This window comes from Phoca vitulina, unplaced genomic scaffold, assembly GCF_004348235.1.
Source record: "Phoca vitulina isolate PV1807 unplaced genomic scaffold, GSC_HSeal_1.0 scaffold16, whole genome shotgun sequence".
NCBI lineage: Eukaryota > Metazoa > Chordata > Mammalia > Carnivora > Phocidae > Phoca > Phoca vitulina.
The window spans coordinates 26,919,441-26,990,438 of record NW_022589719.1 but is presented as its reverse complement, the minus strand read 5'-3'; the positions used below and the strand labels follow the sequence as shown (position 1 = coordinate 26,990,438).

The 70,998-nt window shown below is 48.2% G+C and overlaps 2 protein-coding genes and 1 non-coding gene across 3 annotated transcripts; 1 reads left to right on the top strand and 2 right to left on the bottom strand.

Annotated features, from left to right (window-relative positions):
* Positions 1 to 20,590: 20,590 nt before the first annotated feature.
* LOC116638949 lies at positions 20,591 to 20,730 on the bottom strand. The gene has a single exon (XR_004300722.1). It is a non-coding gene; the product is annotated as a U4 spliceosomal RNA (small nuclear RNA).
* An 8,527-nt stretch (positions 20,731 to 29,257) lies between these two features.
* On the top strand, positions 29,258 to 33,282 carry MPEG1 (macrophage expressed 1). The gene has a single exon (XM_032415078.1). The coding sequence runs from the start codon at positions 29,700 to 29,702 to the stop codon at positions 31,851 to 31,853; it is 2,154 nt and encodes a 717-aa protein (XP_032270969.1). The 5' UTR covers positions 29,258 to 29,699; the 3' UTR covers positions 31,854 to 33,282.
* A 1,284-nt stretch (positions 33,283 to 34,566) lies between these two features.
* DTX4 (deltex E3 ubiquitin ligase 4) lies at positions 34,567 to 70,397 on the bottom strand. The gene is made up of 9 exons (XM_032414225.1): positions 70,137 to 70,397; positions 61,368 to 62,091; positions 55,004 to 55,065; positions 54,497 to 54,658; positions 52,310 to 52,371; positions 51,261 to 51,413; positions 48,079 to 48,240; positions 43,234 to 43,323; positions 34,567 to 38,047 (listed from the first exon to the last, which is right to left on the bottom strand). The coding sequence occupies exons 1-9, from the start codon at positions 70,345 to 70,347 to the stop codon at positions 37,814 to 37,816; spliced, it is 1,860 nt and encodes a 619-aa protein (XP_032270116.1). The 5' UTR covers positions 70,348 to 70,397; the 3' UTR covers positions 34,567 to 37,813.
* Between the last annotated feature and the right edge of the window lie 601 nt (positions 70,398 to 70,998).

Genomic DNA, 70,998 nt, shown 5'->3' with positions numbered 1-70,998 from the left:
AGGATTTTGATGGACTCCTGTCTCACATTTAGGTCTTTCAACCACTTTGAGTCTATTTTTGTTTGTGGTGTAAGGAAATGGTCCAGTTTCATTCTTCTGCATGTGGCTGTCCAATTTTCCCAACACCATTTGTTGAAGAGACTGTCTTTTTTCCATTGAACATTCTTTCCTGCTTTGTCGAAGATTAGTTGACCATAGAGTTGAGGGTCCATTTTGGGGCTCTCTATTCTGTTCCATTGATCTATGTGTCTGTTTTTGTGCCAGTACCATACTGTCTTGATGATGACAGCTTTGTAATAGAGCTTGAAGTCCGGAATTGTGATGCCGCCAGCTTTGCTTTTCTTTTTCAACTTTTCTCTGGCTATTCGGGGTCTTTTCTGGTTCCATACAAATTTTAGGATTATTTGTTCCATTTCTTTGAAAAAAGGGGATGGTATTTTGATGGGGATTGCATTGAATGTGTAGATTGCTCTAGGTAACATTGACATCTTCACAATATTTGTTCTTCCAATCCATGAGCATGGAACATTTTTCCATTTCTTTGTGTCTTCCTCAATTTCTTTCATGAGTATTTTATAGTTTTCTGAGTACAGATTCTTTGCCTCTTTGGTTAGATTTATTCCTAGGTATTTTATGGTTTTGGGTGCAATTGTAAATGGGATCGACTCCTTAATTTCTCTTTCTTCTGTCTTGTTGTTGGTGTATAGGAATGCCACTGATTTCTGTGCATTGATTTTATATCCTGCCACTTTACTGAATTCCTGTATGAGTTCTAGCAGTTTTGGGGTGGAGTCTTTTGGGTTTTCCACATAAAGTATCATATCATCTGCAAACAGTGAGAGTTTAACTTCTTCTTTGCCAATTTGGATACCTTTTATTTCTTTTTGTTGTCTGATTGCTGTGGCTAGGACTTCTAATACAATGCTGAATAGCAGTGGTGATAGTGGACATCCCTGCCGTGTTCCTGACCTTAGGAGGAAAGCTCTCAGTTTTTCCCCATTGAGAATGATATTTGCTGTGGGTTTTTCATAGTTGGCTTTTATGATATTGAGGTATGTACCCTCTATCCCTATACTCTGAAGAGATTTGATCAAGAAACGTTGCTGTACTTTCTCAAATGCTTTTTCTGCATCTATAGAGAGGATCAGATGGTTCTTGTTCTTTCTTTTATTCATGTATTGTATCACATTGATTGATTTGTGGATGTTGAACCAACCTTGCAGCCCAGGGATAAATCCCATTTGGTTGTGGTGAATAATCCTTTTAATTTACTGTTGGATCCTATTGGCTAGTATTTTGGTGAGAATTTTTGCATCCATGTTCATCAAGGATATTGGTCTGTAATTCTCCTTTTTGATGGGGTCTTTGTCTGGTTTGGGGATCAAGGTAATGGTGGCCTCATAAAACGAGATTGGAAGTTTTCCTTCCATTTCTATTTTTTGGAACAGTTTCAGAAGGATAGGTATTAATTCTTCTTTAAATGTTTGGTAAAATTCCCCTGGGAAGCCATCTGGCCCTGGGCTTTTGTTTGTTGGGAGATTTTTGATGACTGCTTCAATTTCCTTAGTGGTTATAGGTCTGTTCAGGTTTTCTGTTTCTCTGATTCAGTTTTGGTAGTTGATACATCTCTAGGAATGCATCCATTTCTTCCAGATTATCTAATTTGCTGGCATAGAGTTGCTCATAATATATTCTTATAATTGTCTGTATTTCTTTGGTGTTGGTTGTGATCTCTCCTCTTTCATTCATGATTTTATTTATTTGGGTTCTTTCTCTTTTCTTTTTGATAAGTCTGGCCAGGGGTTTATCAATCTTGTTAATTCTTTCAAAGAACCAGCTCCTAATTTCATTGATGTGTTCTACTGTTCTTTTGATTTCTATTTCATTGATTTCTGCTCTGATCTTTATTATTTCTTTTCTCCTGCTGGGTTTAGGCTTTATTTGCTGTTCTTTCTCCAGCTCCTTTAGGTGTAGGGTTAGGTTGTGTATTTGAGACCTTTCTTGTTTCTTGAGAAAGGCTTATATTGCTATATACTTTCCTCTTAGGACTGCCTTTGCTGTATCCCAAAGATTTTGAACAGTTGTGTTTTCATTTTCATTGGTTTCCATGAATTTTTTAAATTCTTCTTTAATTTCCTGGTTGGCCCATTCATTCTTTAGTAGGATGCTCTTTAGCCTCCATGTATTTGAATTCTTTCCAACTTTCCTCTTGTGATTGAGTTCTAGTTTCAAAGCATTGTGGTGTGAAAATAGGCAGGGAATGATCCCAATCTTTTGGTACCAGTTGAGACCTGATTTGTGACCTAGGATGTGATCTATTCTGGAGAATGTTCCATGTGCAGTAGAGAAGAATGTGTATTCTGTTGCTTTGGGATGGAATGTTCTGAATATATCTGTGAAGTCCATTTGGTCCAGCGTGTCATTTAAAGTCTTTATTTCCTCGTTGATCTTTTGCTTAGGTGATCTGTCCATTTCAGTGAGGGGGGTGTTAAAGTCCCCCACTATTATTGTACTGTTGTCGATGTGTTTCTTTGCTTTTGTTATTAATTGCCTTATATAATTGGCTGCTCCCATGTTAGGGGCATAGATATTTATAATTGTTAGATCTTTTTGTTGGATAGACCCTTTAAGTAGGCTATAGTGTCCTTCCTCATCTCTTATTACAGTCTGGTTTAAAATCCATTTTGTCTGATATAAGGATTTCCACCCCAGCTTTCTTTTGGTGTCCATTAGCATGGTAAATGGTTTTCCACCCCCTCACTTTCAATCTGGGGGTGTCTTTGGGTCTAAAATGAGTCTCTTGTAGACAGCATATCGATGGGTCTTGTTTTTTTTATCCCTCTGATAGCCTGTGTCTTTGATTGGGGCATTTAGCCCATTTACATTCAGGGTAACTATTGAAAGATATGAATTTAGTGCCATTGTATTGCCTGTAAGGTGACTGTTATTGTATATTGTCCCTGTTCCTTTCTGGTCTATGTTGCTTTTAGGCTTTCTCTTTGCTTAGAGGACCCCTTTCAATATCTCTTGTAGGTCTGGTTTCGTGTTTGCAAATTCCTTTAGTTTTTGTTTGTCCTGGAAGCTGTTTATCTCTCCTTTTATTTTCAATGAGAGCCTAGCTGGATATAGTATTCTTGGCTGCATATTTTTCTCATTTAGTGCTCTGAATATATCATGCCAGTCCTTTCTGGCCTGCCAGGTCTCTGTGGATAGGTCTGTTGCCAATCTAATGTTTCTACCATTGTAGGTTACATATCTCTTCTCCCGAGCTGCTTTCAGGATTTTCTGTCTCTGAGACTCGTAAGTTTTACTATTAGATGTCAGGGTGTTGACCTATTTTTATTGATTTTGAGAGGGGTTCTCTGTGCCTCCTGGATTTTGATGCCTGTTTCCTTCCCCAAATTAGGGAAGTTCTCTGCTATAATTTGCTCCAATATACCTTCTGCCCCCTCCCCCTTTCTTCTTCTTCTGGGATCCCAATTATTCTAATGTTGTTTCATCTTATGATATCACTTATCTCTCGAATTCTGCCCTCGTGATCCAGTAGTTGTTTATCTATCTTTTTCTCAGCTTCTTTATTTTCCATCATTTGGTCTTCTATATCACTAATTCTCTCTTCTGCCTCATTTATCCTGGCAGTTAGAGCCTCCATTTTTGATTGCACCTCATTAATAGCCTTTTTGATTTTGACTTGGTTAGATTTTAGTTCTTTTACTTCTCCAGAAAGGGTTTCTCTAATAACTTCCATGCTTTTTTCAAGCCCAGCTAGTATGTTTAAAATCATCATTCTGAACTCTAGTTCGGACATCTTACTAATGTCTATATTGATTAGGTCCCTGGCAGTCGGTACTGCCTCTTGTTCTTTTTGTTGAGGTGATTTTTTCCGTCTTGTTGTTTTGTCCAGAGGAGAATAGATGAATGAGAGAACAAAATGCTAACAGGGTAGCAACATCCCCAGAAAATATACACTAAACAAATCAGAAAAGACCTGAAACTGGGGGGAAAGAAAGGGAAAGAAAGAGAAAGGAAAAAAAAAGAAAGATAAAAACAAACAAAAACAGAACAAAACAAAAAAAACAGAATATGATCAAATATGATCAGGCTGGTGCATAGATCAGTGCCACACACTAGATTTTGGGCGTATTTTGGTCTGTTAGAAGAAACTGCCTCCCAAAATTTTAAAGAAAGAAAAACATATATGTACAAAAATAAGGTTTAATAAGATGAAGGGATGGAATATGACTGTAAAGATGAAAATTATAAAAGATTTTATAAAAGGAATTGATAAGATAAGAAGTTGGTTGAAAAAAGAAAGAAGAGGATTTAAAAAAAAAAAAGGAGCGAATGTGATCAGGCAGGAGACTAGAACAAAGCCATACACTAGAGATTTAGGGTATATTTTGATCTGTTAGAAGAAACTGTATCTCAAAATTTTAAAGAGAGAACAACTTATATATATATATATATACCAAAAATAAGGGTAACTACTATGAAGGGATAGAATATGACTCTAAAAATGAAAAATAAAAATTTTTTTAAAAAGGGGATTGATAAGATGTTGGTTGAAAAAGGGAAAAAAAGGGGCGCCTGGGTGGCTCAGTCATTAAGTGTCTGCCTTGGGCTCAGGTCATGGTCCCAGGGTCCTGGGATTGAGCCCCACATCGGGCTCCCTGATCGGTGGGAAGCCTGCTTCTCCCTCCCCCACTCCCCCTGCTTGTGTTCCCTCTCTTGCTGTGTCTCTCTCGGTCAAATAAATAAATAAAATCTTTAAAAAAAAATAAGAAAAAGGGAAAAAGAAAAATTTTTTAAAAGTTAAAAAAATGAACTTTGAAAGACTACAGAATCATGGTAAAAAAGCCATGGATTCTATGTGCAGTATTCCCCTAGCTCAGGAGTTCTGCCATTCTCATTGATCGGTAAACTTGGTTTGGCTGGCTGTTCTTGCTGATCTTCCGGGGGAGGGGCCTATTGCCATGGTTCCCAAATGTCTTTGCCGGAGGCGGAATTGCCCCACCCTTGCCCCGTCCGGGCTAAGTAATCTGCTCAGGTTTGCTCTCGGGAGCTTTTGTTCCCTGCAAGCTCTCTGCACAGCTTTGGAGGACGAGAGTGAAAATGGCGGCCTCCCAATCTCCCCCCCGGAGGAGCTGAGAACTCGAGGCCCCGCTCCTCAGTGCGCCCCCAGAGAAAAGCAGTCAGTCACTCCCGTCTCCCCGGTCTCTGGTCGCACTCCATGCTCACCGGGCCTGTGACCGAGCATTTCTATCTCTGGCACACGACCCTGTGTGGAGTCTCCAAACCCAGCAGATCCCTGTGGTGCGCTCCCGCGCCACTCCTCCCAGGGGAGGAAGGGGAGTCTCCCCGGATCTGCCGCTTGTTGGGTCCCTGCTGGAGGAGCAGTGGCCCGACTGTGCCGCGGATCACGGTTTATGGCAACCCCGAGCTGAGAGCCCATGCCTCAGCTCCGTCTCTGCAGCCGGCTTCCCCACTCCGATACCTGGGAGCTCTGCCGCACTCAGGCACCCCCGGTCTTTCTGTGACCCTGAGGGTCCTGAGACCACACTGTCCCAGCGAGGGCTCCACCCCCTGCTTAGCCACTGGAGCGATGTCCCTCAGCAGAGCTGACTTCTAAAAGTTCCGATTTTGTGCTCCGCTGCTCTATCACTTGCCAGAAGCAGCCGACGGAGGCCCCCTCCCCTGCCGTCTATCCTCCCGAATATCGCCTCGGATTCACTTCTCCACACGTCCTACCTTCCAGAAAGTGGTTGCTTTTCTGTCCATAGAATTGCTGCTATTTTCTTTGATCTCCTGTTGAGTTCGCAGGTGTTCAGAATGGTTTGATCCCTATCTAGCTGAATTCCTGGGACCAGATGAAATTTAGGTCTCCTACTCCTCTGCCATCTTGCTCCCCCCACCTACCCTCAAAATGGGTCAATTTTAATGCATGTGAATTGTGCCTCAATAAAGCTTTTAAAGATAAGTGATAAACTATAGAAACAACAACAACAACAACAAAAAACCCCAGGAAATCAATGCTGTTAGCTGGGTTTGGAGAGAAGAACAAAAACACGTATTATCCGATATTTATGCATTAGGACAGTGAGAAACAGTGACGTGGCCGATGTCACACAGCTAGTAAGTGACAGAACCCAGTCGCTAACCTCAACTCTTTGGCCCCAAACCCATGCTGCTGACCCCTCCACTAAGCGACCTTTCTTCCCTGTTGTGCGACCTGCCTCCAGTCAGCCCCGCTGCGGACAGAGCCATCATGAGGGATTCCGCTCACATCATGATGTGACCAGAATGTTCATCTGAATGACATGTAAGCAAGAGACAATCTGAGGCCTGATGTCCTTGGACAGTTCACTTAAGTTGCTGTTGTTACTCTCTGTGAGCGTGGTGTGCTCGGGTTCATTTGGTGCTTTTTGTATATTGCTCATCTGGCAGAGAATTACTACTCTACAAGTTCCCACAGATGGCTTTATATTCCATTGCTATTATATATTGGTTTTGAACAAGAAAAAAAAAAAGAGTTACAGCAATGTGTCCCATCACATCTTCTATTTCTACCAGCACCTGTGACGCTTTCTTATTTTTTCTTGTTCAGTTATTAGTCTTTTCTCTGAGTTGTTAACATCTGTGTAAACTGCTTTCCATTAAAACATAAGACATGACTGGGGCAAACTATGTGCTTAATACATATTTGTTTAATAAATGAATAAAATCCAAATTCACTTGGCAGATAATTTTGAGATTTTATGCCAAAGGAAGGGAATTAACACTTAATAGATGCTTATTATATGCCAGGCATTGTGCCCAGCAGTTTTTAAAAATTCTGTTTCAATTCTTTTTTTTTTTTTAAGATTTATTTATTTATTTTAGAGAAAGGGAGAGAGAGAGAAGGGGGAGGGGTAGAGGGAGAGAGAAATCCTCTCACTGAGTGCTGAGCCTGACATGGGGCTCGTCCCAGGACCCTGAGACCATGATCCGAACCAAAATCAAGAGTTGGATGCTCTACCGACTAAGCCATCCAGGTGACCCAAAATTCTGTTTTAGTTCTATAACATATGCACAAATTCCTTGCTGAAGAAAAGATTATAACACTAGAGGTAAGAAAATGTCTTCTTTGACCATAGTTCTCAGTTTTAGTTCCTTCCTGCACTCTCCAAGAGGTAATGACTGTTATGTTAGTATGTAAATTTACAGGTTTTCTGCATATTCATATACATACCAATATATAATATTGCTTTATGTGGTTCTGTGTGTATGTACATAAATGTTATCATACTGAATGATCCTTCCATACCCTGTTGTTTTTTTTTTCACTCAACGTTATTTCTTGGAGCTCTTTCCATGGTAGACATTTAAATCTACCTTAATCTTTTAAGTTATTTCACAGAATTGTCACACCAAAATTCATGTAATTATTCTGCATTGATGGACATTTAAGTAGTTTCCAGTTCTTCTTAGTTTATTACAAATAGTGTTGCAATATACGTGCTTATACATACCTCTTTGTGCTAATAACCATTTTTTCTTGTAGAAACAGAGAAATTGAATCACTATTTATAGAGTTTGTCTATTTTTAAACTTTAATAGACACTGCCAAACTCTCTCTAAAGTGGCTACCAATGGATATTCCTGCCAATAACATTCTAAGGCACCTGCCTCCTCATACCCTTGATGCAGAACGATATTAACAAAACTTTCCTACCTGATAACCTCTTTATATGTATTCTTTTAATCCTTAAAATTATCTTGGTAGATAAGATTGTTTATTGTTTTCATTTACATACAATGTTCTACATACCATATAAAGACTATATACACTTTTTTTTTCAGTTCTTACAACCACATATAAACACAAAATAGGGGTTTTATTTTTTTATTTTTATTTTTTTAAATTTTATTATGTTATGTTAGTCACCATACAATACATCATTAGTTTTTGATGTAGTGATCCACGATCCATTGTTTTCGTATAACACCCAGTGCTCCATGCAGTACGTGCCCTCCTTAATACCCATCACCGGGCTAACCAATCCCCTCTCCGCCCTCCCCTCTAAAACCCTGTTTGTTTCTCAGGTCCATAGTCTCTCATGGTTCATCTCTCCCTCCTATTCCCCCTCTTCATTTTTCCCTTCCTTCTCCTAATGTCCTCCATGTTATTCCTTATGTTCCACAAATAAGTGAAACCATATGGTAATTGACTTTCTCTGCTTGACTTATTTCACTTAGCATAATCTCCTCCAGTCCCATCCATGTTGATGTAAAAGTTGGGTATTCATCTTTTCTGATGGCTGCGTAATATTCCATTGTATATATGGACCACATCTTCTTTATCCATTCATCTGTTGAAGGGCATCTCGGCTCTTTCCACAGTTTGGCTATTGTGGACATTGCTGCTATGAACATTGGGGTGCATATGGCCCTTCTTTTCACTACATCTGTGTCTTTGGGGTAAATACCCAGTAGTGCAATTGCTGGGTCATAGGGTAGCTCTATTTTTAAAATTTTGAGGAACCTCCACACTGTTTTCCAAAGTGGCTGTACCAACTTGCATTCCCACCAACAGTGTAAGAAGGTTCCCCTTTCTCCACACCCTCTCCAACATTTGTTGTTTCTTTCCCTGTCCATTTTGGCCATTCTAACTGGTGTAAGGTGGTATCTCAGTGTGGCTTTGATTTGTATTTCCCTGATGGCTAATGATGATGAACATTTTTTCATGTGTCTGTTAGCCATTTGTATGTCTTCTTCAGAGAAGTGTCTTTTCATATCTTCTGCCCACTTTTTGACTTGATTATTTGTTTTTTGGGTGTTGAGTTTGAGAAGTTCTTTATAGATCTTGGATACCAGCCCTTTATCTGTAGTGTCATTTGCAAATATCTTCTCCCATTCCGTGGGTTGCCTCTTTGTTTTGTTGACTGTTTCCTTTGCTGTGCAGAAGGTTTTTATCTTGATGAAGTCCCAAAAGTTCATTTTTGCTTTTGTTTCACTAGCTTTTGGAGATGTATCTTGAAAGAAGTTGCTGTGGCCGATGTCAAAGAGGTTACTGCCTATGTTCTCCTCTAGGATTTTGATGGATTCCTGTCTCACATTGAGGTCTTTCAACCACTTTGAGATTATCTTTGTGAATGGTGTTAGAGAATGGTCGAGTGTCATTCTTTACAGGTGGCTGTCCAATTTTCCCAGCACCATTTATTGAAGAGACTGTCTTTTTTCCGTTGCATGTTTTTTCCTGCTTTGTCAAAGATTATTTGACCATAGAGTTGAGGGTCCATATCTGGGTTCTCTATTCTGTTTCATTGGTCTGTATGTCTGTTTTTGTGCCAGTACCATGCTGTCTTGGTGATCACTGCTTTGTAATATAGCTTGAAATCGGGCAACGTGATGCCCCCAGCTTTGTTTTTCTTTTTCAACATCTCCTTGGCGATTCGGGGTCTTTTCTGATTCCATACAAATTTTAGGACTGTTTGTTCCAGCACTTTGAAAAATGTCATTGGAATTTTGATCGGGATGGCATTGAAGGTATAGATTGCTCTGGGTAGCATAGACATTTTAACAATGTTTATTCTTCCGATCCATGAGCATGGAATATTTTTCCATCTTTTTGTGTCTCCTTCAATTTCTTTCATGAGTGTTCTGTAGTTCCTAGAGTATAGATCCTTTACCTCTTTGGTTAGGTTTATTCCGAGGTATCTTATGGTTTTTGGTGCTATTGTAAATGGAATCGTTTCTTTAATTTCTCTTTCTACAGTTGCGTTGTTAGTGTATAAGAAAGCAACTGATTTCGGGGCGCCTGGGTGGCTCAGTTGTTAAGCGTCTGCCTTCGGCTCAGGTCATGATCTCAGGGTCCTGGGATCGAGCCCTGCATCGGGCTCCCTGCTCAGCAGGAGGCCTGCTTCTCCCTCTCCTACTCCCCCTGCTTGTGTTCCCTCTCTCTCTCTGTGTCTCTCTCTGTCAAATAAATAAATAAAACATTAAAAAAAAAAAGAAAGCAACTGATTTCTGTGCATTGATTTTGTATCCTGCCACATTACTGAATTGCTGGATGAGTTTTAGTAATTTGGGGGTGCAGTCTTTTGGGTTTTCCACATAAAGTATCATGTCGTCTGCGAAAAGAGAGAATTTGACTTATTCTTTGCCAATTTGAATACTTTTATTTCTTTTTGTTGTCTGATTGCTGTTGCTAGGACTTCTAGTACTATGTTGAACAACAGTGGTGAGAGTGGGCACCCTTGACGTGTTCCTGATCTTAAGGGAAAGGCTCTCAGCTTTTCCCCATTGAGGATGATATTCACTGTGGGTTTTTCATAGATGGATTTTATGAGCTTGAGGAATGTTCCCTCTATCCCTATACTCTGGAGAGTTTTAATCAGGAAAGGATGTTGTATTTTGTCAAATGCTTTTTCTGCATCAGTTGAGAGGACCATATGGTTCTTCTCCCTCCTCTTATTAATGTGTTCTATCACATGGATTGATTTGCGAATGTTGAACCACCCTTGCGTCCCGGGGATAAATCCCACTTGGTCGTGGTGGATGATCCTTTTAATGTATTGTTGGATCCTATTAGCTAGGATTTTGTTGAGGATTTTGGAATCCATATTCATCAGGGATATCGGTCTGAAATTCTCCTTTTTGATGGGGTCTTTGCCTGGTTTGGGGATTAAGGTAATGCTGGCCTCATAGAATGAGTTTGGAAGTTTTCCTTCTGTTTCTATTTTTTGAAACAGCTTCAGGAGAATAGGTATTATTTCTTCTTTGAATGTTTGGTAGAATTCCCCAGGGAATCCATCAGGCCCCAGACTCTTGTTTTTTGGGAGGTTTTTGATCACTGCTTCAATCTCGTTACTGGTTATTGGCCTATTCAGGTTGTCAATTTCTTCCTGTTTCAGTCTTGGCAGCTTATAGGTTTCCAGGAAGGCCTCCATTTCATCCAGATTGCTCAGTTTATTGGCATATAGTTGTTGATAATAATTTCTAATAATTGTTTCTATTTCCTTGGTGTTAGTGGTGATCTCTCCCCTTTCATTCATAATTTTATTAATTTGGGTCCTTTCTCTCTTCTTTTGGATAAGTCTGGCCAGTGGTTTATCAATCTTATTAATTCTTTCAAAGAACCAACTTCTAGTTTCATTGATCTGATCTACTGTGTTTCTGGTTTCTAATTCACTGATTTCTGCTCTAATTTTAATTATTTCTCTTCTAATGCATGGCTTAGGCGTCGTTTGTTGCTTTTTCTCTAGTTCTTTAAGGTGTAGAGTTAGTTGGTGAATTTGGGATTTTTCTATTTTTTTGAGTGAGACTTGGATGGCTATGTATTTCCCCCTTAGGACCGCCTTTGCAGTATCCCATAGGTTTTGGACCGATGTGTTTTCGTTCTCATTGATTTCCATGAATTGTTTAAGTTCTTCTTTGATTTCTTGGTTGACCCAAACATTCTTGAGCAGAGTGGTCTTTAGCTTCCAAGTGTTTGAATTTCTGCCAAATTTTTTCTTGTGATTGAGTTCCAGTTTTAGAGCATTGTGGTCTGAGAATATGCAGGGAATAATCTCAATCTTTTGGTATCAGTTGAGACCTGATTTGTGACCCAGTATATGGTGTATTCTGGAGAAAGTTCCATGTGCGCTCGAGAAGAATGAGTATTCTGTTGTTTTAGGGTGGAATGTTCTGTAAATATCTATGAGGTCCATCTGGTCCAATGTATCATTCAAAGCTCGTTTCCTTGTTGATTTTCTGCTTAGATGATCTGTCCATTGCTGAGAGTGGAGTATTGAGGTCTCCTACAATTAACGTATTGTTATCAATATGACTCTTTATTTTGGTTAACAGTTGGCTTATGTATATGGCTGCTCCCATGTTGGGGGCATAGATATTTACAATTGTTAGATCTTCTTGTTGGATAGAACCTTTAAGAATGATATAGTGTCCTTCTGTGTCTCTTATTACAGACTTTAGTTTAAAATCTGATTTGTCTGATATAAGAATTGCTGCCCCAGCTTTCTTTTGAGGTCCGCTGGCATGGAATATGGATCTCCATTCCTTCACTTTTAGCCTGGATGTATCTTTAGGTTCAAAATGAGTCTCTTGTAGACAGCATATGGATGGGTCCTGTTTTTTTATCCAATCTGCAACCCTGTGCCATTTTATGGGAGCGTTTAGGCCATTCACGTTGAGAGTGATTATTGAAAGATATGAATTAATTGTCATCATGTTGCCTGTGAAGGCGTTGTTTTTATAGATTGTCCCTGTAAATTTCTGTTGTAGATCACTCTTGGGGTCTTTGTCCTTTTATAGAATCCCCCTTAATATTTCTTGCAGGGCCGGCTTAGTGGTCACATATTCTTTCAACTTCTGCTGGTCGTGGAAGCTCTGTATCTCTCCATCCATTCTAAATGACAGCCTTGCCGGATAAAGTATTCTCGGCTGCATGTTCTTCTCATTTAGTACCCTGAATATGTCTTGCCAGGCCTTTCTGGCTTGCCAGGTCTCTGTGGATAGGTCTGACGTTATTCTGATGTTCCTCCCTCTGTACGTAAGGAATCTCTTCCCCCTAACTGCCCTTAAGATGGTTTCCTTGGTTCTAAGATTTGCAAATTTTACTATTACATGCTGGGGTGTTGGCCTGTTTCCCTTGATCTTAGGAGGGGTCCTCTCTGCCTCTAGGACTCGAATGTTTGTTTCATTCCCCAGATTAGGGAAGTTCTCAGTTACGATTTGCTCAAATACATCTTCTAGCCCTCTCTCTCTCTCCACTCCCTCCGGGATTCCAATTATTCTGACATTGGAACACCTCATCGTGTCACTTATTTCTCTGATTCTATTTTCATGGATTCTGAGTTGTTTTTCCCTGGCCTCCTCTTTTCCCTTTTTATCTATTATACTGTCTTCCAGATCGCTTATTCTCTCTTCTGTCTCAGTTACTCTAGCTGTTAGGTTAAGTTCTGCCAATTCACCTTTTATTTCTGCCCTTAGAGACTCTATGTTGCCATTAATTGGTTTCTCCATTCTAGCCATTGTCTTCACAATTGCTAGCCTGAATTCCATCTCCGACATCTTGGTTATATCTGCATCCATTTGTAAATCTGCAGCATAAGTCATAATCTCTGAGTCTTTTCTGTTTTGGGTTTGTTGAGGATTTTGGAACTAGTCATTCTGTTGATGGGTGTTTGAGGGAATGTATAGAGTCCAAATTATTGACCAGAACCCAAGCAAGATGCACCTGTTTTCTTGGGACCTTAGGGTTGCTGGCCTCTTGTTTTCCCAGCCTGTCTTCTGCGGGAGGGGCCTGCGGCGCTGTTACTCAGGCAACCCTGTTTGGGCGGAGTTGCCCTGCGCCCCTGTGGCGGGGGATGGGCTCAGTGGGAATCAGTCTTTGGGGCTTTTGTTCTCTGGCGCCTTTCCCTGGCGGCTTTCCGCGTCTCTTCTGCGAGTCAGAGCAGAAGAGACCGTTTCCAACCCTCTGCCTCAGAGCAGAGAGACCACAGTCTGTTCTTCAGTGAGCTCTCCAGGCCACACCGTCTCCGTTTCTGTCCGTGCTGCTATAAACTGCAGCGGCCTGGGTTGTGCGCCCCTCCGCAGTGCTCCCAGTCCTGCCTCCAGGTCGGGGCACGTCTCTGCCCTTTGTGCTTCTAAAACCACCAGCTGCTCCCAGTTCGCGCCCGCCGGCGACTCCGCCGCTTGGGGTTCCCACCCCGGGGGTTGCAGTTCACCGGCGGGACCCCGGCCCACCGGGTTTCCGTCTCGGAGGCTGCAGTTCGCGTGTGCGTGACCGTCGCTCCATTTTCTGTCCGGGGGGCTGCAGTTCACGTGCGCGCGACCCCGCCGCTCTGGTTTCCCCCCCCGGGGGCTGCCCTAAAGTCCCTTCCCTGCCGCTACTGGTCTGCGAGTCTGTGCCCCGTCCCCAGCGTGCGAGGCTGTCACTCACCCACGGTGTAGGATCCCCACGGCCAGGCTCCCTCCCGCTGCCCTTTATCCTCCGATATCTGCCCGCAGGATCACGGCTCTCCGCTTCCTACCTCAAAACCAACCGCCTGCGATATTCTGTTTGTAGAGATCCAGATCTTCTTACATCTCAGGCTGGTTTCGTGGGTGCTCAGAGTGGTCTGGTAGATATCCAGCTCAATTCCGGGGACCAGTTGAAATAGGGTCCCCTACTCCTCCGCCATCTTTCCCCCCTCCAAAATAGGGGTTTTAACATAAGAAATGAAATATTCAAGTCTCGGGAAGGAGGTCAAGTAAACACAAAGACACACACTAACAAGTGAGGGAGATCCTAAATGCATATCTACATGACACTAAGACATTAATTGAAAATACACGTTCTCACATGTATGTTTGGCATTGTCCAGAAATGAAGAAGAAAATATTTTTTAAAATATTTTATTTATTTATTTGACAGAGAGAGACACAGCGAGAGAGGGAACACAAGCAGGGGGAGTGGGAGAGGGAGAAGCAGGCTCTCCGCTGAGCAGGGAGCCTGATGCGGGGCTCCATCCCAGGACCCTGGGATCATGACCTGAACTGAAGGCAGACACTTAACGACTGAGCCACCCAGGCGCCCCTGAAGAAGAAAATATTAAAGGAAATTTTCTCAAGTCATGCATAGTTTAAGTGCAGAAAAAAAAAAAGCAGAACTGACTTCTGTTAAATAGTTATGGCCAGTTTTGATATATACCAAGAATGACAAGCTTTATTTAAAACAGCATTATTCAAAAATGGGTTTCTCAGTGGGACAGTTTTATAAATGGTTTTATTCTCAAATGACTTGAAACAAGGGAGAAACAAAAACATTAAAACAAAAATAGAATGGAATTGGTAACAAATACATAATGCTTTTCAAAGGTAACAGTAGTGATGACGCTCCATCCCAACTTAGAGCATTTGCATCTAGATTTAGATAAAGAAATGCCCAGTTGTGTTGTAGTCTCTGATGAAGGAGAACAGTCTCGAGTAACAATATCAAGACATTGGGGTCAAGGGGATGATAAGGGAGGAGGATTGATGTTTAAAGTCTACCCCTGGATTAAGCCAGATAAGAAGAGAGACAATATTGTATCAGCATCCATATTGAATTGTTTTTACTGGAGGACTCTAGAAGAAATATACCAACAAGTGCCTTCATAGCAACGATTTTTCTGTATTCCCCCTGTCAACACTGTGAATTATATCACTGAACATGGAAACATGAATTCTGTCTACACTGGCTGCTGAAAAGTTATGAGCAAAATCTGTGACTCATCTGTGGTAAGAATTTGGGTCACCTGCCATGCACTCTTATTCTTATTCCTGGTTCTCTTCTGTATTCCTGCTTTGTGTCTCTCACCATTCTTTATTCTATTACCATGTATATTTTATATATCTCTGCAAAGTGCTTGCTCAAATATTTGGGAGCAAAGTAGAATATAAAAATGTCTAAGAGTTTGCTTTACACACCAGGTTGGTGCATTTAAACAATTTTTTTAATTTAAACTCAATTTAGGTAACATATACTGTATTATTAGTTTTGGGGGTAGAATTTAGTGGTTCATCAGTTGCATATAACACCCAGTGCTCATTACATCAAGTGCCCTCCTAATGCCCATCACCCAATTACCCCAAGCCCCACCCACCTCCCCTCCAGCAACCCTCAGTTTGTTTCCTACAGTTAAGAGTCTCTTATGGTTTGCCTCCCTCTCTGTTTTTATCTTATTTTATTTTTCTTTCCTTCCCCTATGTTCATCTGTTTTGTTTCTTACATTCCACATGAGTGAAATCATATGGTGTTTGTCTTTCTGTGACTGACTTATTTTGCTCAGCATAATACCCTCTACTTTCATCCATGTCCTTGCAAGTAGCAAGATTTCATTCTTTTTGATGGCTGAGTAATATTCTATTATATATGTGTGTGTGTATATGCCACATCTTCTTTATCCATTAATCTATTGATGGACATCTGGGCTCTTTCCACAGTTCGGCTATTGTGGACATTGCTGCTATGAACATTGGGGTGCAGGTGCCCCTTCTTTTCATTACATCTGTATCTTTGGGGTAAATACCTAGTAGTGTAATTGCTGGGTCATAGGGTAGCTCTATTTTTAACTTTTTGCGGAACCTCCATTCTGTTTTCCAGAGTGGCTGTGCCAGCTTGCATTCCCTCCAGTAGTGTAGGAGGGTTCCCCTTTCTCCCCATCCTCACCAACGTGTCATTTCCTGATTTGTTAATTTTAGCCATTCTGACTATTGTGAGGTGGTATCTAATTGTGGTTTTGATTTGTATTCCTCTGATGCCAAGTGATGTTGAGCATTTTTCCCTGTGCTCTTAGACCAACCCAGTCAAGAAATGGGTTGGTGCATTAGTCATGTAGGTCGCTGATGTCTCTGACCTCTGCTCCAATCCCACCCTTGTTCCTACTCTGTAGTCAATCTAGACCTCTTCCCCATAATTCTCCAGGTTCCCTCTCAGTCTCTGTCTCTGTCTCTCTCTGAGCCTCTGTGTATCTCTCTCTCTGTCTTGGAGGACCATCCCGACCCCCTAGTCCAAGCTGAGGCCCTCCCAAATGTTCTCTTAGCCCTCCATACTGCCCTTTCATACAGTTCATCATTGTTCAATGTCTGTCTTCCCATTAGACTACAATCTCCACGGCTAAGCAAGTGGTGCCTGACACACTCTGTGCACAATAGATTTTTGTGAGTACATAATCATACGCCTGTATCTCAGAAAGTTTTTAGAGCTGTAAGTGACCTACCAGTGACTAATCTGTTCCATTCCCCTCTTTGCACAAATAAAGACTTGAAGCTCTGGGGGGTGACATGATTTGCTAACGGCTCCCAGTTGGTTAGTGAAAGCACCCTGTTTACAGCCCAGTAGCCTTCCAAGCACTCCACAACAGCTGGTGGTGGCCTGTCAACGGCTTCTCCAAGATGAGGTGAAACTGCTCTAACCAAGAACGCAGTGTAGGATCTTTGCTTCACAGTTTGGCAACTCTGACTTCCTGTTTTCAGGGACATCATGCCACTCAGCTCTGTTGTGTGAATTTCATGACTGGGAAACTTTCCTCCTTCTGATCAGAATTGTAATGCCTCACTGAAATAAACTGGACAAAGTACATGCTGTTCTCATACCGTGTTCTAGGGTCCCAGGGATCTGTACAGGCCTTTTCCAAGAGGTGAGAAGGAGAGGAAGCCACTGGGCTTTGGGGCCCTGGCCCTTGTTCAATCAATCAAGGCATTCCCCCCCCTTTTTTTAAACATGTTTTAAATATTAGTTTCTGTGTGAGCTTGCATTTGAAAATAAAGTTTCCACTGCTAAAATTATGCTTATAATCTGTAAATTTAATATAGTCCTCTAATTTTGTGAATGAAGAAGTGACAGGCTGAGGAAGAGAAGGAATTCGCAAGAGAATGACAAGTCTGGGATTCAAGCTTACTGCTCCTGACTCCTGGTGCCTTGTCTGTGCACTTTAAACACACACACACACACACACACTCACACTCCACACAAACTCAGTCCTCTCTCACACGAACACATATACACTCACACATACATACTCACAGTACTCTCTCACACACACAATACACTCATACACAATCACACAACATATAAATACACACACAAACACACCATGGAAGTGAAGGGGAAGGAGAGAAGAGGTGGTTCTTGTTAACATCCCAATACCAGTAAAGTTGGTCTCAGGCCTCTCTCCACCCCAGGAGCTCGGCTTGCTTCATCCTTCCCTCTCCATCCTACTTGTGCAGTGACCAGATGTTCTCTTTCCCTCTCTCTGCTCTGGAAAAGTTCTGTTCTTGTCACTTTGTGAGAATAGCTATTCTCCATCTTTTCCTGGGGGTGCAGCAAGAGGGAAAGGCAGGTCACATTGGAAGCCTGAGCTCTCCCAGTGGAAACAGAGTTGTTGCCTCTGGAGAAAGGACTTCAGACTTCAGTGAAGGAGTTTTCTTACTGGGAGGAGGGGTGTGATAGCAGGAAAGTTTGCCTCCAAAAGCCCTGACACCACAGTGCCCGTGTGCCACCCCCAAGTACATCTATGAGAAATCAACCATACAAAGTAACCATAACATGGCAGAATGCGGCTGACTCAACCAGTGGAGGACTCCTCTCCCCCTTAGACACATGCAGGGACACATTTCTTCAAACACAAAGATTCAAGCTCAAAACCAAGGAAGGGAAATACTTTGGTGTCAGAAAGAGAACTCGAAATCAGAGCAGCTAGTGGAGCTAAAGTTCTGTGGCTAAGGGGCTTTCTGAGTCATAGCGGGGTACTGAGGCATTAGGGGCTGTGGGAGGTGATCTAGGCCACTGGGCCTGTGTACAATATTCACAGGGGACTGGGAGTCAAGAGAGGCTGTCTGTCTCAGCCACCACCTGCAGATGAGAAAAACTCCACCCACTTGCCTGTGGGAAATGGTTGAGATGCTTGCCATCTTCTAAGAGGTATCAGAACCCCAGGTTGTGTTCATGCAAATGTCAGGTCTTACTTCACACTGAGGCCAAAGCAAGAAATTAACATAAACACCGGTTCAGTAGGAGTATCAGGCCTCAGCAGAGACAAATTTAAACCCACCTTGGAGGGACAACTGCATGAACCAGAGCAAACTGGCTTCCCATAGCAAACCCCAGTGGAAAAGGAGCTCAGGAGTCATAAGTTACAAACCACACAAGGAAACAAGCCAGCAAGAGGAAGTAGCAGTGGGAACAAGTGCAAAAATGTCCATGCCATGACCCAGATGGGACAGAATATCCTCAACATTTATTAGTAAAAGATCACAGCTGTAGCTTTCAGCTGAAGCAAGTTAATTGGATTGTAGACTCATGGACCATGTATCATGCAGACATTGCAAAGGAGCTCAACAAACTATTATTTTATAGATTCAGAAACAGAGATTTAGAGAGGGGAAGTGACTTATCTAGGGTCACCAGCAGGTTAGTTGCAGATGAGGAACACTATCCAAATCTCCAGAATTTTAACCCTGTGCTACTTTTACTGCCCCATGATGCCCTAATTTCCCAGTTAGACATGAAAAACCTAGCTTTAAGAGAGGAACAGGAGGAAAGAGGGACAGAAAGATGTTCTTAAGACCTTCTTAAGACCTTAAGACCAGAGCCAAGGCCCTTGGTCTCATTAACCAAGCCCAGATTTGGTTATGTAACAACTAGAAATTTTAAATAAAACCCCTCCTATTTTCTTTTGCATTATGCTGACCTGTTTCTCTTTCCTATTCTTCCTCTACCTTCCTTAGTCCTTGTCCCGACTGTCAGCATGAAGGAATTGTCATCAGAATTGGGGCAGGTCAGTTCTGATAGTTTCTCCTTCCTACCCAACTTCTACCCCACCCTCTAGGCAGGCTCTGCTTGCACACTGTGCAGGAGGGTCAGGGAGGGAGAGGGAGAGGGAGTGGGGGAGGGGGTGAGACATGGTACCCTTAAGCCAGCCTCACTAGCTGCAGGTACTTGGCAGGGATGGGGATGAAGGTGAGTATGGAAGTGGATATGGGTTCACTACTTCAGGGCCAGAGCTTTAAACACCAGTTCACACATAAATAAGGCAAAAGCTCTTGGCACGTAGGAGTACTCCCTCTGGGCTTTTATAATTCATTTGTTACATAAGACACTAGGCTCACACAATCCCAGATTCACCCAGGATATAATTACAGATCAGAAAACCAAATTATTTTATAATAAGAAATAACAAAGAGCACACAGTAGTCCCAGAGTAAGTGCTCAGAAATATTGGCATAAATTGAAATAAAAATCCTATCATAATGTTGCTTCAGCTTGAATATTCATTCCCAATCAGACCATTCATGGCCTGATTTTCCAGGGGTGTGTTTGAGAATTATTGCCAGCTTTGTCTGCTTTGTTCATTTATTTACTCATTCAATAGTAACAAATATTGGTTGGGCATTAGCTGGGTGCCAGATACTGCACTAGGGCCTGGAATACAAAAATGAAATGAAAGGACACAGTCTCTTCCCATAAGGAGCTCACAATTTACTGGAAGAGAAAGTCAAACAAAAAGGTCATTAAAATATACAGTGACAAATGCAAGGGATGCTATGGAGCACATAAGAGGGACATTATAATATTAACTAATGTTCCACATTAATTAATGTTTTATTGGGAGGTACAATCCCAGGGCAGCAAAGGTAAAAGCGCAAGGGAGCTAAGGCAGGGACAGAGACAAAGCAAACTAAGGGGGTGTATTACTGAGCTGATCACAGCTTAAGGAAAGATACGGTTGTCTAGTATCTTCGGACAGATCGCATGAAGCCACCAGTCCTCCAAACGGTCCACTGGAAGGAAGAGCAAATTATTTGCCAGATCCCACCTATCTCTTATCTCTAATTCATTAATGTTCACTGGCACGAGGAATTAAGTCCTCTGTACGAAAACTCTTCAGTTTGGGTTTGCCTCCACAACACCCACTAATAAAAACACATAGTCAAAACTTTCTTACATGTTCACACTCTTCATTTCTCCCTGCCCTAATCCCGGTAAATGCTATTCTACTTTCTGTCTCTATGAATTTGCTTATTCTGGGAACCTCATAAAGTGGAATCAGTCCTTTTTTTGTCTGTCTAGTCCCAATTTTGACAAGCCTCAGAACGCTGGCATAAAATTTCTGGGATATGGATTCTTGTCTTCAACTTCAAACATAAATTGGATACCCCTCCTATTAGCAATAATCGTGCCTCAGATAAACCTCATTGGCTATGATATTGCCACTGCGTAAAGCTTGGACACCCCTCCTAAATGGACTGTCTTGCCCTGTTTGTTCCATCACCTCGGGGCCTGTAGGTCTCTGCCATTGACTGTTCTGGAATCTCATTAATAGAGTTGTAAGACTGCAAGGTTCTCACTACATTTGTTCTTTTATTCAGCTATTTTTTACAACAAATATTTATTGACTATCTACTATGTGTCAGATGCTTTTCTACAGAAGACTGGTATTCATGTGTATAGGTTGTGAAAATATTGAAATATATTCTTCTTGTGGGGCAGAGCAAGATGGCGGAGGAGTAGGAGACTTAAATATCATCTGGTCCCAGGAATTCAGCTAGATAGGGATCAAACCATTCTGAACACCTACGAACTCAACAGGAGATTGAAGAAAAGAATAGCAACAACTCTGAACAGAAAAGTGACCACTTTCTGGAAGGAAGGACATGCGGAGAAGTGAATCTGAGGCGATATTCGGGAGGATAGATGGCGGGGGAGGGGTCCTCCCTCGGCCACTTCTGGCAAGTGATAGAGCAGCGGAGCACAAAATCGGAACTTTTAGAAGTCAGCTCTGCTGAGGGACATCGCTCCAGTGGCTAAGCGGGGGCGGGGGGGGTGTGGAACCCTTGTGGGACAGTGTGGTCTCAGGACCCTCGGGGTCACAGAAAGACTGGGGGTGCCTGAGTGCGGCAGAGCTCCCAGGTATTGGAGCGGGGAAGCCGGCTGCAGAGACGGAGCGGAGGCACGGGCTCTCAGCTCGGGGTTGCCATAAACCGTGATCCGCGGCACAGTTGGGCCACTGCTCCTCCAGCAGGGACCCAACAAGCGGCAGATCTGGGGAGACTCCCCTTCCTCCCCCGGGAGGAGCGGCGTGGAAGAGCACCACAGGGATCTGCTGGGTTTGGAGACTCCACACCGAGTCGGGTGCCAGAGATAGAAATGCTCGGTCACAGGCCAGGTGAGCATGGAGTGCGGCCGGAGACAGGGGAGACAGGAGTGACTGACTGCTTTTCTCTGGGGGCTCACTGAGGAGTGGGGCCCCAAGTTCTCGGCTCCTCCGGGGTGTTGGGAAAATTGGACAGCCACATGCAGAAGAATGAAACTGGACCATTGCCTTACACCACACACAAAAATAGACTCAAAGTGGTTGAAAGACCTAAATGTGAGACAGGAGTCCATCAAAATCCTAAAGGAGAACACAGGCAGCAACCTCTTTGACCTCAGCCGCAGCAACTTCTTCCTAGAAACATTGCCAAAAGCAAGGGAAGCAAGGACAAAAATGAACTATTCGGACTTCATCAAGATAGAAAGCTTTTGCACAGCAAAAGAAACAGTCAACAAAACCAAAAGACAACCAACAGGATGGGAGAAGATATTTGCAAATGACATATCAGATAAAGGGCTAGTATCCAAAATCTATAAAGAACTTATCCAACTCAACACCCAAAGAACAAATGATCCAATCAAGAAATGGGCAGAAGACAGGAACAGACATTTTTGCAAAGAAGACATCCAAATGGCCAACAGACACAGGAAAAAGTGCTCCACATCGCTCGGCATCAGGGAAATCCAAATCAAAACCTCAATGAGATACCACCTCACACCAGTCAGAATGGCTGAAATTAACAAGTCAGGAAATGACAGATGTTGGCGGGGATGCGGAGAAAGGGGAACCCTCCTACACTGCTGGTGGGAATGCAAGCTGGTGCAGCCACTCTGGAAAACAGTATGGAGGTTCTTCAAAAAGTTGAAAACAGAGCTACCATATGACCCAGCAATTGCACTACTGGGTATTTACCTCAAAGATACAAATGTAGGGATCTGAAGGGGTACGTGCACCCTGATGTTTATAACAGCAATGTCCACAATAGCCAAACTGTGGAAAGAGCCAAGATGTCCATCGACAGATGAATGGATAAAGAAGAGGTGGTATATATATACAATGGAATATTATGTAGCCATCAAAAGAAATGAGATCTTGCCATTTGCAACGACGTGATGGAACTGGAGAGTGTTACGCTGAGCAAAATAAGTCAATCAGAGAAAGACATGTATCATATGACCTCACTGATATGAGGAATTCTTAATCTCAGGAAACAAACTGAGGGTTGCTGGAGTGGTGGTGGGTGGGAGGGATGGGGTCGCTGGATGATAGACACTGGGGAGGGTATGTGCTATGGTGAGCGCTGTGAATTGTGCAAGACTGTTGAATCACAGATCTGTACCTCTGAAACAAATAATGCAATATATGTTAAGAAAAAAAAAGAAGATAGCAGGAGGGGAAGAATGAAGGGGGGAAATCGAAGGGGGAGACGAACCATGAGAGACGATGGACTCTGAAAAACAAACTGAGGGTTCTAGAGGGTAGGTGGGTTGGAGGATGGGTTAGCCTGGTTATGGGTATTAAAGAGGGCATGTTCTGCATGGAGCACTGGGTGTTATACTCCAATAGTGAATTATGGAACACTACATCAAAAATTAATGATGTAATGTATGGTGATTAACATAACATAATAAAAAAAAAGAAATATATTCTTCTTGTAGGTTAACAGTTACTTTTCCAAGCTTACCAAGTACCCTATCTGCTCTGATCCCTGCCTTGGAAACCCTGAAATTCTTCATGACCCACTGATTAAGGAATAATTGGGTCCACAAGAGGCCTCTAGGACACTCACACTATGGTCCTCACTTATTCTGATTAGTCATTAAACAAGATAGACTTAATCATACTCCCACAGGACTTCCAGGATGGTGGGTACGTAAGCCAAACACCTTCTCTTGCTTGGATCTGGTATACAGCATCACTGTCAAGATGGCCATAGCCCAAAAGTCTGATCTCAGCCACCAGAGGATCAAACGGACAATTTGGGTTCAGTTGAAGAAAATGTTTTCTAAGAATCAGAATTATCTGCAGACAGTAGGTAGGGAGCCACCCTGCCCTGGAGGCATCTAAGCAGAGGTTGGATTATATTGGATTGTGAGACTATATTGGAGGTGGCACAAGCTTTGGCTGGGAGAGCAGGTCCACTCCAATTATGGGATTCTATAATTCTATGATTCTAAATTGGGCATCAGTAAACTACAGACCATAGCCAAAATCCAGCCCCGCCCCAACCCATTTTTGTAAATAAAGATTTATTGGAACACAGCATGCCCATTAATTTACATATCATCTACTTTTGAATTACAAGGGCAGAACTGAATAGTTACCACAGAGATCATTTTGTTTCAAAGCCTAAATTTTTTTACTCACTGGCCATCTACAGGAAAAATTTGTCAACCCCATTCTAAAAGCCTCCTAGGATGAATTCTTTGATAAAGCAACCAATCACTTCTAATTTACCTTTCTCATTAACCCAGATGGCATGGCTACTAGATTGTTTTCCTTAAAAAGATGCCTGTCTTTGTTTAGGATATTAGTAAAAAATATTCAGGTGATCCCTCAGAGTCAGTACGGCTTCCCATGCTGTCAAATGGACAACCAAAGGAAAGTTAAGCTCCTGAGATGCTATAATATGCCTCTTCTCCTATTTCCATTGTGAAAGGACTGAACTACAGAGTCAACCTGAACATAGCGGCAAGCTCAGCAAAGCTGAAAGTAGATACACACTGAGCTCCTACCTGCGTCCTATGGAGCTTTACATGGATGATTATTTACAACTTCACCTGTTACATACAGGTAGATGCTACTACTTATGTTTCATAGTTGATGTGACGGGGGTTTAGGGAGGCTCCAGAACTTGCCCAAAAGTCACATATGGAACCAGGATGTTGCCTACATTTCAATTCTGAAAACTCTGCTTCCCATCCATGTTTATCAGCCCAGACTTAAGATATTTTGAGTTACTATACTAAGCAGAACAAAATCTAGAGACTGAATAGACCCACAACCCAGCCCATGCTGTTAATGTCACATTTAGATCACCAAAAAAAGCAGAGACAATAGGAATATCTTTTTTAAAGGATTTATTTATTTTAGAGAGAGTGAGCAAGCAAGAGAGTTCACAATTGGGGGAGGGGCAGAAGGAGAGGGAGAATCTCAAGTACACTCCCCACTGAGCAAGGAGCCCAGTGCAGGTCTCAATCCCATAACCTTGAGATCATGACCCCAGCCAAAAACAAGAGCTGGAAGCTCAACCCACTGAGCCACCCAGGCACTCCTGAAACAATAGGAATATTTCAGTGGAGGACCCAAAGCTCCCAACTCCAAATAATTCTGGAAGAACCACCTCACCTAATTTGCTTGTTTTACCTTAACCTATTCATGATTATTTTAGGTAGAAAGAAAAATGTCTCTGTTCAAAGTCCCATCTGAAGATCCTGTGGTTAAGGAGGGAAAGATTGAATGTTAGACTGTTTTGTTATCCAATAATGAAACAAATATAGAAATATGAAATCTGCCAGCAGTTGACCCAGGGAGGTCAAATGCCACTCAGTCAATTCTTTTGTTCAGCTATTCCTCAAAGAGGAAGTTACATGACAGGAAAGACGTGGGGACCGAGAATCAAGGACATAGAGGAATCCCACTGTATTTCCAGTCCTGTTGTGTACAAAGTCCTTCATGTGAAGCTGCTTTCAGCTGAAGGAAAATACAAGAAGCACTCTTCATATTAGACTGATGTCATTTGGAACCCCGAAGGCGGATGGGGAGGGGGAATGGGTTGGTCCTAACTGCTCTGTCTCTGCAGAGCTTAGATTGGAGAGGAGATGGAAAAGGAAGGGAGCTCTGAGGGTTCACTCAGTCACCCAGACTCTTAAAAGAGCATTAAATTTGGTATTGGCTAATCCAAATATAGCACCTACAATGGGTGCCCGACAAATAATAGATGCTCAATAAGTATTTAGGGAGGTGGGTTGGGGGGATGGGGTAACTGGGTGATGGGCATTAAGGAGGGCACATGATGTGATGAGCACTGGGTATTATACACAACTGATGAATTACTGAACTCTACTTCCGAAACTAATGATATATGTTGGCTGACTGAATTTAAATTTTAAAAAACAAGTATTTATTTAACGGGTGGATGAATCAGGCTTTCATTAGAATGTCCTGGAGAACTGTGCTGGGAAGGGTACGGAGGCAGCCTCAGAGCTCAGCAGGAATGAATGGTATGACTGATGAGTGATGTCTGCATGACGTGGAATAAGGAAGTGCAGCCTAAAGAGTCAGTGACTGTTTCTTCTTTATTGCAGTGAAAATGTCACCTTACACCACAGACCGTGTCCCTCAAACCTACATGTGGAAATGGCAAAGAGAAAAAAAGGAGCAGAAAGGGAATAGTGGATGAGGAGAAAAAGCATTAGCAAAATTGGGAGGAAGAGGGGAGGGAAAAGTGTTAACCAAGAAAAGAAGAAAAATGGCATAGGCTGGCAAATCCTAACCTAGCTTTCAGTGGGAATATGCGGCATTTCACATGGGCCTTCTGTTTTTACCAAGGTTAAAAGGACTCAAGGAAACACAATGTTCTTATTTTTGGGGTCAGAATGCAAACAATCCTGGTGGGAAGAACAGTCTCAGAGGGGAAGAGCTTGACAAAGCAGCTCTCCAAACATCAGCTTAGCAATCAACTCTTCAAGAAAAGAAAATGTGGTCACTTTGTTAACTGATACTTCCTGGATTTTCCAGAACCAAGTTGATTCCAGAATCTATAAAAGACATTGTTCCTCAACCCATTTTGCGACCATTTGACTGGTTTCCTGGATTCCTGCTAAAAATAAGAAAGGGATTGGTCCCCGCAAACACAGCCAGGGTTTCCTGCCCATGTCAGACCGCAGGTGATATGCAGAAGTAGGAAACAGCTAGACCTGCTCCAAGCCCACACATAACTGAACCTCACACGTGAATCATGGTTTGGCTCAGAAGGTTGCACGTGCTCAGGCTGAGAAAGAAAGCAGACGTGGGACTTCCCTCTTGCCTGTTTCTGGAGGAAGTGAAATCACACTTTTGCAGCACTGAGGTATATCTTTTGCATAAAAGTGGCCTTTTTCTTTTAGAGACCAACATTGTGGTTTTTAGGCCCTTGAGAGTAGCCATCTGGAGAGTTTCTGGGATTGCATATGCATTTCAGCACAAGAAAAAGCAGAGGAAGTTGCCAGTGAGCAGAATAAAGCAGGAAAGGAATGTGTGACCCCCTCTTCCCCCCATAGTCAAGGTCTCATGGCCACTTCCTCACACCTGACCACCATGAGCAGCAATTCCTGCCGGTAGCACGCAAATTTAAGTTGTGCTGGAATTCCCATCATTCTACACTTCTCCTTTCATTGTTTCTCCATGAATAGAAAAGAGAACTTCCTTGAACACAGCAATCGCGGGCTTCACATCATTTCAGGTATATGGAAATTCCAAAAATAATTTGTTTCTTTTGTGTTTAAAACGCATTTTCATTGCTTATTTTCCTGAGTACAAAAGCGATGATTGTTCCACACCCATCCCTGTGTTTGCTACTTAGTAGATTCTCACTAAAAATGTGTCAGATGAGTAAAGATATGCTCCTTGTTGAAAACTCCAAAAATATACGAAAGTGAGAGGGAAAAATTTAAATCATCTATAAAACCTACAAGCTGGATACCATCGCTGTCAATGAGTTGGTGTGTATCTCTCTTGTGATATATATGTGTACATGGTGGAGGTCACACTAAGTGTCTATCATGCTTTTATCACTTAACATTATGGCATAAGAATTTCTTACGTTACTAAAATTTTTTGAAAATATAGTTATGTATAACACCCAGTGCTATCCACAACTAATGAATCATTGAACACCACATCAAAAACTAATGATGTACTATATGTTGGCTAACTGAACATAATATTAAAAAAATAAAAATTTAAAAAGACCTAATTACAAGATAAAAAAAAAGATAAAATAAAGAAAATATAGTTATGATGGCTGTAAAATATTTTGTCATATGGATGCAATATAATTTCACTCCTCTTGGCTCTTTTAGCTATTTTCCACTTTTTGCTATGGTAGAAATGAAGAAGACTGTCCAAACAACAGGACAACTGTGTGCATTCAGAGATATAGTAACACCTGCATAGAGAATGATCTATATTCGCCTTGCTTTTATTCTCATTGCAGAAGAGTGAGAATGCAACAGGATCTATTAACAGGAAAACAAAAAATAAGAAACTGTCAGCATGTCTCCAAAACCGGGTCAGTGTGAGGGTTTTCTCGTGATGATGAACTAGCCCTGCGAGAGTCTGACAAGGAGTGTGTGGGGATTTTAATAGACTTTTTGGAAGTACTCGAGGGCACTCACCTCTAATTTTTCTAGTGGTCAAATCACTCTACTGAGCTACAAATTTATAACTAACTCATTTATAAATTAGCCAGGACATCCCGTGCACAGGCTTGCTTCTGTGGCCAAATATAAACGACACTGGCTCATACATTAATCCCTCCCCGATATAAGTAGATTCCTCCATGCATGATAAACTAGCCATGAATAAACCCAGAACATCACCAAGGTTTTAATAAGAGTGAGTTCCACCTGTGAACCTGGACAACTGGTCTATTTCTACCTGAAAACAGCTGTCACTGCATCGGGGGCAATATGCCGCCATTCAGTTCCCTGAGAACTCTTCCCAGGTTGCATGTAGGTGATGGTGTCGTGATACATGTAAACTGAAACATCATGTTTTCAGCCTCAGCACTGCATCTGGTTCGTGGTAAGATTTGGGGGGGCCATGAGGGTACCATTGGGAGCTTCGTTAATTGCTTTGGATTATTTGGCTACCACTGAATGTACTAAGATGCTCCCTACTGGTCTTAAAGTAGTGATGGAGCTGGGCTTCGATGAATCCTGTGCTAGATCAGTGGGTCTGGAAACACTCTTCCAAATTACGGGGTCTAATAGGCACAGAAGGAAATTCATGAAATTATGTTCTCCTGACGATAGAACAAATGAATTGTTGCTTTAAAAAAATGAGTAATAAAGAGGCACATTCTTTTTTATGCACCTATACTGAGTACATGAACTTAGCAGCAGAACAAAAAATTAAAGATGTAACAGCAGGTACCCACTTATTGCCCACTGTGTACACACACACACACACACACACACACAGAGGATGTATAAGTGTGTATATACATACACAAATATTCCTGGGCCACTGTCTGCTTTTCATCAATCAAAATCTAGATTAGAGTGTGGATTTTCTCTTTGCTTAAACATTTCTGCATGGAAGGAAACGACAGTGTGCGGATCACTGGCTTTGACTCTGGATGCGGAGGACAGTACACACTGAGGTTTCCAGCGTGCAGCAAAACCCAGTCCTCTCCAGGCCTCTACGGTCCTGCCTCAGGTAATAGCACCTCCGAAGCCTGGACTAAGGCTTGTGACAGGGAAACCCCACAGGACTTATGTCCAAGATTTTCCCTCCTTTCCCGTGTGTGAACTGCCTTCCCCTCCGGTGAATGGGAGCCCAGGACTTGGCCTTGACCTACAGCGAGCCTAGGTAAGGTGGAGGCGCGGCGTCTCAGCAATGCTGATGTTGCCATTCACCTCTGCATTTATAGTAAAAGGAAACTGATGCTGGAGTCCCAAGAGAGAGCCGTCAAGGAAAATTTGAAACATCAGAGCAGAACATGAAACCAAAGGTTTCTTTCAAAGCCGGAAATCTCCTGTGAAGGAAGCAGTAAGACATGTGGTCGCCCTTTTTCTGAGAGCCCACTGCTGTTGCAGTCACTAGCCTGGGGCTGGGGGGCGGTGGGGGCAGTTAGGGTGGTTACCTGTTCAGAATATAGGGCTGCGTTCGCATACCTGGTACAACATGATTTTCTTCAAAGTCCTGATGGGCCTTAGCATTCTGATAGACTCTCATTTCCCTATTTTGCCCTGAGATTAGCCTGAAGAGGAACTGGTGGCTTGAGGAGAACTGTTGTATGTGTTTGTCTCAGCAGCTGCCTTCTTTCCCATCTGTTCAGTTTGCACCAAGCTCGCTGGCTGCGACTTAGGGCTGGCGTGTGGTTGGGGCTGAGCCATGAACGGCCTCGGGGGTGCCATCCTCTTCTGGGCGGTAGTAGCATGGGCTAAAACGGACAAGCCTTTGGGAGAGACAAATGAGGCTGGATTTCAAAAATGCAAGAATGCCTTAAAACTACCTGTTCTAGAAGCCTTACCCGGAGGGGGCTGGGATAACCTGCGGAATGTGGACATGGGACGGGTGATGGACCTGACTTACGGGAGCTGTAGGACCACAGAGGATGGACGGTACATCATCCCCGATGAAATCATCAGCATCGCCCAGAAACAGAGCAACCTAGAGATGAACTCCGAAATCCTGGGGTCCTGGGTGAATTACCAGAGCAGCACCTCCTTCTCCATCAACTTGGAGCTTTCCCTTTATTCCAAGATCAATGGCAAATTCTCCTCTGATTTTCAGAAGATGAAGACCCTTCAAGTGAAAGACCAAGCTATAACTACCCGGGTTCAGGTAAGAAACCTGATCTACACGGTCAAAATCAACTCAGCTTCAGAACTAAGCCGGAGGTTTAAGAAGGAGCTCATGGACATCTCTGACCGCCTGGAGAACAACCAGACGCGGATGGCCACCTACCTGGCAGAGCTTCTGGTCCTCAACTATGGCACCCACGTCATCACCAGCGTGGATGCTGGAGCTGCTCTCATCCAGGAGGACCACATCAGATCCTCATTCTTACAGGACGGCCAGAGCAGTCACACTGCTGTGACCGCATCCGCTGGGATTGCCTTCATGAACGTGGTGAACTACAAATTTGAGGAGAACTACACGTCGCAGAGCGTCCTCACCAAGAGCTATCTCTCAAACCGAACCAACTCCAGGGTGCAAAGCATCGGAGGGGTTCCTTTTTACCCAGGCATCAGCCTCCAGGCCTGGCAGCAGAGCATCACCAACCACCTGGTGGCCATAGACCGCGATGGCCTGCCTCTGCATTTCTTCATCAACCCCGACATGCTGCCTGAGTTGCCGGGGCCCTTGGTGAAGAAGCTGTCCCGCACGGTGGAGGCTGCCGTGAGGCATTATTACACGTTCAACACCTACCCTGGATGCACAGATGTCAACTCGCCCAACTTCAACTTTCAGGCCAACACTGATGATGGCTCTTGCGAGGGGAAAATGACCAATTTCTCCTTTGGAGGAGTTTATCAGGAATGCACCCAGCTCTCAGGGAGGGAGACTGCTCAGCTCTGCCAAGACTTGGAGCAGAAGAATCCGCTCACTGGTGATTTCTCCTGCCCCTCTGGCTACTCCCCAGTCCACCTGCTGTCCCAGATCCACGAGGAGGGTTACAACCACCTGGAGTGTCGACGGAGATGCACCCTCCTCATCTTCTGCAAGACGGTGTGCGAAGATGTGTTCCGGGTGGCAAAGGCTGAATTTAGGGCTTTTTGGTGCGTGGCGAGTGGCCAAATACCGGAAAACTCAGGACTGCTTTTTGGGGGCCTCTTCACTGGTAAGAGCATAAACCCTTTGACAAATGCACAGGCCTGCCCGGCTGGCTATTTCCCACTGAGACTTTTTGAAAACCTCAAGGTATGTGCCTCTCAGGACTATGAGTTGGGATATAGGTTTTCCGTCCCCTTTGGTGGGTTCTTTAGCTGTGCAGTTGGAAACCCCTTGGTAAATTCTGCCATAGCCAACGATTTAGGGGCACCTTCTCTAAAAAAGTGTCCTGGGGGCTTCAGCCAACACCTAGCCCTCATCAGTGATGGATGCCAAGTGTCCTACTGCGTCAAGGCCGGGCTTTTCACAGGAGGCGCTCTGCCCCCTGCCAGGCTCCCACCTTACACCCGGCCACCCCTCATGAGTCAGGCTGCCACCAACACTGTCATTGTGACAAATAGCGAGACGGCAAGTTCCTGGATTAAAGACTCCCAGACCCGCCAGTGGAGGCTGGGGGAGCCGTTAGAGCTGCGCAGGGCCATGGGGGTCATCCGCGGGGACGGCAGTGGTCTGTCGGGAGGGGCAGCAGCTGGGGTCACAATGGGGGTCACCACTGTCCTGGCAGCCACCATTGCCCTGGCCGTCTATGGCACCCGGAAGTACAAGAAGAGGGGCTACCAGGCATTGGACGACGAGAGGCAGAGTTTGGCGGCGGGCTCTGCAGAGACGGGGGGCGCCCCTGGCCAAGAGCAGGAGCAGAGTCCAGCCTAAATCTCTCCCGGGAAACGTCTCTCTCGTCTCTGTAAGCATGCCTTTCATCGCTTCACTCTTCACTTCTGCCTTCCTGAGGACTGGCGTGGCAGGTGCAAGAAAAAGCAGGTATAACTTTGTGACTTCCTTAGGGCTCCCGGCCACAAAATGAACAGAGCTGCGTGGACAGGGTTGGGGTGGGGTAGGAGAGCCAACGTGACTTTTTAAGCCAAAGTCATCGTGGGGGCTAAAACATGAAGGGGGTATCTTTTCTCTGTGTGCATCGTTGATTATCTTCACCTGAATACATACGTGAGAAAAGAGACGGGGGGAGCATGTTGACCTTTGGATTTGGAGACCATGCATTTAATCTGAGATCGGCCACGGTTTCCAATTCACGAGCTGTAAGAATTTCTGTCTAAGTGTTACCCTCTTACTGTTTTGTTTTTTTAAAAATCTCTCTGGAGTTCATGCTCCTGGAGGCCGAAAATTCCGCCAGAAGATACGGGAAGTCCCGCATGGCTACTGATTTTCACTGTTGAGAGCTCTGTACTGATGGATGGGGTCCCCTCAAGCTCATCTGAACAGCAAGATGTTGTCTCTACTAAGTCCACATTTTCCAGCCTTCCAGCCACAATCCTGACTCACTCAGACCAGGTCACTTTTGGACTTCAGAATAAAGTCCTCAAAAAAATATTTTAACTTATAATCTTCTATTAGGAGGTCAAGGGAGAAGGGATGGTTTGGAGAAAAGGCATAAGTTAAAAAAAGGGTGAGAACTGGACAAGATCCTGGCACTCAGGGGAAACTGGTTACCCTAACCACCTCCCTGGCTTATGGAGCTGCAGATTGGGGTAGAACAAGCATTACAGTTTCCTGGTCTCTGTTACCAGAGTACTACCCCTGCTTTGTCCATGAGAGGCCCTTCCCCTTTCTGTCCTCGCATCACATGTACACACCCCCAAACACACGTGTGCACCCCCCGAACACATCCCCCAAACATACACAGACACACACCCCAAACACATGTGTGCACACACACCCCCACCCTCCCTCCACACACCACATTCCAACAAGAAGTCTGCATTTTTCTAGGGGCAGGAGACAAAGTAAACCCACACCTAAGTATTATTTCCTCCCTAAAACAAAATAGAGCAGAACCTACCAATTATGTACCCTACCTTTGTTTTTTTTCCCCCAGCAGAAAAGAGGCTGACATGATCAAATCTATGTTTTTAAATGAAACAAAAAAGGCATCCAACACCTTTTGTGATACATTTATTTCTGTTCCAGGCTGACCTCCCTCAGGCATCCAGCAGGATGCATGAGTGTTTCCTGGCATTTGGGGCTTTGCTCAATTTTCTTTCTTTCTTTTTTCTTTTTTTTTTTTTTTTGAGGGGGGAGGTTTGGCCCAATTTGTATACCAATCTCACCGAATTGTAACGATTAAGGTGAGTCTATTAATACCTCTCCACGACATTTAAAAAAAAATTTTTTTATTAAGTAAATTCTACTCCCAACATGGGGCTTGAACTCACAAACCTTGAGATCAAGCGTCACATGCTCTACACACTGAGCCAGCCAGGCGCTCCTTCTCTACAACATTTTTAATAGTTACATATCTCTTCACCGAATCAGATGCCACGAATGAGTTAATTTTTATGAAGGATAATCTGTCCTCACCTCGTTAACATTCACAATCACGAGTTTAGGCTTACATAAACCCTTCTGAGAAGGCTGCAGCATCCCAGGCTGTGGGAAGATGGGAAGGAGGCTACTCATTCGTCTCACCCTCACCTTCACACTCACACTCACACTCATCCCCGGCTGCCCAGCCGCCAACACTGATTTCTGCAACCTCGTCTCTGAACTCTGCCGCTTAAGCATTAAAATATTCTCCTAAACCTCTGGGGGTTTTGTGGGTAAATTTCAGCTGAACTAACCACTTCTTTGCAAATTCCCCCATGAATTCCTTGAAGACGACTGAGTCAGAGACAAAGTACAGCTAAGGGCTCTCGGACTTTTAATGCTAACTGCCCTTTGAGATAAAAGTTCTTCACAAACTTACATTTCTAACAAAATTATGCATAAGTATGCATTAAAATGTGTACTTAAGGAACACGCTGTCTGACTGCTCATCCACAGGAAATGAAAATGCGGGGGTTTGCAGTTTTCGGGTCATTTTGCAAAGTCAGGACCCAGAGCGGGAATTTCACAGGCTCTGCTGTCTTGACCCAGGAGCTCAGGCTGGGCTCTGTGGGAAGACGAACCCCAGCTTCGCGAAAACAACACTCTCTAGACTCTCAGAAATAGAGACACATTTGGGTGATCAGGGCAGCTTTGCATTTGCATTTTGTGTTCGTGTTAGTGTCGCGATGATTAATACTAAGTATTTATTTGAGAAACAACAGCCTGCAAATTACTGAAACATACGCTACATAGTAGTCAGGTGGAGGGAACTGTAAGAAACATTTGTGTTTTTTAAGGCGGTCTTTCCCACATAGATTCACTTACATTTCCCCAGCCAGGCGGTGCGGTCTAGTTCTTGAGAGGAACAAGAAGTCAAGCCGGGTCCCTTGGTCAAATGTGGGGTGGAAAAGATATGGGGGGAAAAAGAGAAAAGGGATTCTCCCACCCCACCTTGGGGCTTGTGGTTGCTTACAGGTCGGGGAAGTGCCCCAAATGCCTCACAATTCGGTGCCCTAATCTGCAAAAAGCAGAAGGTTAACAGCAATTTGTGGTTGTTCACTTGCCATTTATTGTTCTGCACATACACCTCATGAGCACCAGGTGGCGATGTCCTCTCACAGCAACACCAAGGACTTCAAAACACACCAGTTACAAAGATTTACATTAGGACATTCGCCTTCCCTCTCCCAGAAAACCCCCACTCAATTGCCAGTGACCACAGACAAGAAAAGGGGACAGGGCCCTTTCTTGTACCACATGGAGCCTGCCCCCTACCCTCTCATGCACACAACAGTGCAATAACAGGACGAGTACTTTTGACCAAGTGTAAAACCACAGAGAAGTCCAAGTTTTACAAAAAAGGTAGAGGAAAGGATATGAAACACAAAGGCACGCACAACCACATATACACAAGTAACCTTTAAGGGATGCGCATCTGACAGAGTTAGTCCTCAATCCCATTTGTCATCCCTGGAGACTCAGGAAGGGAGAAAGTAGGCTGCTGGTGCATGAAAGGAAAGGCGTGGGATTCCCCTCGCGGGCCAGGAGACACAGCGGGAACAGCAGTGGTGGGAAAACATCCTATGTCAGAGGGGTGGGTGCTCAGGACCCCTGCTTGCAGGGTTCTCACTGAGCCCGAGACTGTGCCTTTCCAGGCTGGCACAGAAAAAGGGCAAAGGGATGCCCCCGCCTTGCCTGGCACAGTGTTAGAAAGGAGATTCAAGATCCCTTCTGCCTAGAAAGCCCCTCAGAAGAACAGCATAAGGATGAGGTCACGCCTATGGAGCATCTTCAGAGAGGAAGAGAACCGGGCACAGACATAGTCAGCATCCTAGACAGGGAAGTCTTGAAGTATGAAGACTCACTCTCAAAGTGGTATTGCCCCCGGCACCCTGCCTGGTCCATTCGCAGTCCTCTCCCTTCTTTGCTCAGCTGTCCCCTTCCCCGCCCATCCCTTCTTCTGCCTGCTGCAGGGAAACCAGCCTCTCCCCGCTGACCACTGCCAGTTGTCAGAGTGTATTTTCTTCCTCTCCCCACCTACTCCACAGCTGTGTGTTTCTACCCACTGACCCTCAATCTGTTTCCTGATCCCCGTGGGTGAGAAGCTCAGCAGACACTTGACCTGGGTCTCCTGCTGAAGGCGGAGATGGTACTAAGTCTACAGTGAGGCTCTTCAATGATCTCTGTTACACGGTAGCCTGGCAGAGGGCACGGGGTGTGATATTAAACACCGCAGCGATGTCCCTTCCACTGAGTTCATATGTTTCCTCCCGACTGTGGCAGGAAACTGTGCCCTGTGGTGCAGTGAACTCAGGTCCAATGTCCTGGTCCGCTGGTGAGATAAGATGGCGGCCGGCTGACAGGAGAAACAGGACCTAAGGTGTCAGGAACAATTCCTCTTATCAGAGCTTCCTCTGCTGGAGCCAATTAGCATCCTGATAGCCATTTGAAGAATGAGGAAAGGCTCAGCACCAGCATGTCCCAAGGAACTGGGTGACACTCAGGGGAATCCACTGGCCACACGAACATCAAAACGGTTATGGGCGAACAGCAAGGAGCTACAGAGCCAGTTTGCAGGAAAGCCTGGCTTCAGGTTCTAACTTAAGTACCATTTCTGAAGGTTCTTTTGTTTCAATTTTCTAGCATCAAAAACCTTCCAAATATTATGAAATATATATGGATATATATACGTCAAACCCCCAAAACATGAGGTATATAAATTCAAATTAGTATCCAGAGGAACTTCCCTCAAACATATAGTTCAAAGAACCCACTTTCAAAGGGGGAATTGGGTTTCCCTTCTTGATCCCCCTTCTCTCCTCCCTGACCCCCAATTCATTCCTTAAGGGAAGCAAAAAGCAAGAGGAATGCTGGAGAGGGGATAGAGTCTTGGGACACAACCCAAATGCAGGTTGGACTGGACCATGATGTGGTCCCAACCCTGTTAGGAATGAGCTAAAAAGTCTCCCTCCATGCTCTAGGTCAATCTGCAACAGATGAGGGGCCCAGCACCACCTCTGAGCTCTGATTAGCAAATGTACATGGAGACAGATCAAAGCCCTCATAGAAACAAGACTGGATGAATTGGTTAGATCCAATCTTGAAAGAGATATAAAAAGGGGTCAGTCCAGCCCTCATCTTACACTTCTTCCCAAGCACAGTTCCTTGGGACATCTGGCAAGATGCATGATTGTTACCATCTGGGTCCAAGTTTACTATGGGATGGGTTGCAAAGGGTGAGGAAAGTTAAGGAACCACAGCTTGATTGTTTGATCCCCATCAGAACTGGAGTTTGACAGTTTGCAAAACAGAATGGGAGAACAGGATGGGACTGTCCACCAACCTGGCCCAGTGGTGCATACACGCACACACACATATATATGCACATACACAGATGGCACAGAGCCCAGCGTGGGCTCTACTCACAGTGACTTGATGAAACTCATGGAATCTTTGAGCTGGTCTGGGATGAGTTGGGAAGAAGGCTTTGGGCTCCTCTCCCTGAGGACAGTTCAGATGCTAAGTGGGATGCAGACTCTGGTCTGGTCAGAGAGGGGCTGGAAACATCATGGGATGCCACCCCAGAGAGGAATCCCAGAGTCCATCCATCCACACAAGAGAACCAGATGCCTCTTTGGACAGGTCAAAAATGTGAGGAGGGAGGGCCCAGAGAAGCCAATGACTGTTATGAGAGCTAAATGTGCTCCCAGAAGCCTTTGCCTCCCTGACCCTCTTGGTGAGAAGTGCTTCCTCGCTGTACACAGAGGCATTGATTTCTGATGTCACAGCAGTTTAGCGGTTCACCCCTTTGCCCCCCAATCTTGCACAGTGAGAGCTCCTCGCCTCCAGAGGAGGAGAGAAAAGCAGAAACTCCGCTCTCAAAGGAGAGTGGAAGCAGCAAGAAGCCAGCTGAGGTACTGAACCTCAGGCTTCACAAGGCCAGGGTTTGGAGTGCCCGTGCACTGTCCGTACCCTAAGTGTGCTGACCGTGCCCCCTATTTAGGGGGGTGGGGGGGTTCTTGCCTACCCAGCACCGAAAACTCCATGGGAACAGACCGAGGATGGCCCTCATCCCTTGTCCCCTTTGTGGTGGATGAGGTTTATGAATGACGTCACCTTACTCAATCTCGCTCCCCACTGTGGCCAGGAGGGATGGGGGATGGGGATAGGACAGAAGGGGAAATGAGGGAGTCGGGAGGGCATGGCACCGACTTCCACCTTGATTCTCCCGCTTCCTGCCCTGTGGTCCCCACAGCCCCTCCTGGCCCAAAGACCCCCCTCCCCCCACCAGCTCAATCCTTCTCCTGGGCAGTGCTGTCCTCTGAAATGCCCTGGGCAGCCAGTTCAGCCAGCACATTATCCAGGTAATTGGCGTCTGGGTAGCCGTGACCTGTGAGATTAGAGCCGAACTCTGTCTTGTGGTGGACCTCGTTCCAGATGACGGTATCTGACTCGCCCGTGGTGCTTGAGGTACCAATGGCAAAGATGAGGCGGCGATCCCAGGCCACGAGCAGCAGCTTCAGCACCTGAGCGAGTCAAGGCAGGAGACCAAAGGCAGACACTTAGTGTCGGTCAAAGACTACGCCTTGGACGGCAGAGTCTTCCCAAATGTCCACCTCTTCTTGAGTCATGATGCCCCAAGCGGCACAGTGAACAGCAAGAGTTTGGGTGTGGTGTCAGGGAGGTGCAAGTCTTGGTTCTGTCACCAGTGAACTGTGGGAACTTGGACAAATGATGTCACCTTTCTGAGCCTTAATTTCCTTACTTATAAAATGGCAATGCTATGATCTGCTAAATGTTACCAGCGCTTTCATAGTAAGGACTGGCACATGCTACTCAACAAACGTTAGCTACCAACATCACAGCTAAAAGATAGGACCTAGGAATTCAAGGCACTTACGATCCCAGAGCTTCGGAAGCTGTGCCTTCGCTACCACCCCCTCCCCGAAGGGGAAATTAGGGCACACGCAGCTAGAGACGTGCCATAGTTCTCCAGGGACGTGGTTGAAGTGCTGTGACCTCTACCAGGCTATTTCATATGTATTTGCTCCCCTGGTCCTCACAAGCACACTTGGAGGCAGATCTGGCAGGGGCTATTATCGTCTCTATTTTGTAAGTGACGCCCAGTGAGGTGTTAGGCCTTGCAGAATGTTCTAATTCAGCGAAATTAAAAAAAAAAAAAAATCGTTGTTGAGTAAGACAACTGCCTAACATCCTATCCAGCATGAAGAAAGCACCCGATGTAAATGCCCTGGATACAAAAAAGAACTACCATAGGGCATCCAGGTGACTCAGTTGGTTGAGCGTCCGACTCTTGATTTCGGCTTGGGTCATGATCTCAGGATCGTGAGATCGAGCCCTGAGATGGGCTCCATGCTCAGCGGGGGATCTGTTCTCTCCCTCTCCTTCTGCCCCTCCCCTTGTTCTCTCTCTCTCTCTCTCTGAAAAATAAAAAGTATTGGGACGCCTGGTGGCTTAGTCAGTTAACCGTCTGCCTTTGGCTCAGGTCATGATCTCAGGGTCCTGGGATTGAGCCCCGCATCGGGCTCCCTGCTCAGCAGAGAGCCTGCTTTTCCCTCTGCTGCTCCCCCTGCTTGTGCTCTCTCTCTCTCTCTGACAAATAAATAAATAAAATCTTTAAAAAATAAAATAAGGGGCGCTTGGGTGGCTCAGACGGTTAAGCGTCTGCCTTCAGATCGGGTCATGATCCCAGGGTCCTGGGATGGAGCCCCGCATCGGGCTCCCTGCTCGGCGGGAAGACTGCTTCTCCTTCTCCTTCCACCTGCTGCTTCCCCTGCTTGTACACTCTCTGTCAAAAATAAATAAAATCTTTAAAAAATAAAAAAATAAAAAATAAAATAAGTATTAATAAATCTTTTCTTTTAAAGATTTTATTTATTTATTTGACAGAGACAGAGAGAGGGAACACAAGCAGGGGGCGTGGGAGAGGGAGAAGCAGGCTTCCTGTGGAGCAGGGAGCCCGACGCGGGGTTCGATCCCAGGACCCTGGGACCATGACCTGAGCTGAAGGCAGACGCTAAATGATGAGCCACCCAGGCGCCCCTCTTCTTTTTTTTTTTTTTTTTTTAAGATTTATTAACACTGGGGTGCCTGGGTGGCTCAGTCATTAAGCGCCTGCCTTCGGCTCAGGTCATGATCCCAGGGTCCTGGGATTGAGCCTTGCGTTGGGCTCCCTGCTCCTCAGGAAGACTGCTCCCTCTCCCACTCCCCCTGCTTGTGTTCCCTCTCTCACTGTGTCTCTCTCTGTCAAATAAATAAGTAAAATCTTAAAAAAAAGAACTACTGTCAACATGGTATGGGCTGGAGGTGGGAAATTATAACAGTCACAACAATAACAATAGCATACGTTAGAAATATGATCGACCTTCCCTGAGTGTTCACTTACAAGTAGCAAGCACTGGGTCATGTAGTAGTTACAACAATCAGATACAACAGGTATTCTCATTAATCCCCGTTCTGCAGATGAAGAAGCTCAGCAGAATAAGACTTGCCCTGGTCGGACACCAGGCAAGCGCAGAGGGGACCTTGACTTCAGGACTGCCTGACTTCACCGCCCGTCCATGGTCTGAATCACTACTCTGTTGACTCTCAGATGCGAATCTGTATAGATTTCAGGGAGGAAGATGCTTTTGAACCGAGTATCGGAGGGAGAGGAGGGTGTGAATACAGTTAACCCTTGAGCAACATGGGTTTGAACTGCTCAGGTCCACTTATATGCGGACTTTTTTTTTTTACAGTCCTATAAAAACTTTTATAGGACAGCACTCACAGTTTTTTTAATAACATTTTCTTTTGTCTAGCTTACTTTATTGTAAGAATACAGCATTTCATACACATACCATACAAAATATGTGTTAATTGACTGCTTGTGTAATCGGCAAGGCTTCTGGTCAACGGTAGGCTATTACTGGTTAAGTTTTGGGGTAGTCAAAAGCTTTATGTGGAGGGGCTCCTGGGTGACTCAGGCAGTTAACTGTCCGACTTGATTTGGGCTCAGGTCCTGATCTCAGGATCCTGGGATGGAGCCCTGTGTAGGGCTCCGCGCTCAGCGGAGGGTCTGCATGAGGATTCTTTCCCTCTGTCCCTCCCCCCACTCCCTCTCTGCTCCCTCCCTCTCAAATAAATAAATCTTTTTAAAAAAAGTTATATGTGGATATCAACTTCAGGAGGATGGGGGCCAGCTCCCCTGACCCCTGAGTTATTTAAGGGTCAATTGTATATCAGTAGAAAAGGACATGTAGACACAGTAAATAAATATGAGCTGAAGCGTGTGTAATTACAACAACAGTTTTCACCATGCTGGGCATTTTACAAATGCTACTTTCATTTAATTTTTACAACATCCTGTCCATGCAGATAGAAATGATCACCGCTGTTTTATAGATCCGGAAACTAAGACTTCAGAATGTTCATCTTTATGCCAGTCCCCACTTCTGGTAAATTGCAAAACTAGGACTCGGACCAAAGCCAGTCTGGTTCCCAAACCCATGCTCTTTATTACCTTGCTGTGCAAGAGCCCAGGTTAGGGCCCCAGACCAGCAGACAAATGAAAGATAAAGGTGAGGAATTAGTATGAGGGGAAGGTTTAGACCCACACTGTAGTAGGTCTTATATGCCAAACTGAGAAGGTTGTACATTGTAAAGAAGGAAGGGAAAGACATCAAAACAATTTTTTGGGTTTTTTTCCTACTTTATTTCTTCTCAACAAAAAAGCTTGATGCTAGAAACCGTGCTTTAGGATATCTAACATGTGGGGCGCCTGGGTGACTCAGTCTGTTAAGACTGCATCTAGAGTAAAGCTCAGGTCTTGATCTCAGGGTTGTGAGTTCTAGCCCTGCGTTGCGCTCCACACTGGGCATGGAGCTTTACTTTATTTTTTTTATTTTTATTTTTTTTTATGGAGCCTACTTTAAAAAAAAAGGATATTTAACCTGGTAGCAGGTGAAAGATGAAAGGATTTACTAGGTTGGGAGTGGCAGGATTAGAAAAGGAGTCAATTTAGCGGGCAGTTCACAGGGAAATGCCCCAAGTGGGGTGGTCGTTCAGAGCAAGGGTCCACTAACGTGTCCAATCTGGGTCCCAGGGATCCTGGGTATGTCATTAACATGGGGAAGGAGGCATGGAAGAGGAGCAGCTCTTGGCAAGAGGATTCAAGTTTTAGTAGTAGGACTTCATAGTGGACATGTTTAGCCAGCAGTTGGGACAGTCGATCTGGGGCTCAGGTACCGATTTGGGGCTGTTCAGGGCAATCAGGTATCAGGACTAAGCCTGACTCCTAATCTGAGGACCTTGCACTGGGCACATCTTCACGATGTGGTTGATTTTCTCATTGTTCCAAACGATCTGCTTTCTCCTCTGTAAGAGGAGAACATATCCATACCCTTTGCCGTGGGACCCAAGGGGCCACTTGTAGGCAGTTCACGACCCCATTGCTTGCATGGTGCCCAAGGCTGGTGAAATGTGAGTAGGAGCAACAAGCTTTCAGGGGCAACTCTAGTAGGATTGTACCATTCCACTTGGATTTTCTCTTGGTCCTCGGCCCAGTTCCATGGGAAGGGCATAGATCACAGAAGGGCTGCTCCTTCAAGCTGGATTCCAGGGCATGGAGCCCCGTGGAGCAGACTGAGCTGACTCAAGCAGCAAACAAGCCACAGCTACTGGCATGCAAAGTGCATGAGAAATAAACATTTGTTGAAGTCGGCCTCTGAGACTGAGGTTGTTTGTTACACAGCATGACCTGGAGAAAGCTAGCTAAAATCCACCTCTTGGGGCACCTGGGTGGCTCAGTCGGTAAGTATCTGCCTTTGGCTCAGGTCGTGATCTCAGGGTCCTGAGATCGAGTCCCGCATCAGGCTCCCTGCTCGGCAGGGAGTCTGCTTCTCCCTTTCTCTCTGCCCCACCCCTCCCCCGCTCATTCTCTCTCTCACTCTCTCTGTCTCAAATAAATAAAATAAAATCTTAAAAAATAAAATAAAATCCACCTCTCGTCCAGCACTGCACCCTAGCACCCCACAAGGGGCACAACACCCCCTAGATCTATGGTTCTTATCCTTTTTGAGGTTAGGGAAGGTTTTGAAAATCCAATGATTTTCTGGCCTTTGCCACAGAAAAATAAACATAAAAACTTCATTCTAACTTTACAATTCATAGAACCACTGAAGCCTGACCATGAATCACTGGGAATCCAGAAACCCAGTGATTTTTTTCCCTCTGCCTTTTTGGGACAGTCAGAGAATACAAAAGTACATTATAAAAGAGTAATCTCCCCCACATTAAGATCCCTGCCGCAAGGGATCTTTAATGTGCTATCAGATCACCTGGGATCTTGTTAAAATGAAGTAGGTTCTAAGGTTCTGCATTTCTACCAAGCTTCTAGGTGTGGCCCCCGGTACTGGTCCCAGGACCAGTTGCTAAGCAGCAAAGCCTGAGAGAAAGGATCCTAAAATAGATCAATTATTGCCGGTATTATCCAGGAGAAGAAAGAGCCGTACCCCCACCACCCTGCAAGAGAAAAAAATTCTAATCCTATCTACCCTTACCTATGGCTGACTCAAATATGACCTTGTTACCATGTGCATCTAGAGTAAAAAGAGACCCCGCTATTTTTAGCCTGTGCATGGCAGGAAGCAAAACTTGGGGCCCTGACACAGAAGTAAATCCTCCTCCACCCCACCCAGACGCCCGCTCTTACTTTTCTCCCTTTCTCGCTGTCCGGAAGGTAGCAGTGTCGTGGGAAGCCCCGGGCGCTGAAACTCTTCCCAGGATTCGGGTGTTCTGGCCCCTGAAAGCAGAAAGAAAGACAGCGAAGGGCGGTGTTCAACATATTTTTAACAAAGGGGAGCAGACCGTGACTAATTCAAATAATGATGACAATAATAAGGGTCGTAGTGTCTAGACAGAGAACAGATCCCAAAGCCGTGACAGTAGCGGTTTCACCTGGGTTTGGACCCAGAGGTGTTGGCTGGAGCCCTCTCTTGGGGTGTGGATACCCCGGCTGTTAAATAGGGAGAATATGAATGTTAAGTGCGCTTGGCCCCAGAGCATAGTAAGAACTCGGTAAATGTTCATCATCATCATCCAACAGCTATGCCGGCTCTTTTGTTTTACGAAAGAGGAAAACTTGCAGCCTAGAGAGGTTACTGGGCTTCTCCAATGGCTTTGCCAAAACTTAAGTCCAGGTTTCCTGGGGCACACTGAACGGTCTACCTCCAAACTACTCAGATTCACAAAAGTGCCTCTGAGCCAGGGGCCGTGTGATCACCTTCTTTATCCATTCAACCACTGGTGGACACTTAGGTTTCTACCCTGTCTTGGCTATTGTGAATAATGCGGCAGTGAACGTGGGGTGCACCAATACCCCAATTAGGCAAGCAGTCTCGGGCCGCTGGGTGGGAAAAAAACTGAAGCAGACTTCAGCCAGAAGGCAGGCTTGGTAATCAGGGTCCAGAATGTGTCCACAGGCCCCCTGAGCAGCTCATGAAAAGGGCGGGATTTTCTCCCAGTACCACTGCACATACTTCCCCCAACCCGTGCCCGCCCACACACAAAGGTCTGCCTGTAATTTCGGAGCATCTCTGACCCGTGAGGGTCTGTGGAACCCCTTGAAAAATCCCTTCTAGATGAAACCAATATAATAATGATAATTCCATGCAGCTCCTGGCACAAGCTCTCACACAAATGGTAAGTGAGTTCTGGCTGAAAAAAATGAGTGAACGAGTGAATGAATGCAAGAATGCCAAGATTGCAAGAAAACACAGACTTTTGAGGGTTTTTTTTCTTTTTTGTTTTATAATGGATGGTGGTTCCAAATTGATGTTAAAATCCTGTGATTTAAGAAAATTTTTTAATAGCGTGGTAGATCATCTATCATTTGGCAAACTGAACAGCGTTGAGTGCGATATTGGCGAAGGGAAAGGTTCCTGTGGGCTGAGAGCCGCAACACCGTCTTCTTGGAGATGCTTGGAGATGCGGGACCTGACAGCCCTGAATTCCACATCCATGCGAAATCACTCCACATTTACAACACGCTCACGGCCACAGCTGTTTGTCGGCCAGGCTGCCCGACGGAAGGGCCGATTCCCACCACGGCTCTGCCCGCGCCTCGCCCGCCTGAGACGTGCCCGGGGTGCAGCCAACCCAGACGCCCGCCCGGCACCGACCCAGCAGGGCTGCCTGCTCCCGGCCTGTCACTAAGCGGAACAGTCATGACTCTGCCTCCCTGGATCAGAGTTTCTCCCCCAGGGAATCATTCTCTGAAGGCGGAGCTCCTAGTTCTCGACTGCTCATGGAAGCCCACGCCCGTGCAGTCTCTGGGAGTCTCTGGGGACAGGGACAGACGTGGCCCTCGTGTCCTGCTGCGGATGTTCAGGGTGGGTCCACGGAGCGGCTGTCCTGACCGCAGAGAGAGGCATTTCCCTTGACACAGCCTTGGGGCCCCTCTCCCCCCTAGTGCCACCTCTCCGTTCTTCAGTCCCGGAGGCTGGGAAAAGAGCCTCCTGCAAAAGAGTTGCCCTGTCCCGATCCTCGCCCACTTCAGTCTGTTCTACTTGCCACCACGGGGCCGTCGGCTGTTTCTCCCGACTCCCACATTGTCAGTCCTGTGGCTACCATCCAAACTGGATGCCTCCAGTCATCGCAGAAGTCTCGGCGGCCCCCACATCCAACCGTATCTCGCTCTCCCTTGTCCCCAGCGCCTCCCGCGTTCGGGCCCCATGACCCAGAGTGGTCTCCTAACTGGCCTATCAGGTCTTCACCCCTCATTCTTCTGCCCGGCAGACCTTCCTGAACCGCATTCCCAATGCACAACTTTCCATGATGCTAGTCTTGCCCAGCAGCCTCTTAGTGCTCCCCAGCCTGGCAGGCGAAGTTGTAGCCCCCCACATGTTGGCGTCCTCCCATGGCCTGGCTGCGGTCCTCCTTCACCGCCTAGTCTTCTCCACTCTTCATGCGCCCTCCTCCCATCCCCCACCTTTGCAAGTCATAAATCCCAAATTAAACTCTTCCAACACCCCCATTTCCTCCCCGCTACAACTCCGCTGTGTCCTCCCACTACAAATCTCTCCATTCCTTCATGGTTCTCCAAGCTCTACTACCATGTGCCCTGCACGAGAAAGTCTCCTCCGACCCTCCCAGATAGACAGACATAAGCCCTCTTCCTCACCCTGAGAAATAGCATACTCCAATAACGCCAGTGACCAGGCACTGAGCACCTCAGCACTGCACCCAATACCACAATGTGCACATACAAATGTCATCTCCTAGCCTGCCAAACCCTCTGCACAGGAGGCTCCCAGCTCTACAGATAAAGAAACCGAGCTCAGAATGGTCAAGGGGTCGTCCAAAGTCCCAGCCAATAAGGAGTCAACCAGCTTTCAGAACCCAGGTCTGCCAGACTTTGGAGACGCTGTGTGGCCTCCCACAGCATTCATCAATGGTGCACGCCGTGTTTTGCTCTATAGTTTTGTGATGTGTATTTATTTTTCCTGAGTGGCTGGTAAGTCCCTCAAGGAAGAACCATGTTTTTTATTCAGTTCTTTTCTTTTACAGACTATCACACACCCCTGTTTTATTTCTTCCATGTGACTTATCACTAGTTGGAAGTACCTTGGTTGTGCATCTGTCTGTTGTCTTCCTCATCCCCCTTGAGTGGGGACATTAGGGGAGCAAGGACTGTCCGTTTTGTTCACCATTGTTTCTCCAGCACCTAGAATGTGCCTGGCCCATAATCCATCTCCCAATATTTGTTAAATAAGAGACAGGGGCGCCTGGGTGGCTCAGTCGGTTAAGCGTCTGCCTTCGGCTCAAGTCATGATCTCAGGGTGCTGGGATCGAGCCCTGTGTGGGGGCTCCCTGCTCAGCGGGAGGTCTGCTTCTCCCTTTCCCTCTACCCTTCCCCCTGCTCATGCTCTCTCTCTCTCAATCTCTCTCTCCCAAATAAATAAAATCTTTTAAAAAAATAAGAGACAAAATGGAAGAAGGCAAGGAGGAAGGAGGAGGGAAGGATAAACTAATAAATATTTGCCCAATAAATGAATCCAATAAGTACCCTAGATCATTTTGGAAAAGCTTCAATGTGTGATGGAAGGAACACATTTGTATTTACTGGCAGGAATACTGTTCAATTTGTTCCTTAGGACTGCCTTTCAAAGAATCAAAAGAGGAGAGAAATGCCCCTCCCCCAAATCAAAGCCAAGGAACATCTATCAAATATTAAATGCAAATGCCATTTGACAAAGAAACTCTACTTCTGGAAAATTATTCTACAGATACACTCACAGGCATACAAGGTTTTTCACTACAGCATTATTTGTTGTAGTAAAAGATTGGAAACAATCCATATGCCCCTCAAATGGAGACTGTTGAATATAAACTATGGTACATTTACATGATGGATTATCACCCAGAGCTAAGAAGGAACAAGGAAGATATACTGACATGGGAAGATCTACAAACTCTATTGTTAATTGAAAAATGCAGGGCGCATCACGGTGTGTCTAATATGTCATGTTTTGGGTGCGCATAGGCGGGGCGGAAAGCATCTTCGCTGCGCAGGCAGAGAGAAAGCCGGGGGACACATAAGAAAGTCAGAACAATGGTGGAAGGTCAGGGGCAGGGGCTGAGACCGTGTAGATGGGAGAAAGGAAACTTTTCATAGTATAAAATTATCTTAGCCCTCTCGGGCTGCTGTAACCAAAAGCCACAGGCAGGGCGGCTTAAACAACACAAGTGTGTTTAACACCGTTCCGGAGGCTGGGAAGTCTAGCGCCAGCAGATCCAGCGTCTAGTGGGCACCCCCTTCCTGGTTCACAGATCCTGTCTTCTCCCTGTGGCCTCGATGAGGCAAGGGGGGGGGTCCCTGGGGGCTCTTCTACAAGGGCACCCATCCCGTTCGTGGGGGCTCCACCACATAACCTGTTCGGTTTCACGGGTTCCCAGCTGGACAGGAACTTGCACCTGGGGTCTCCCCCACCTCTGATCTACGTGGTCTGTAGGCCAGACCTCAGATTTAGACTTTCGAGTTGATGCTGGAATGAGTTAAGACTTTGGGCACTATTGGAATAGAACGCATTTTGCACGAAAGGACAGGAAGCTGATGGGATGCTATAGACTGAAAGTCTGTGTCCCTCTGAAATTAATGGGTTGAAATCTAACCCCAAGGTGACGGTATTTGGAGGCGGGGCCTTGGCGGGGGGGGTGGGGGTGATAAGGTGAACCCTCCTGAATGGGATCAGAAAGGAACCCTCCCTTATGAAAAAGACCCCAGAGAGCTCCCTGGCCCCTCCTGCCATGAGGACACAGCAAAAAGACATCTATGGACTAGGAGGCAGGCCCTTACCACGCAGTGAATCTGTCAGCACCTTGACCTTGGACTTCCCAGCCTCCAGAACTGCGAGAAATAAATTCCTGCTGTTTAAAAGCCACCCAGTCTGTGGTATTTTGTTACAGCCGCCTGAACAGATTAAGACACACATATTTCCTGCCAACATGTAAACCTAAAAAAAAAAAAAAAATAGCCAGTGGCTGAGAGTGAGCTCACCTGAATGCCGGGAGGGATGCTGTAGATGATCCGGATGGTTTTGCAGTCGGGGTGGCCAGGCAGGGAGTGAGGGATGAGGTGGTACTCCATCTTCCCCGGAGGCTGGGTGCCTGTCTTCACTCCATAAATGGTCTTACAGGTTGGACACTGCAGACTTCCATCCTGAGGGGACAAGGCCGGAACAGCCACATTGGGAATCAGTTTTGGTAACAACCTCCCCACCTAACGCTGGAAGGAAATGAAGATAAAGGGCCAGGGGAACGAAATGCACCCAAATAAGTAAATTCCACAACTCAGCTCCCTGCTAAGGGACATGTAAGAGAGACCCCACCCTTGAAAGGGAGACCAGCTCACGGGGGCGGGTTAAATCATTATTTACCCGCTAAGTACCAAATGAGTGGGGCAGACAACAAAGTACCAGGGAGTACATTGCCGAACTGCCAAGCATCACAACCCCTGAGGAGTTTGCTAGAAATAAAGATGCCTGGACCCCACCCCAGGACACCGAGTTGGACTGGTTGGGGGTAGGGGGTTACCTATGGAACATAGCGGTTAAGAGTAAGAACTCTGAAGTCAAACCACCTGGATTTGATTCTCAGCTCTGCCATCTACCTGCTGTGTGACCTTGAGCAAATTAATTAACCTCTCTGAGTCTTGTTTTTGTTTTTGTTTGTTTGTTTGTTTGTTTTTTCACAGAACAAGGAAAATAATAGTATCTATCTCACCGGGTTGTTGGAAAGATTAAATTAGATAACCCACGGGAAGTCTTGCACGCCATGAAGTGGTGCATCTAAATGTTATTCGTGCTTTTATGATCTCTGTGGCGAGTCTAATGCTCGTACAGTTTGCAAACCACTGCTCTGAAAAGACAAAGTGGGTGCCATGTGCTGGAGTAGATGAAGCTGACTTTTAAGAAAATGATCCCTGAAGAAGAGCTGTGAAATGGCTTTGAAGAGGGAGGATAAGGTCTGCACATGCAGTGAAGGAGGGAATGAGTTGTTAGTTATAGCATTTTAAACCTTACAACAGAGTTTACATCTTGTTTCATTCAGGCCTCACCTGATAGTGGCTGAAAAGGAATATTAGCCTTATTATTACTATTAGTCTTAAAAATGAGTCCCTTTGACAGAGAGGAAAACTGAGGCACAGCACACTTGAAGGCCAGGGCCCCAGGGGGTGTGTGTAAACACCCCAGCTCCGCATTGCACCTTGGGGGCTGTGTTGGGGGGCAGGGCCAGACTCCGGATGCAGAGATATAAGGGGCCCTGGCTTCACAGCGGGGCCCAGCGAGGCGTGAACTGCATGGGTGGGAGGAGCCTTGTTCCCAGGCTTTCCAGAAGAGAGTGGGTGAGAAGGAAGACGTGAGCAGGGAGCAGCGTGTGCAGAAAGGGCTGTGGCATAACAGGGACCGGAGTGCTCCAGGACGTCTGCACCACCTCAGGAGGACAGAGATCCTCTGCGGAGCTATCTGGGGACTTTTCAATGGAAGCTCTATGAATTTAAAAGAATAACTTGTATTCAGGGTGATGGAGAAGGTTCCTTCATGTGATCGATGGATAGGAACCCAAGGCTTGGGGTCAAGAGCCCACGGTCCCGCTCTCTGCTCTGGCCTTAACTTGCTTCATGACCTTGGGGGTGAATCACTTCATTTGTCTCTGGGCCCTTTTGTTCCCTCTTCTGTGCAAAGAAAATTTAAAATGCATGCTTCAAAGTATTAGTGCAAAAAGAATGAAGGATAGTGTCTTGAGACATATTTCTGAAGCACTATGGAAATAAATACAGAGGTGCTAGATTATTCTTGAAAACAGACACCAAAAATGGAATGAATGTGCTAAAAACCCGTTTAAATCCAAAATAACCTCTTAAAACGCAAAATCCCAATGAAACCTTTTAACCTAGGGTCAGAAAAGTGAGCACCAGACCAGACAGGCATCATCCATCAGTGACTGAGCTTGAGCTCTCTGAGACGAGAAAGATCCCAAGGTCAGCACTATGGGAACTTAAATCACAGGACTATATAAAGATGAAGGGGAAAAAATTACAGCTATCATATCAAGGAGATATCAAATTGAATAATAATGGTAATAATACCCTGAAAGTAGGTGTTGTTTTATCTCCATTTCCAGATGGAAAATGAAATCTCAGAGAGATTGAAAATCTGGTCCAAGGTCATTCAGTTGCTAAGCCAGGGTTCCAGCTTGGGTCCGCTGCCTCTCTTGCCTCTTTTTCCCACAGCAAGAGAAGTCCAGAGCACTCTCCGAAAGCCAGACTTTTTTTGGGGAGGGGGGATGAGTAAGCAGCTGGCGATACCAGGGAAATCTCAGACTCTGATGCGATCCAAGCTGGGTCTGGAGAAGCAAGTAGGATTTGAATTCATGGAGATAGGGGAGTGATGGTTATTCCCAGCACAGCAAAGAACTTGAGAAAAGTCAGTGGCTTCGTGAAAGCTCGGACAGTGTAAGGAGAGAGTTGTCATCTCAGGAGACTCCCAGATTCCTCGGAATCAGCCTCCTGGAGGAATACCACCCCACCATCAGTGATGGACAAGAGAAGCACCACAAACGGCCCTCCCCTCCTCCAACAGGGAGGTTCAAAGGCCTACCAGGAATACTTTGGCAACAGTCCCTAATGTCTCTGAAGGGGCAATCGAGGGTGTTTTGAAATTGTCCAAAGAAAATGAATTGTAGGAGCGCCTGGGTGGCTCAGTCGGTTGGGCGTCTGCCTTCGGCTCAGGCCATGATCCCGGGTCCTGGGATCGAGCCCCACATCGGGCTCCCTGCTCAGCGGGGAGCCTGCTTCTCCCTCTCCCTCTGCCTGCCTCTCTGCCTACTTGTGCTCTCTCTCTCTCTCTCTGTCAAATAAATAAATAAAATCTTGAAAAAAAAAAAGAAAGAAAATGAATTGTAACGAAAATCACTAGCCCTGGAGAAGGACAAGTAATTAAGGAAATCCATCTACACTGGTAGTAATGAACACCCCCACGGGCCCATTGTCATGGACCCCCCCAAAAAACCCCTCAGGGACTAGAAGTCTATACCTCTCAGACCACCCCACCCAGTGTAGAGACTGGGGGCAGTTGGCTAAGACAGGTTATCATTTTGCGGAGGCCTGATCCTGATCACGGGGGCGCAACCCCAACAGGGCCCAGCGTGGGAGGTGGGTGCCCACGGGCCGGCGCTAACCTTATTGCCATTGTTGTACATAGCGACCAGGCAGTAAATGTGGTAGATGTGGCCGCATCTGGACAGCTTGCCCACCAGGTCAGGCTTGACTGTTGGCTGCAGGCCCTTGTAGCCCGAGGGGGCCGTGAGGCGCTCCATGCAGATGGTGCAGTCCTGGGGGAGGGGGGACAGAGCAGAGAAGCTGTCAGCTCTCACCCGGCCCGGGAAGCCAGAGCATCTCCACCGTGATTCTTGCATGGTCAGAGGTCAGGCGAACTGTCCCTCCTACTCTTCTAGAAAACCCACAAACCAAGGTAGAGACAGATGTGCCTTTGGGAATCTAAATATAGCTTTACCTCACTTTACACAATGGAACAATTCTTAAAATAATTGCTGGTGGTGGTCTGTGCTTACCTGGGGCTCACCCCCAAAGCTGTAATCTCCTTCAGGGCTATGGGATGATGCACTGTCCTTTCCTGGTGTTCTCCAGTGACTTGGGGAAGAAATAGACTCTTGCCGATAGACCCTTTAAGCTGAACATTTGCAAAGGAATTGCACCTCAAGTGTACCAGACGGGCTGCTACTTAAATAAGTTTATAAGAGGATTTCTCAACCTTGGTGCTATTTGCATTTGGGGTTGGAGAATTCTTCGCTGAGGGGGCTGTCTTGGGCACGGGTGGGTGTTTGGCATCCTTGGCCTGTGCCCACAAGCATTCCCTCTCCCCTCCAGACATGCAAAATCCCCTCTGGCTGAGAACCACCGATTTACATCAAACCCATTGAAAAGTCAGTTCATGATACGATAATGTAGCTTATCCTACTGTTGGTCTTAAATTCAGACTGTTAATGGAAAGGTAGCTTAGAATCAATCAGCCCTTTGCTGAACGGGGCGGGTGGGGGGTCAGCGGGTGTCTGCAGCTCCGGACCACCAACCTCGGAGCCCTGTGTCAGCTCTGACCAGCTCTGTACCAGTCAGGACACAGAAAGCTGCTCCCACTGCATCCTGCGGAAAAATCCGGCAGGGGAAATGCTGAGGGGTGCAAGCCCTGCCCTGCTCCCCCTGCACTCACCTCATCTGGCGGGTGCCGGACTTTCTGCAGATACTTCTTCAACACTTCTTCGGGGGTTTTACCTGTTGGGGGACAGGATGGTTGGTGGGCCACCAAGACAGAGATAAGGGATCAAACAGCCTTGTCAAGCGGGGCATGCCAGAGAGGGGAGTTATCAGCCAGGCTCCAAGCAGGAAAGGGGAGGAATTCATTCTGCAATCGGATTTTAGACTCTGAAAGGGAATCAGCAGATGGAGGAGGAGGTGGGAGGTGTTCGTGCCCATCTCTACCTCCTGCAGTCTTCTCCCTGACAAACGCCCCCTCCCCACGCCGTGCCTATTTTCAACAAACCCGCTTTTTGCCCGAGATAGGCTGAGTGGGTTTCTCTTCCATATAATCAGAGCCTGGGCAATGCCCAAAGCATGTGGTGAGGCGACAGCTGGAGGAACTGTGTAAACTGTTACACGTTAAAAAAAAAACAAAAAAAAAAACCCATGAGGTAGGCTTATCGCTTTCCTTTTACATCGTGCTAAGTACTGTCTCGATCTATAATGTGGTGTCGGGGTGATGTTATTTCCCTGGGAAAGCAGGAAGCGGTGCCCACAGCTTCGGGATGCTGTTCGTCGGCTGAACCTCCTTCAGGGCCTCCTTCCCGCCTGTGCGCAATCCGGCCACTAAGGGGTCAGACCTGTGCCTACACACTCGCCCCGAAGGACCCCGCCTCAGCTCTGCGGCTGCTCTTTCTGGCTGCTGGTACTGGCTGTTAAATGTTTTGACCATCACCCCAAGCCCCCACCCTGCAACCACGTTTTGAAGTTCCAGTGGGATCGCACCTATATTGTAACTTGGCCCAGGGCCTGGCAAGTAACAGGCTCTCAATTAATTCTTAGACGCAGGACCGTGGCAAGGAAGGGCCTGCCTCCCGGCTCTTGTCTCTGCTGCTAGCAGAGACAGCCCTGCAGTGGGGAAGCAGCCTGCCAGGCTGCCGTGATTCCGGAGTTTCTTTGGGGACGGGCCCCGGAGGCGGCAGCCCCAGTCTGAAGGCAGGAGGCAGGATGACTCGGCCTAAAAAAGGGTCAGTGCGTCCCTGGGCACCTACGTCTCTGAGCCGCTCTGAGCTTCCGTTTGCTCACCTATAAAATGGGGAAGAGCAACAGCTCTTGCTCAGAGGGTTGCTTTGACAATTCAGAGAGCGGATGGACGCACAGTCCTTTAGAGCTTTTCCAGCTAAGGGTCCAACGCGAGCTATTAATAATCACAGGAAGAGCGCGAAAGTGTGAAATCCCGTCATTTCCTATCAGATGATGAACAAGGCAATCGAGTTCATTTAAGTAGAGAACTTTTGATGGAGCAGGAAAGTAGGGCAAGGGTTTGAGGAGGCGGATCATGCAACCACCAAGAGCCGGGAGGCAGGCCCTTCCTTCCTACTGTCCTGCTTCTAAGAATTAAGCTTCTTTTAATTGAGAGCCTGTTACTTGCCAGGCCCTGGGCCAAGTTACATGTAGGTGCGATCCCACTGGAACTTCAAAACGTGGTTGCAGGGTGGGGGCTTGGGGTGATGGTCAAAACATTTAACAACCAGTACCAGCAGCCAGAAAGAGCAGCCGCAGAGCTGAGGTGGGGTCCTTCGGGGCGAGTGTGTAGGCACAGGTTCTGACCCCTTAGTGGCCGGATTGCGCACAGGCGGGAAGGAGGCCCTGAAGGAAGGTTCGCATGGCCAGAGTCTAGGGGCTCTAGAGGGACACAGGACAGTGGCTACTCCCTAGCTGCCATGGATGCTTCTGGGGCACCCCTGCCCGATACTGCCTGTGAGCATTTTCACCCCATCGGAAAGGTCTGAAAACAGACTCTCTGCAGTCACACGACTTGCAAGTGGCAAAGTTGGGGTTTGAACCCAGTCTGTTTGGGTTCCAGTGCCACGGCGATCTTCCTCTGTATTGTATTTTATTTGCGTCACACTTCGTGGTTTTATGTTTCTATATTTCTGTGCTGCGTTTTTATCCTTCTTAAAAGCGTCTCCATCTGACTCATACACAATCCACTTTGGTACCGTCATCGGAACAGGTACTAGTTGGGCCCACTTAGCGGAGGCAGAAACGAAGGCACACAGGGTGAAGCTATGGGTTTGACCTTTAGTGATGGTGGCCGAGCCAAGGCTGGGGCCCAAACCTTTGACTCGTGTACCCCTCAAGATAAGGAGGCCAATACCTTTCTTGGCTTGTTTTCTGGTAGTCTTGCGGCTCGTGTTGGAAACCCCTGGGATGGATTTGATTTCGCTCTTGCTGACCGGGGGTGGGTGGAGGACCAGCTTTGGGGGCCTAGTGAGACACACAGGCAGCCCCGCGGCGCTCATGAGAATCCCAGTGATTCCTGGAAGGGCAGGGCATGAAGAAGGACTGCAGAGTTAGCTCCCAACATCCCATAAACTCCCCTCCGCATAAACCTACCCTCCTGCTTCCCAGCAGAGTTCTTGGAACTCGCTTATTCTCTACCTCCCCTTCCTCGCAGCTTTCCCCAGAAATATATGCATTCACTCACCTTCAACAGCATGCTTTGCTTTTAACAATCAGTCCTCCTCACACTCTTCCTGCCCTTCCAGCCCTACTCCTAAAATCCTCATTCACTTTAATTCTTTCTCTTTTATAAATTGCTCACTACCGACTTTACTGCTTTCTTTTTCTGCCCCGAGCAAGGGCAGCCCAGGGTCTCTCTTACCTGCCAAGGCAGGATTCACAGGACTGGACCCATTTAGGTTCTTCACTGGCACGGTGGGGACCCTGTGGAAGGCAAGAACAGGTACGTTATGGTTTTGACAAGCGGGACAAAATGGGTCAGTGCTGGAAACCCCAAAATTCACCCCTGAGGGGTTCCCCTTTTATACAGAAACTACGTATCCCTACTAAAGTCAGAGTCAGTTCTTAGCACCACAACCAGAAGAGTTCCCTTTATTTATTTATTTTTAAAGATTTTATTGATTTATTTTGGGGGGGAGGGGCAGAGGGAGAGGGAGACAGAGAATCTCAAGCAGACTCCTAGCTGAGTGTGGTGTCTGATGTGGGGCTCGATCCCAGGACCCTGAGATCATGACCTGAGCCGAAATCAAGAATCGGATGCTCATCCGACTGAGCCACCCGGCATCCCTAGAAGCGTTACCTTTAAAATCTAAGACCAGGTCACCCTTCCACTCAGAACCCCAAAACTCAGAATGGCTCCTCAGTTCACCCAAGGTCCCAGCAATGCCCACACAGCCCTGTGTGACCTGCCAACACCCTCCACTCTCAAGCCCTCACCTCCCTGGTCTCTCCACATATCGCTCACCATCTCCGTCGGCTCCAGCTGTTCTTCCCAAATGCCAGCGATGCCCCTTCCTCGGAGCCTTTGCATACGCTGTTCCCTCTGCCTGAAAGGCTCTACCACCAGAGAGCTGCTCAGCCTCCTCCTACGGATCCTCCGGTCGTGGCTGACCTTTTCGTGAGGTTCCTAAGACCATCTCATTTAATACTATGACTCATCCCTCTCATCCCACCTCAATCCCTCTTACCTCGTGCTATTTTTTTTTTCATGGAACTTAGGATTTTTAAAAAATAAGTTGTTGCTTTATTACCTCCCCTTCCAGAATCAGAGGCTCTGTAAGGGCAAATATCTTTGTTTCATTCAGAGCCTGACACTAGCAGGCATTCAGTGAGTATTGGTTGACAGAACGATAAATAAAGAAGCAAGTTCAAACCTGGGTGTACATAAGAGTCACCGAAGAAGCTTTTAAAAAGACAGAGCCCCCAGTCTGAATCAGAATTCCCACTGGGGGGGCCCAAGAACCTGCATTTCCACCAGCTTCTGCTGAGAGGATGCAGCCCAGCATTGGGAAACCACTGTTCCAATAGCTGTCACCCCTCCTTTTCCCTGAGAAATCTAAATATCAGGCAAAGCCTCCTCCTCTTTCTGTCCTTCTCCCCAGAAACCCGAGCCAGGCTGGAGAGGAGTCCGCACAGCTGCCTGGGAAAAGCAAGCCCTCCCACGATGCTGAAGAGAAAAATAGAGGACACGTGGGGCTGGGTCTTGCGCCATCTCCCCGCCCCCCCACCACCACCACCCAGGCTTCTACAGCTGGGCTCGGAGGGGAAGTGGGCTTGGAGACACATGGACTGGGTCACAGATGACTCCAGGAGCCAACAGTTCTGCTGTGGGGGCAGGGCTGTGCAGGGAAAACAGGAGGGGGAAGGGCATGTTCTGTTGTGTCTTTATATTGTTTATTATTTGTTTATTTGCCCATTCCTATTGAGCCCTACTTCGTTTGGGACGTTCCGTTAGAGCCTGGGGCACAGCAGTGGACAAGACAGCCCGTGGCCCTCCATCTATGTGTGGTCATGGCAAAGAGGCACAGGGCCCACCTGGTCCCATGCACAGTCGTAACAGCTCACGGTGTATAAATCCATCTCAGACTTCCAACAACCGACGCAAGAGGGGCTATTATCCTCAACCTCGTTTTAATAGGCAAGGAGGTTGTGGCACAGAGAGGTTAAGCAAACTTGATGGAGGCCACACAGCTAAGGATTCCCACCCAGGAAGTCTGGCCACAGAGCCCACTGTTGTAGCCACGCACCGGGCTGCATTCTCGTGTCCGTGCGAACCTGCTATCACCCCACGTTGCAGACAGAGAACATGGGAGCGCAGAGAGAGTGTGGAATAAACCCACGACTAAGACAGAGGAGTTGGCATGGGGCTGAGCAGGGGCTCTGTCTGTCCCCCACAAGCCCGCAGGGATGGGTGCTTCCCTGGCTGAATCTTTGGCGGGGGGGGGGGGGGGGGGGCTGTCCCTTCCCGGGATGTTGACATGTGCACTGGGGCTGTAAGGATGTGAAAGAACAAATGTGGGAGTGTTTGTGTCTCAACAGGCCACCACAGGCTACTTTCCCCCAGGATAAATCAAGCTCGCATGGGGGGAGGGGAAGGCTGCATTCAACACAAAGGAAAGTCGGCCAAGGAAAGAGGCCCAGCCTTGCTTCTGGACTCCGTGGCCTGCCCCACAGGGCCAGGCCTGCTAGGGTGGATGGGAGTCAGGAAAACCAGGTTCGAGTCCCAACCCTGCCAGTTAACTCCTCACGACCTCCCTCAATTTTTTCCGAGCCTCAATCTCCTTACCTGTGAACCTGTGAGGGTCTGGAGTTAGCAGATGCCAGGGGGACTTCCTGAAGATTCCCTACCTTAGTGCTTAAGAGCAAGGCAGCTGCTTGAGCCCTGGGTCTCCCACCCGAGCTGACTGGGCTCCCCACAGCTGGTCTGGGGACCCGCGTGAAGGGTCTATTCCCCGGCTCCCCACCAGGGGGCAGCGCTCGCAGTCCAGCCCCGCACCTGCCTTGCCCCTACCAGCTCCAAGGCGGCCCCCCCACCCCAGCTGATAAGTAGCTGTGATCTGGGTGACAAAAGCCACCTTTGTTCCCACAAACTGGACTGGCAGGTTTCCACACCCAATCTGGTTAACCAGGAAAGAGTCCAATCCCCAGAGCACACCCTGGGCAGCCCAAGAACCGGGGGAGGGGGCCAGGCCTGAAGAGAGGGAAGGTCTGCATGAGGACCCTGGACTCCGGGAAATACTGTGGGAGAGGCGGTGTCCCTGTCTTTCCAGGAAAGGGACAACGTGTCGGTAGGCTCTGGATGGTGGCAGCGAACCGGCGGAGGGGGCTATTTGCTTACGGAATGCAGAAGGGCACTGTGGAGGGGGCCCTGCACGGGGGTCAGGAAACCTGCCTTCTCATCCAGCTTGGCCCGGCTTTGCGCCTTTGGTGGGGCCACACAGCCTCCCTGCACTTCGCTGACCACATCCGAGTCACCACACCCATGAACAGGACACCTCCATCTCTGTCCCCCGGGTCCCTGAGAGGATTTAGGTCAAATAATCTGCAAACAGGCAAGCCCTATGCAAATTGGGTGGTTGTTTACATTTTTGTTTCCCAACTATAAGAGGAAGTTGAGCTCGATAAAGCCTTTTCCTGCTGTAATAGTCCAATTTTCTCAGATTCTTGAGGACATCGAGTGTACAGGGTAAGGTTGAGAGGAGGGCAATGCTTAGGATTGTTGAGTTGGCCTTACCTGATCAGCTCCTCCCCCACGGTGGTGACTGGTTAAAATGGAAACCAGGGAGGTGGCCCATGTCGTCCCCACCGGTGGCACCCTGCGGGCGCCCAGCTGTCATGCCTGAGCCCTCCTTCCAGAAATCGGCAACGCAATGACTGGCATGCGGCTCACATCCTCCCGGCAACTCGGCTCAGCCGAAGCTGTCTGGCCTAACCATCAGAAGACTCCCTCCCCCATGCCGCCGGGCTGTTCTCAGTTTCCATTTCTGTCCCTCAAGCACAGAACTAAGAAAAGAGAAGAGCTGGCAAGGTGGCAGAAGGAGGGGGCCGACGGCAGGAGAAAAGCTCTGCAGATACCATGGTGAGAAGGAGTGGGGGTTTTCTGGGGAGTTGTGAGCCGACCCAGGAATCCTCAGGCCGGACAACGGTCTTGTCTCTCCAGCAACCGAAGTCTCGCCAGAGATAGAGAAGCCTCAGTTCTGGAGGAGGAGAGGGCCAGAGGGGCCACTCCTGCCCCCCACTCCGCAGCCCCCCTCTCATCTCTTTAGAAACCCCCTGCTTGTGTCTCTGAATAATTCACAGGGTCTTTTGTTCCCCGCAAACCCTTCTCCTCAGCCCACCTCTCCCGCCCTCCCTGGTCTTCCTTTTTTCCGTGGGAAAGTTGCTTGAAGAGCTCGCGGACAGGGAGAGGAGGGGAAGGGGCCAGTCCACGACAGAAGGTCGACGGCAGTGCCGCACAAAGGGGACAAGCACGCTAATTAAATGGCCAAGAAAGACTGGAGGAGAAGATGGTGGTGGGGGTGAGGGTGGTGGTAAGAGGTAGAAAAAGGAAAGGGCTGGAAGATAGAGGGGTAGGGCGGGGCCTCCCCTGTCAGGAAAACAGAGCAGAGAAAAAAGCTTGTTTCTATAGCCCTTTTGAAGGGGGGCGCTGCCCGGACCTCCCCGCCATTCTCTCGCTCCAATTCCACTGGCAGGCAGGGGGAATAAAGCGGGGAGATGAAGAGCTGCCGGCTGGCTCCCTGGGTGAGATTTAAAGTGATCTGGGAGTCCTTCCCCTCAGTTATGGCGTGAGGTCACTTGGCATTTGCCAAGGGCGCCAGCAATGAGGTGGGGCATCAGACTCTGCTCAGCTCTGACTTCAGTTCAGCGACTTTCAATAGACACAGGTGAATAAGAGCAGCTAATACTGACCAAACCCTTCCTAGGTGCCACACATTGTGCTAAATCTAGACACGGAGTATTTCATTTAGTTCTCGTGACAGCCCTGAGAAGGAAGGTACCATTACTCTCCCATTTTACAGATGAACAAACTGAAGACTGAGGGTGCATAATCTGCCCCAAGTTACACACCAAGGTACTTGGGTTCCCGCCTGGGTGGGCAGGCTCTGGAGGCTGCGTTTTTTGTCCACTATCCGAGCCTCCCTCTGCCACACAAATAATTACCCCAGAACTGTGTCAGAGGCCCCCCGGAGGCTGCTGGCTGACCTGGGGAAGAAAGAGAGCAGTGGCGTGGTTCAGGTGCCCATTCCCCTCTCCCAAATATTCTGCCAGCTCAGAAGTAGTCATAGGAAAATCCCATGCATCTGACCAGCACTTTACCATTTATAAACTGCCTTCACATACAGCGAGGAGCTGAGCTTGAGCCAAAAGGGCAGAGGACGGGGGGAATAAACCCTGGGCTCCAACCCCTACTCTATGACACCTGAGCCGTGTGGCCCTCCTTGGAAAGTTAATTCTGAGCTGCTGACACAGGGCCAGCGAATGAGGTAAGACTGGCAAGTGCATCTGGTAAACTCTCAAGGGATGAACTCCCTTTGTGGAGGTTTCCACAATGACTCCATGGGGCGGGCAAGGCGAGCCTGACGATCCCCACTTCATGCACAAGGAAACTGGACCTTGCAGAGGCTCTGTGGCTTCGTTTAGTGGCAGAGGCCGGAGGGAAGGCTGGGCCTCTCCTTCGGCAGCGCACCCTCCTCCTCTTTCCTCCCACTGCTGAGCCTCTGTGTGCAGACAGCCTCCTCTGGGCAGCCTGAATTTCACACTCAGGGGTTCAACCTCACTGTAAACCGCGCTGACCGCCTGGGGTTCAGGGGTCACAGGTGGGGTCAGGCCCTTCTGGAGAAAGGAAGAGTGGGCCATTGTGAGAGGCCCATCTCACCAGAAATCAGGAGCTGGCAAGGCAAAGGCTGTGGGCACCACATGGACCTGGGTCTCTCCCATTTGAAGATTGGGAAGACCAAGAAGATCATAAAAAACAGTGATCACAGAACCCACAGCAACACCAGGCTGTCACAGGAAGTCCTGAGACGACGCACAGAAAGTGCCTGGCACACGTAGTGAGTACTCGCTAAATATGCGCTGTTACTTCCAATCGGGAGTTACCCCTCCAGTTTCCAGAGAGACCAAGGAAAGGGGCTGACCTCGTGTGGCACTACTGTGTGCTGGGCACTGCGGTGGGTGCCTACAGGGAAGCAGCACGGCCGAGTCAGAATAGTCTGGCCCTGACGTCAGACTTCCCGAAGTTTGAATCTTGGTCTCAACCAATGATTGCTCCGAGCCTTTGAGCAAGAGAACCTCTGGTTTCTTCATGGGTAAGATGGGATCGAAATGCCTACTTGCTTAAATGAGGTGATAAAGCCCCCAAACTAGATCCTGGTGGGAGCCCATTCAGTGTTGCCTGTTAGGGCATGGTGTGTGTAACCTTGAACCCTCAGCAGCTAGCCTAACATGGGGATTATCACCGGCATTTACACAGGAGGAAGTCAGGACTCTGGGATGTTAGGGCTCTGTCCCAAATCACATGGCCATGGCAAAGCTAGGACGGACCCCAGAGGCCAAGCCCACCCTTAGCCACCACACCACGCTGCCTTCCACCCGCAACCAGAGGGTCAGGACAAGACGACAGGGAGCTTAAGTCTTGGCAGCCCCTCTTTCATCTCTGGCCCAGCCCAGTCGGGTCCTCTGCCCTTGATGAGGAAATGCGCAGAGGCAGCCTTGGAAGTACCTACCCAGAGGCGATCAGCACCCGGGACTGGGCAATGGCCAGTCGCTGCAGGTTGGTCCGATTTAAGGTCGCCAGGGCCACCCTTCCGGTCTTGCCGTTGGCTCCGGGGGGACTGGCGGGAGAGCCCGCCGTCACCCCTGCCGGCGTGCTGGAGGCCTGTCGCCGGATCGCCTGCGATGGGACAGTCTTCCCCGGCCCTCGGACGGTGCCGGTGCTGTCCAGTGGCTTGGCCCCGGGGCCTGGCGGGGGGGGCAGCTTGACCGCTCCAGGTGGGGGCATGTTCTTGCGGGCCGCTGGGGGCTGCAGGGGCCCGGTACCCCCGTCGGCCACGGCCGCCTTGATGCTCATCACCAGAACGCACTGCGGGCAGGAGCAGGGCGGGGCGGCGGGCGAGGCGGCCGACGCGGGGCTGGCCGGCCAGGACTGGGCCTTCGGCAGGGTGCCGGTGACCATGGGGTAGATGAGATCCAGGCGCCGGCGGACGCGGCGTTGGCGCTGGGTCTGCCGGTTGATCTGGCCCATGGTGCTGAAGTCAATGACGTAGCTGAAGCCGATGGAAGTGAGGTCGATCCAGGGGTGCTGCTTCTCATAGGCGTGCTGGATGGTGATGCCCACTTCCATGTCATAGGGCGTCCAAGAACCGTTGTCGTTCTCCCACTCCCACACCACGCCCTTGCCGGGGGCCGAGGACGGGTCGTAGTAGTTGCGGCGAACTGGGCGGAGGGTCCCTGCCGGAGTGGGACGGAGGACAGGGTCAGGGTCAGCAAGGAATGAAACTGGACTGTGTTCCCTTCAGAGGCAAACGGGAACCAGTCCTGCTGTGGGCGGGCCCTAGGCTGCCTGCTGAGGTACCAGCTTTGAATGAGACTCCTTCCTGCCTTGAGGACTGTGCGGTTGCCCGGGGTGGGAGCAGCTCAGCTCGGTGACAGTGTGAAGGGTGTGGGGCCGTGCGGGGTACCCGAAAGAGCACCTGCCCCTTCTTAGTCTGGAGACCTTGGTCTGCGGCCAGATTGATTCACTTCCGAGTTTATGTAGAACTCCCCAACCTCCTTCCCTCCCCTGAGAAACAGTGAGTCCTTTGCAGAACTTTTGTGAAAATTAAATGTGACCCACTTATTCATTCAACAGATATGTATCTGTATATGCCAGGTTCTGGATCTCTCCTGCACCCTGAAATTTGCACTAAGGCACCTAAAGCCCTCAACACAGAGTAGGTGCTCATAAATATCATATCACTTCTCCCCTACTCTCTAAATGCCCCTGCCTGGAGGGCTATGAAGAGAAAGAACAAAGGGTCACGGAAGCCTAGAGGGCAGAGGAAGAAGACCGTCTCCAGGAAGGCAGCCCCCCAGCGGTGGAGCTAGAGATCCCGCTCCCTGTCCCTTTAAGGGTGCAGTAAAAACAAAAATAGAAAATCAGGTTGAGAGAACTCTCTTAACACTTGCGAGCTTTCAATCTTGTATCAAAGCAGTAATAATGATCATAATAATTTTCTATTTCTCTAACATCTTTCTTTCAAAAGCCCAAACCCTCCTAAAGATAGGATTGTCTTCATTTTCGGTCTCACGGGGGGAGGGGGGCAGGGAAGGGGGGCCAGGGCTAGTGCAGGGAAGCTGCACAGCAGAAATGAGCCTGCAGCCCTGGAGGGAAACTAGGTCTGTAACTCTTGCCTCTTCCTCCCCTACCCACCCCAAACCCGGATTCAGACTCACGCCCAATCAGGGCTCATTTCACGGGTATCAACATCAAGGCTGAAGATGCCAGGGTCAAGGCAGGGTGAGGGGGCCTGGGAGGGCTCCAAGGGTGCTTGAATCTCGCATCTGTCAGCTTAAGCTCTATCCATCAAAGTGGTGGGAAAAGGCTCCCCTTCGCCGGCCTCTGACCCACCCCCTCCTCCAACCCAGAGGGAGACACCAAGACCAGGGACAGAATTCCATTCAAGGGGGGAAGAAAAGGAACAACGGCTATTCAGGCCTTTGCCAGGGTCATAACCCACCCCCCACCCCAACTCCGAGCCCCTTAATGACCCAAAACATCAACATTCAGAGGCAGGAGGGAGAAGCAAAACAATCCCCTATTCAGCACCAGGACCTCTGCTGGGGGACCTGGAGGGGGGGAGTGGGATGGGAGGAAGAGAGGAGGAAGAAGGGGGGATGGGCAGGAGTATCCTGGTTTGCCTCCATTTCCTTCCTAAATAGCCAGCTTGCTGGGGAGCAAAGAGCACAGGCTTTGGGTCCAACAGTGGAGGCTCTGTCCCTTCCAGCTGTGTGATTAAGCCTCAGTTTCCTCCTCTGCTTGGGCCGGGTGGCGACTTCAAAGGGGGGATTTGAGGATTAAAGGAAGGAATGAATATAAAGCGCTAAAATAACACCTGCCATGGGGCAAGAGCTCAATAAAAGTTGGTTGATTATCATTGTAATTTACTTTCTATTATATGTCTAAGCAGGATGGAGGAGTCATAGGGAAAGTTTAGTTCAGAGGATGTGGGGTGTGTGTGTGTGTGTGTGTGTGTGTGTGTGTGTCTGTGTGTGTGTGTAAGAGAGAGATTATATATAACTCCTTATACAATCTTTATTATTTAGAAGGCACCTAACTCATCCCATATGATCTTCATGGCAATCCTAAGAAACACCTTTTAGAAATGAGGAGATTAAGTTTAGAGAGCTTAAATGACCCTATTTTATATTCTCTCCAGGGTGGCAGGGGAAATGCACTTGTCCAGTGCTCCTCAATGTCCTCAAGAGGCATTTTTTACAACAGTGGGGTCAATCCCAGAGACGCTGGAGAGCTGCCGCAGAACTTCTGGAAGCTAGCTGTGGCTCTCCCAGGTTTAGCTCCCCCATGCCTGTCTCTTCCTCTACTCCCAGCAGACAGATGCCCTTTTATCCTCCTGCATTCCCTCACCTACTATTCGCCAGGTCTCCCCCCGCCCAGGTGCCCTCCTTTGCCATTTTTACCTATTGAAATTGTCCTCATTCTGGTCCTATGCCATTTGCCACCCATTTCCTGAAATGTTCTCCCAGTCCAGGCCCCCCGCCTCAGGAGGTCTGGGGTGCGTATCTGCGTATGCCTGCCTGGTGTGTACGGGGGCTCGGCATTCTTCATACGGGCCTTAAGTGGAGGCGCAGATACGACCATCTAGCTCTGTGCCCTGGGGCGGTGCATGGCACTCACGAGGCCTCCATAAACATGCTGTGATTGACTGAAGACTTCGGCTACTTTTTAATCATTTATCCCATGTTGCTGAGTACCCACTGCTCTGAGGAATTCGGGCACTACTCAAATAGCTTATAATCTAAAACTAGACAAGTGTGCGAATGACTATTTATGAAGCAGAATATGCCAGAAGAAGGGTGCCAACAAAACGCACGTGAGCTGAGAAAATTCGCCCACATCCCCTCCGGGCTTAAACCCCTTCCGCGACCTCCCCTTAGGTCAGGACCTGACCCTCCCAGCCCCAATCTCTGCGGGCCCGCCTCATGCCCTAATAAGCTCTGGTCTTTGGTGCCACATTGGCCTCTTCGAGTCCCCTCCCCTCCCCCCACATGTTTCTCCTCTCTGGGCCTTTTCACAAGGCTGGTCCCTCCCCCAAACACTCTGGCATTCCTCTTTGCTGCTCATCCTTCCGAGTTCAGCTCATTTCTTCAAGGAAACTTCTCTGGGCTGCCCTGACCAGATGGGATTCCCACTCCCATTTTTTTTCTTTACAGCATTTATCTTGATGTGCAGTCACACATTTCTTGGTGTGATTAATTTGGCGAATGTCTGTCTCTCTCCGCTGGACTCCCAGTCCTGCCGAGCGGGTATCCGGGGGGTTTGCTCACGGTTGTATTCCCGGTGCCTGACATGTCCTAGGAGCTCCATAAATACTGACTGAATAAATGAAGGAATGATGGGTGGGAGAACATTTCCAGAAATGGGATGACAAGTATCGTAAGGCTTGAATGAGAAGCACAATTTCGATAGGCGAAAGTGGCATCTCAGTAGAAGGGGCTTTGTGAATAGTTGGGGGGACGGGGTGTCAGAGAACTCTAAGGGGATACATGAGGATAAAAAGGACATCAGTTTATCAGGAGTAGGGGAAAACATAAGGCAGAGCTGAAGAGAAACCTGGAAAGCTATGTTAGAGCCAAAGCATAGACGGTCTGGAACGCCAGGCTGTGACGGGTTTTATTTGTAGGCAACGAGGAGCCAGTGAAGTCTGTGACACAGAGAAGTGACAGGACCAGAGATGCTCTGTTAATTAGTTCCACGTGAGAAGTAATGAGGGTCCTGGCAGTGAACATGAAAAGGAGGTGACAGACTGGAGGGACCCTACAGAGAAGTGGGTAGGACTTGACCTTGAGTAGCTGAATGCTTTCCCAGAGAGGTTCCAGGATCACCTGCTTCCGAATCTCCTGGGGTATGGATGAGCAACACCTTCTAGAGTACCCACTGGCCGCTAGGAGGAATCATCAGCCTCTCCGGGGCCTGGGCCTAGGAATCTGCATGGGAATAACCGCCCTGGATTTTCATCATGCACGCTAATTTTAACAGCTGGGCCACATGGTCCACGTGCCTTGACACACTGGGAACCCGAAAGAGGCTCCGAACGACAGAGTCGAAGACTCCTGAGGTCTTGACGATGGGCAAGTGATAAAATGGTGGCACGATTTGCAGGCAGAGCAGTATCATGAGGAAGAGCTGGTTTTTGGAGGGAAAGGCGCTGAGTTCATTCAGCCCCAGCAAGTTAGTTAGAGACAGAAGGCAGACCTCAGAACCAAAGCTGTGGGACAAAAGAATGTCACTGTGGGATTTCACTTCTCTGATTATGTTCAGAGACCACCGCAATCTGGAATGTGCTGGCTAGTCCTGGCCTCCTCTAAACGCAGGACCACGAACTAGATGATCTGAGGAATCCACTTAGTCCTTGGGTGCAGTGACCCAAAGAAAAGGCCTCTAATGGGATAGGAATAAAGAATGTTCATAAACTCAGCAGGGAGAAAGAGAAAGAAAATCAGTTTTTCCTGGCAACTCAGACACCTGCATTCCAAAGCACCTGAGATGTTTTGGCTCCTGGGAAATGGGAGAAACGCCTTCCAGGCATGACCCTGTCTCAAGGGCACTTTACATCTGCGCATCACGGTGTCAGAGAAATTCCGGGCCTCTCCAAAGCGCCCCTCAGCCCCACTGGAATGTCCCAGGAGGGCAAAGTCCCGGATGTTCTGTTACTGGGGTATCCCACGTGCCTGGAACAGTGCGTGTGCCAAGGAGGCGCCCTGGAAGTGTTCACCGATGACGGAGTAGAGCGTGGGACACTTGATTTGGCATCTCAGCTCTGCCTTTGACTAGCTGTAAAACCTCGAGCAACTTAATCTCTTCCAAATTGTTGCCCTTCCTAAGATCGATGTGAGGACTAAACAAGACAAAGTGTGCAAGGGGCCTGGAGCATCCCCCACACTGTCACGACCACATGGGCCTCGTGACACTTGCTTCCTCCACCCCTGTGCTCACACAGGGCGGAGTACCCTGTGGGGACCTAAAAATCAGCTTCTGTCAAAACCGTTCATCTCTCGCCATCTGACCTTTCTCACCATATTAAAGACATAAAAGAGGCAAAAGTTGCAGAGAAAACTGTGAGCTGGAAAGGGCTCTGCGTCGCACCAGGCCACTTCTAAGCAGCATCCTCACTGGTGCAGAGACCAAACCCATTCACCTGCCCAACTGCACGATGACAGGACAGGAACCAGAGGACTTTCAAGGCTGCTCTTTGTTCCACAGAGAAAAATGAGGCCTGAGCAGCTAAGGGACTTGTCCAAGGTCACACAGGAAGCCGATGAGTCTAGGGTGAGAGCCTGAGTCCTGTTTCCCCACTCCCAGCCTGGGGCTCCCCACGTCCCACTGCTGGAACCCTGGAGGTGGTGGCGATCAGATGTCCTGGAAGATACAAGGGGCTGGGACGCTGAAGGACAGCACTCCAGTCACTGCCCTGGGACAGAAAAGGTGAGTCCAGCCAAGATAAATGACCATACGTGGACAGGACCCAACCAAGGCTCTGGAAGCAGCCAAGACCATCCCCTCCACCGCCCCATCTCCTCCCTTCTTCCAGATTCCCTAGCCCAAAACACTCGCGGAGACCAGCATAGAGTGCAAATAAGCTCAAACCCAGAGTCGGTGTGGGGAGGAAGGGCCCAGGGCAAACAAAGGCGACAGAGGGTATCTGTGACCTCCCAGCCATCTCCCTGGAGACAGGGTGGGTGAGGCGGGAGCCCAGGGGAGCTTGGAGTCTGAGGCCTCCCTCCCGGCAGGGCAGGCAACTTCTGAAGAAACAGAGCTCCCATGTCAGGAAATGTCCCCACATAGAGGAGGCAACAAAAAAAGAGAGGACTCGCCTCTAGGCAGGGGACTTCCAGCTCTCCTTTGTTTGTGGGGATGTTTCTGGTTCCCAGCTTCAAACTGTGGCTTGGGGATGGCGGGTAATTTAATTAAACATTGCCAGGGCTTGGCTGAGGTTGCCTGGGCGCCGGCAGTATAAAGTTCCTACCCTGTCATGGCCTCATCAATGAGCTATATTGAGAGGAACTGAGTGTCTGTTGGCAGAGAAGGGGGAGGAGGGGGCTCCGAGCCCAGAAACCCAGAGATTCTATTCTGCTTTGACAAGCTCCTTGACAGCCCGGCATTCCTGGGAATTCAGCCCAGTGCCTTCGGCATCCAGCGCAGGGCCTGGCACTAGGAGAAAGGCGCTCAGTACCCACTCACCCACTGACCACTAACTAGAATGAGTGGATGAAATCTAAAGCGGTCTGAGTCGTGCGCCTCTAAGACAGACTGGAATGTAAAACAGACCCCGAGGCAGTCTTTAAAATGATGCAGGGCTAGCTCTCGGCCTCCAGTCTCCAGTCTGAGGAGCCACCAGGCGTAGTCAGCCTGTCCTCGTGGTCAGACCTGGACCGGGGGGGGGGGGGGGGGATATAGATTCCGTTCCTCAACCCCGTTTTCTCTGTAACTTCACCTCTGTCCAAAGGGCACGCTTCATCTCTGTCTTAGACACCCCTAAACACTGATTAAACTTCACCCCCTCCCAAATGTGGGACGGGGCTGGGACCTTTATGTCACCAGGGTGTTTCTCCATATACTGCAGAGATTTAGTCTGAAACAGAAAAGTGAACACCTGCCTGTTTATTCTGAGCAGGACTGGAATGCCCGGTCAGGTGTCTTAACTGCTAGTCCTCCCTGGTCCCACCTCCAGGGCTCAGCAACCACCCCCCCCATCTGCTGCCTGCACCCTCACCTCCACAACCTTTACCCCAATTGCCCAATTACATTCTCCCCCTCCCCCTAGCCACACTTAATCCTCTTTCTCAATCTCCCCACATTCCTCCTCATTCCCTCCTCCCCCTGGTCTCTCTCGGCTCCACCACCCTCCCTTTCCCACTAGGGTTTAAGCCCCTCCAGATGCTAACACTTCTGGAATCCTTCCCCCCAGAAAGCTTTACTCAGCTGGCCAGTATCTGCAAAGTCCCTGGCAAAGAGGCTTTTGGGAGTTATGACTAAAGATGGGGACATGAGGGTGGAAAGACGTCCCTTTCCCATGACAATCCTAATTAGCACACAGGATGTGGGGGCTTTCCAAGGAGGCTGGGATGCCCTGCTCAAGCAGCTGTTCTCGGATCCTCTGGGACTCCCCGGGTCATCCTCTCTAGCCCCTCCCCACCACACCTGCTTCTCCAGGCTCCCGGGTCACACTCTTGGGAAAGCGCCGCCAGAATTCCAGAAACAACCTCCCACCCCTGTGAAGAGACTCCTGGAGAGGCAGACTGGTCCCAGGTCCTCAATTAAGCCTGGACACCCTGCGCTGAGCAAAGACAAGCCGCTCTGCCCCGCCGGTGACCACCCCCCCCCCCACCTCTCCCTGCCGGCTTTCCGCCTTGCTCTGACCTGGAGAACAAGGAAGCGAGATTGTGGTGGCCACAGTGGCAACTTGATTCCCATAAAAAGACAGGGGTTTAGTGCTGGGGACAGTTTCAGGAGGAAGCTTGGGGACCCTTTCTCCTTAGGAATCCACCTCCTCCTCCTCCTCCACGGACAAAGAGAGCGGCTTCCCTGCCAGGCATTCCGGAGCCGCGCCCCCCGCTCCCCATCTGCTCCGGCCTGTTGCTTCGGCACCGGCCAGCGCCACAGCATCCAGGGCGTGCCATGCCCTGGAATCCCCTAGCTCCAGGCTCCCCTCCCAGGGCGACCGCCCTTCCCATGCTAGAGCACCGCGAATGTCCCCAGGGAGTCCCTTCTTCTCTCCCCGGGTCCCACCCCGAGGACCCAGCTGTGAGAAGGCATCCCACACGGAGGGGGCGGAGGCAGTAAAGTGGGTGACGAGGGGGACGTGTGTCAGTCCCAAGGGTGCCTGAGGCAAAGCAGGGCCAGCCAAGGTGTGAGGATGAGAGCAGGAAGCCTTTCCCAGCGGCCGGGATTGCTTGTGGGCTGGGCGGGCCCTCGAATTTCTACATGGCAGAACTTGGGGTCACCGAGCGCTTAAAAGGGGGCGCGGAAGGGGAGGGTTTAGGGCTCGCTGGAAGCTCCATTTGCATATTCAGGACACTGATATTACTTGCATGGACATTTATTGCAGGGGGATCTTACGAGGATGGTGGGGAGTAAAGCGCCCCCTCCACAACCACCTCCCGGTGACACACTGCACGGAGTTGCGGACTGGGTGGGTCCCGGTGGGCTCTCGAGGCGGGAGATCCCAGGGCAGGGAGGGGAGGTGGGCGCGGGCGGGGCAGGGGCGCCGGCTCACCCGTGTCCTGGCGGAACTGGTTCATGGACTGCAGGTCGATGATGTAGGGCGCGAGACGGCTGTCCACCTGGCCCAGCACCACGCTGCCCCCGGCGCGGGGACCGGCGCGGACCACCGCCTCAATGTGGTGGCTCACGGCCGGGCTGTAGGGACGCCAGCGGCCGTGCTCGTTCAGCCATTCCCAGACCACCACGGCCGAGGCCAGGAGCATGGCGAGCCCCGGGCTGCGGCGGCGGCGGCGGCGGCGGCAGCGCTGCGCTGCCTGCCTCCCGGGCCCCGCGCGCCGGTCCTCCTCCGCTTCCTCCTGCGCCGCCGCCCGCGGGCCTCGGCCGCGCCCCCCGCGCCGCGCCCCGCCGCCCCCGGCAGCCTCAGCTCCGGCCCATGGGCCGCTCCCCAGCCGCGCATCCACCGGGGCCCGGACACCCGGGCCGCCCGGCTCCGACCGCGCGCCGCCGCCGGGGTCCGCCGCTGCCGCCGCTGCTGCCGCTGCTCCGTGGGGTCCAGCGGCTTCATGCAAATGCCCGGCTCTCCGCAGACAGGCCCCCGCCTTGCAAAGCCCGGGCGGGCGCGCGGCCGGAGCGCGGGCGGCCGGAGCCGGGCGGACGGCGAGGCGAGCCCCGAGCCCTCGCACCAGTTGCGCCGCGGGCTCTGCAGACGCCGGGGTGGGATCTCGCCGCGCGCTCGCGCTCGGAAAGGCACGCCGGGCTCCCCTCCCCGCCCGCCCCTCCCTGCCCACCCAGTGGCCGCGCGGACGCTGTCGCCGCCTCGGCGAGAGCTCCCCCTCCCTGCGGCTCTGCTCAGTCGCCTCCAGAATGAAGCGCCCCTCCCGAGCTGGGCGCTAAGGCAAAGCCGCGCCTGCGGG

Bases quoted from the DNA above. Each gene is read 5' to 3' on its own strand.
- MPEG1 (XM_032415078.1), top strand. From the start codon at position 29,700: ATGAACGGCCTCGGGGGTGCCATCCTCTTCTGGGCGGTAGTAGCATGG.
- DTX4 (XM_032414225.1), bottom strand. From the start codon at position 70,347: ATGCTCCTGGCCTCGGCCGTGGTGGTCTGGGAATGGCTGAACGAGCAC. The intron at 55,066-61,367 runs GTAGGTACTTCC...TGCCTTCCACAG, and splicing joins CGGGTGCTGATCGCCTCTGG to GGTCCCCACCGTGCCAGTGA. The intron at 38,048-43,233 runs GTAAGAGCGGGC...TGACTCGCTCAG, and splicing joins ACAGCGAGAAAGGGAGAAAA to GTGCTGAAGCTGCTGCTCGT.